At 44.6% G+C, this 71,093-nt stretch overlaps 4 protein-coding genes across 8 annotated transcripts; 3 read left to right on the forward strand and 1 right to left on the reverse strand.

Moving 5' to 3' along the window:
* Positions 1–7,629: 7,629 nt before the first annotated feature.
* Positions 7,630–34,125, forward strand: LOC117969100 (E3 ubiquitin-protein ligase TRIM35-like). Of its 2 annotated transcripts, none has more exons than XM_059018174.1 (6): positions 7,630–8,650; positions 31,030–31,125; positions 31,219–31,449; positions 31,822–31,844; positions 31,930–32,048; positions 32,678–34,125. In XM_059018174.1, exons 1-6 carry the CDS (start codon positions 8,246–8,248, stop codon positions 33,214–33,216), a joined length of 1,413 nt encoding a protein of 470 aa, XP_058874157.1. In that variant the 5' UTR covers positions 7,630–8,245; the 3' UTR covers positions 33,217–34,125. The 2 variants fall into 2 exon arrangements, with proteins under 2 accessions (XP_058874157.1, XP_058874158.1); XM_059018175.1 differs by lacking the exons at positions 31,030–31,125; positions 31,219–31,449; positions 31,822–31,844; positions 31,930–32,048; positions 32,678–34,125 and adding exons at positions 9,154–9,249; positions 9,343–9,573; positions 9,948–9,970; positions 10,056–10,174; positions 10,800–12,015 and having other exon boundaries at positions 7,916–8,650.
* LOC117967291 (zinc-binding protein A33-like) lies at positions 19,849–26,226 on the forward strand. The gene is made up of 6 exons (XM_059018173.1): positions 19,849–20,341; positions 23,387–23,482; positions 23,576–23,806; positions 24,200–24,222; positions 24,308–24,426; positions 25,034–26,226. The coding sequence occupies exons 1-6, from the start codon at positions 19,940–19,942 to the stop codon at positions 25,573–25,575; spliced, it is 1,413 nt and encodes a 470-aa protein (XP_058874156.1). The 5' UTR covers positions 19,849–19,939; the 3' UTR covers positions 25,576–26,226.
* Positions 34,126–38,744: 4,619 nt separating the features above from the next.
* LOC131696854 (E3 ubiquitin-protein ligase TRIM35-like) lies at positions 38,745–43,320 on the forward strand. 4 transcript variants are annotated; one of them, XM_059018297.1, is made up of 7 exons: positions 38,745–39,251; positions 39,846–40,389; positions 40,898–40,993; positions 41,088–41,318; positions 41,498–41,520; positions 41,606–41,724; positions 42,478–43,320. In XM_059018297.1, the coding sequence occupies exons 2-7, from the start codon at positions 39,988–39,990 to the stop codon at positions 43,014–43,016; spliced, it is 1,410 nt and encodes a 469-aa protein (XP_058874280.1). In that variant the 5' UTR covers positions 38,745–39,251; positions 39,846–39,987; the 3' UTR covers positions 43,017–43,320. The 4 variants fall into 4 exon arrangements, with proteins under 4 accessions (XP_058874280.1, XP_058874279.1, XP_058874281.1 ...); XM_059018296.1 differs by having other exon boundaries at positions 39,917–40,389; XM_059018298.1 differs by having other exon boundaries at positions 38,745–39,245; positions 39,917–40,389.
* Positions 43,321–57,487: 14,167 nt separating this feature from the next.
* LOC117407677 (zinc finger protein 239-like) lies at positions 57,488–65,924 on the reverse strand. Its single transcript, XM_059018110.1, has 2 exons — positions 65,719–65,924; positions 57,488–59,516 (listed from the first exon to the last, which is right to left on the reverse strand). Exon 2 carries the CDS (start codon positions 59,467–59,469, stop codon positions 58,375–58,377), a length of 1,095 nt encoding a protein of 364 aa, XP_058874093.1. The 5' UTR covers positions 59,470–59,516; positions 65,719–65,924; the 3' UTR covers positions 57,488–58,374.
* Positions 65,925–71,093: the final 5,169 nt, after the last annotated feature.

Here is a 71,093-nt window from a genome sequence, read left to right on the forward strand (position 1 = left end):
GCGGAGACGCTATGTGCTCTAGTACTGTGTCTGAGTCTCGAAAGACAAGGTGTTGTGCTGCTTATAAGGGCAACAGTTAATGCACTTGGTGGTCGTCTTCCTTAATACTGTATGGGAAAAAAACTTTTTTTTTTTTTTTTTTGTTTGGACGCTGTAGCAGACACTACGTATAGTGTAAGAACAGTGGGGCTATACTCAATAGCAGCCACGTGGCGGTAGAACGCGCCGCGGTGGGGGGGGAGACTGCAATGCAGGCTGCACGCACACACACACACACACGCGGTCTAGCCTAAGCAAGACCGAGGCTGCAAAAATGCGCGTGGCCTAAGGCCAACGCAACACGCGTCCCAAACAATATACAATAAAGAATATATATAACAATATATATACACACAAAAAACCCAAATAATAATATAATATAAATTATATATTATAATAATAACAAAGAAAAGGAAGACGGGAGACCACGAAGACGCGATGCCGAAGCAAAGCGAAAGGAAAAATATATATATTAACAAGAAATATATATAATCCTAAAACACAGTAACTGAAATAAACTCAGAGAAGGGGTAATTAACCAGCTTCTCAAGCGTAAAGCTTATCGAGTACAATCAGTTAACAAGCTCGCTCTGTTATCTATTACCTACCGTACCAAGGCTGAATACAAAAGAGGAAGTGCATCCCCACGCGCGCAGTTAAGTAAGCTCCCAGGGGGGCGGGCTTACACTGCAGCTGGCGTGGGGGCCTATCGGCAGCTTTGCTATAAAAGCTCAGCCTACCGGTGCTGCCTGACGGCAATATCTCATGTTGATGGTTATTTTCGACTTGAAAGGGAACTGCATCATATGCCGCTGTTGATTTTATTTCCGTCTATCGAGCCACAACCCCATGACGTATTTTGAAGCTGCGCGCGCACAGTCCACCACGCGCAAGGTCTCCCAGCTGCACTTATACCCATGTCGTCAAATCACGATACTAAGATGTCAGTCATGACGGTTGTCTACTATGATTGGTGGAGTCGCCGGGAAAAGGCGGGCACAGGCAATCTGCGAAGCAGTGTTTTTTTCAGCAGCTTATAATAATAATAATACAACAAATATTTCAGCAATGCTTTTTTATATATGTAATCAGATATTTACCATAATGTAAATATATTTTAAAAGAGATTGTGAAGAAAACTTTTGTGATATTTTGTAAACAGTCTTTATTTTTTATTTTCACTGAATAAATACCTATTATTATTTATTTATTTCTTAGCAGATGCCCTTATCCAGGTCGACTTACAATTGTTACAAGATATCACATTATTTTTACATACAATTATCCATTTACACAGTTGGGTTTTTACTGGAGCAATCTAAGTAAAGTACCTTGCTCAAGGGTACAGCAGCAGTGTCCCCCACCTGGGATTGAACCCACGACCCTCCGGTCAGGACTCCAGAGCTCTCTCCATTACTCCACACTGCTGCTCTAATGAGCAGAGTATCGGTGGTCTGTCTTCATCTGCGTCATGATATGTGTTTGTTTATTGTTTCAGATCAGATTTGCTTACACAGAGTGGGGCCCTCACTGGCGCAGGCATCAGCCCAGCTATGGTGATTGTAAGCTGGTACACCCGTGTCGGGGCAGTGCTGCTTTGACATGGGCTGCTTATGCCCACGGTGCCCGCTCTATGCCTGCATGGGCCCAATGCTGGGTCTCCTGCACTTCCTGCTCCTACCTGTATTTCAACCTGCAGGTTCCTCAAGTGGCGAGGTTGCACTGAGCTTGAGTCAAGCTTTTTAACTCCTGCAGCTTTGCTTATGAGTTGATGAAGCAGACGCATTAATGCCTCAAAGTAGATTTCTACAATTACAAACTCGATGTGATGATTATTATTGTGACAGACAGTACACTGCAATTACAAACTCGATGTGATGATTATTATTGTGACAGACAGTACACTGCAATTACAAACTCGATGTGATGATTATTATTGTGACAGACAGTACACTGCAATTACAAACTCGATGTGATGATTATTATTTTGATAGACAGTACACTGCAATTGTAATAAGTGTGTATTTTTAATATACAGGATTGGATGTCATTAGCCAATGAATGCTGGCTCAGAAATGATCTCGACTGCGCCGCCCCTTTGGTTTGCAGGAGGAGCCCCGAAGCAGCAGATTCAGAATGATATCGACACGGTTAAACACTGAAGCTCCTCATGCAAACACGTTCAATTCCTCAAGAATATAAAGGAAGGCTCCCCACACAGAGCCTGATCCATTCAATGAACACCCCGCAGCCAGGCATTACAATACAAAATCACACACGTGTTTATGAAGATCCGCAGCGTCAATACTGAGAACCCGAACACGAATAAAAGCAGACACGATCACAAATCAAAACAAGAAAACACGACGCTGCGTTAGATCAGGCAGCTGTAGTACCGCTGTGCTCCACTAGGTGGAGTATCTTGGCTCATTTTGTTGTCAATTAGCGTGTGTTTGCTCCAAGGGCGTAGGTTTGGTTTGAACATTGGTGGGGACACAATTTTTTAGGGGGGCAGAGTCACGGTCGCTAGGGGGGTTCGGGAAGAAATTTTTTAGGAGACAGCTGTTAAATGGTAACTTCTGGTGGCTTGAAATGAATGCTGGACATGAATCGAGGACAATCTGATTAACATGAAGTTGGCTGGTATACACTTAAAACACTATGATAAAGTGTCCCTCCTGGAAGCTGGTTTGACATCCCTGCTGTAGAATTACTAATAACCTGAATTATAACCCTATCCCAGCCTTACTGTAAGCTACCAATACCCCTGACGCTACAAGCATGAGCACATGCACGCTCACGTGCTCTGCCTGCCTCTCCTGTGTCTCTGCTGCTGCTCGTACCTGGGTGCATTGCTTCAATTCACCTGATAAAATAATAAACTGATGCATGCCATATAGAGAGAAAATATATGGCTATGCTAACTTTATTTGCTGAGTATTACTATACAGCATTAGCCTACTATTATATCACAATGTGCCTCAAACAATAATATATCTCAAAACTGAGTCTAACACTTTCACTGTTATAATCACTAAGCCATTACAGACCTCACCTGGGACCCTGTTGCTCCACCTGCCTCTGTACTGCTTTTACCAGGTTGCACTGCTTCACTCGCCTGATAAAATGATAAATTGATGCATGCTGTTTAGAGAGAAAGTATGACTCTGCTAACTTAATTAGTAAATTATTGTTACATTTGCTATGAGAATCATTATCAATTGTGTTTATTACTTTAATAACATCTTCCTACTTACACTTTGACTTTTTGTAAAAAAAAACTTCCTTATGTCCATCTTTATTTTTTTGGTTGCTATTATGCTTAAGTCACCTAAAGCCAAATTGAAGTGATTAGCTAACGTTAGTTGAATGACGATATCAAAACATGCTCTCTCTCTCTCTCTCTCTCTCTCTCTCTCTCTCTCTCTCTCTCTCTCTCTCTCTCTCTCTCTCTCTCTCTCTCTCTCTCTCTCTCTCTCTCTCTCTCTCTCTCTCTCTCTCTCTCTCTCTCTCTCTCTCTCTCTCTCTCTCTCTCTCTCTCTCTCTCTCTCTCACACACACACACACACAATGATTAGCTGTGAAACAAGCTAGCTAGCCACCAAGGACGTGGGGTTAGCAGCTAGCAATGGGTCGCTAACGTAATAGGTCGGTAGGTCGGTAGGTTTATTCACTCAAACTATGTTGCTGACGACCTGACAATACCTTCAGCCCCGGCACCTGGCTTTCATTCAGTCAGTGGGTCACACTCATATGAGACTGACTGAACCGGCAAGCGGCAACTTCAGATGAGCGTCTTTCCAGAGTCCAGCCTAAGCCAGCGGTTCTCAACCTTTTTTTACTCACGCCGCACTGAAATTTATTTGTATATCTGTCGTCGTCCCCCCCCCCCCCCGATTAATTTGACTTTTTATATATTTTTTATTACTGCCTATATAATATAGTGCATTTATTTAGCGCCTGGATAGTCACACTGTCCATTCAATCAAATACATATGTTCGTGTTCGCTTTTTACACACACGATACAAAAATATCAAGCAAGGAGTAAGTTAGTTACAAAGGGAGGAAGGAGGAGGATTGAAATAATGTGACAACGCATTAACCAACAAACACAAACATCGAACTAAACTGATTATATTTATTCTTATTTTTTTAAAATAAATGTGAAAATTGTGGCACAATATACACCGTTTAAGAATGACTAGAATTTTTTTTAAATTTTAAACCCGGAGATTTACCTTTCACTCCCGAGTCCTTGTGCACTTTCGCACTCCAATGAAAACAACACACTCTGCTGGTCCCTGACCTCAGCCAGGCACTGAGTCCGTGTTACAGTGATGCATTATGGAAGGGCCTAAGCCAATCAAATTAGCGGTTTTTTTTGTTTGCTTTTTTGGAGGAGGGAGGAGTAACGAGAGGGGGGATCTTGAGAGAGTTAACCCTTTGTGGAGCGGATAAAATGACTTGACAAAAGACGTTTCAGATTTATCAAAATTATTGGTAGGGACAATTCAACGGTCCCTTGACATTGGTAGGGACATGTCCCTACCGTCCCTAGCTAAATCTACGCCGGTGGTTTGCTCCCCCCGCCCCTCGCCCCTTATTAAACACACCTGCTGTCTTTGTTAATCACGTGGCCAGGTGTTGCTCCTCAGGACACGCCCCTCGCTTCAGATGAAAGGACTCTGCACGTGATATGGAGAAGGGGCACTAAAGTGAAAGCACGAGCGAGCACGGAGCCCTTTCAAACTACAGCAGCGGCAGAGGAGAGTTTGAGAGGGCGAGAAAGGGAAGTGGGGTCGCTCATTTTTTTCCTTTACTAAAGCAATGTGTTTTTCTTGAACTGTCTTTACTGGAGTCCAGAGCAACAGTGAATGCAGCGGACAGAGAGAAACTGAAAGACGGAGTTTTTGGGGGTGGATAAGAACATAATAAAGTTTACAAACGAGAGGAGGCCATTCAGCCCATCAACCAAACGAGCCATCTTCAGCACCGCCTGTACCACGAGCAGCTGAGAACGAGATTACAACATTACTTGTATTCCTTCAACAAGTTTACTGTTCGTTACAGTTTATACTATAAATGACTTTATAACATGTCGTTTTAAGTCAGATACTTCAATATAGCAATCACTTATAAACTGCAATTCTATTTTACACCATTGATATACACAGAAGGCAAGAGGTTAATTTTTAATTAGCAGAAAATGTAATCTTGAATATTTAAACTTAGGACTGTTCATACATCTACTTAATGTTATTATATTAGGTTTCTTATTTATTTAAATACTTTTGCTTTTTCTTACTATAGTCAAATCTAGTTTGATTGCTTCTTGTATAATAACTGTGCTCCATAGATTCTGCTATTCTGCTCTCGCTGGATCAGAATGTTTTGAGACTCTGAGTCTAATTTTGCCTGATAAGGGAGGTTTGGAACTTTAATCAGGTCAGCCTGACCTTCAATGCAATGACCCCCTCTTCACAGGCCTTACACAGATCTGCTAATAATATTTTCTACTGGTTTTATATTCTTTAAAACACTTTACAGTCATTACAATATTTGTTGCAGTTTCACAAATGTTCAATTAATTTCCCAAAGATCAGCCTACTTCCAGTAGCTGTGACAGTCTTGGGTCAGTTTCTGCTCTCAGGTGTGAGTGACAGTCTTTACAAGCCTGATACCTGCAGAAACTTCAATCTTGTGAGCTGGGCTCCCATCTCTGCGTTCTCATTCCCATCGTCAGTGAGCAAACACATTTTAACTGAATTTGGGTCCATCAAAGAACCGCACACCCTTGACTTATAGCACAAAAGGGACATGCCAGAACCGTCTGTGACAGAAATCTCACACCCTAACCTTAACCCTAACCCTTCACGATCTCGCACCCCTAACCCTAATCCTTCACGATCTCGCACCCTAACCCTTCACAAACTTACACCCTAACCTTAACCCTAATCCTTCACAATCTCGCACCCCTAACCCTTCACAATCTCACACCCCTAACCCTAACCCTTCACAATCTCGCACCCTAACCCTTCACAAATTTACACCCTAACCTTAACCCTAATCCTTCACAATCTCGCACCCCTAACCCTTCACAATCTCACACCCCTAACCCTTCACAATCTCGCACCCTAACCCTAACCCTTCACAATCTCGCACCCTAACCCTTCACAAACTTACACCCTAATCCTTCACGATCTCGCACCCGACTCGCTGTCTGTTCAGATTTCCTATTCATACCCGGATACATTTCAAACAGACTTTGAAAGATTTAAAGTTTATTTTTCTTTTTTTAGTCTGTGATAAGTTTCCCAAAGCCATGTTATAATAATGATTAACTTCACAACGTTTCCAGTAAACCTTATCTTGTTTATTTAGCATTTTATTACCTAGCCTAGCCTGTGATATCCCAGAACGTGAACAATGCACTGCGAAATCTGGAGCCGTTATCTTACACAGATAACATCATCCGAGCACCTGCACTGTGCCTTGAGAAGGGTGCTGGGCATGACTTCTGATTAATGGATTCCCTTGAAAATGACTTGGAGCTGATTTTGATTCCAACTTTGTCCTAAGAGCTACATTTCAGCTGATCCTGAAATGAAAGTTTAGCTGTTGGATTCTGTTGTGCTTTCAGCAGCGATCTCACACCTCTGGGTCGTCCCTCACAAGCACTATTTTTTTGTTTGCAAGGGCAGCAGTACAGTAGATTTCTGAATCAGGTTGATTCAGTTAAGACACTGAACCGTGCTGTGACTGTGTCAACATGAAGACCCTGTAAATGAGCAGCTGCTTCTCAGAACAGTGAAGTGACACCCAATCACAAAACTGATACAAACCAAGCGACAATAAGATTAGCTAAACAAGCTCTTCAATATACTAATCTCTGATCACTGTTAAATGCACAATTTGAAACTAGCATGTATGTCTTTATTTTGTTAACTATACTAAACAATCATTTGTGTTTTTCTTGTACGATGTGAAAATATTTGTCCTGGAAGCTTCCTTCACATAAATATGGAAGTTTTTCTCCCTGTTGTGAAAACCTGTTCACACCATTGCCTGATGTATGCTGTGTAACATTTCATGAGGTGAGTGTGAGAGTATGAGTCCAGGTCCGATGCGTGTCACAATGAAGGCATCTGAATAAAAGACTCCCTGTTCTCATGAGAGTCCCTAAAAAAATGAATTGCTGTGCTGAAGCTGAACTCGTCATGGGTTCAGTGTTCCAGTGCTGCTCCCTTGTGAAAAGCTCTTTGCTTGGTCTTGAACTCAGATCAAAGTATCATTAAGGAGAGGCTGCATAATAATTAACTCCACAGCGTTTCCAGGAACTCTTCTCCTGTTTGTCGCTTCTCATAAGGACACATGGATGGGATGCTCAACCAAAGAACACAGCCCATCCGTGTGCAACACAGAGCTGGTTATTAGGTAGACACTGGATAATATTATCACAGCATATGAGAGAGCGGCTAAACTGAGCTAATCAAATCCTAACGCTCCGCCTCCCCAAACAATTGGGCATTCGTTGAGAATGTTTAGATTTGTTGTTCATTGGTTCAGAATAACCCAAGACCCGCTCTGTAGTTTGGATTAGTTGATCAAATGCTTACAGTACTAATTAAAACACATGTTTTGTAAATTTATATTATAGATTGCTTTGGATGTTTCAGCCATTCAGAGCACGTAATTCACCTTCTGTATACGACAGTGAGCGAGTACCTCAGCCACTTAACAGTGTTCTCTTCATCAACCTTTCTCTCTTTTCAATGAAATTCACAACGGACTAAATAAAGACTGGTAATGATTAGAAAACAAATCTATAGGTATATTACAGGCATATTGTATACCATTTCCTTGCTTCTGTGGTGATGAGTCCAACCGTAACTTCTGCATTAATGCAGTTTTTTGCTTTTCGAGAAGTTTTTATTTTCATTATAAACTACAGCTCTTGTGTGGAGGTGTTCCATACATGACTGCTGCATTTCACCACATTGTATTAGACATGTTAATGCAAAGAGTGCAGACTCAGGAATCTCAGTCATCAGTTATCTGCAGGTTAAAGTCAGTGGTAAATTAGTGCTGCAAATGGAGCCTCATGACTGCTGACTCGTGATTCTAATCTGCAGGGACAAAGTTTGAGGTTCTGGACTTTGAAAGGAGTCCTTCCAGAGAGCAAGGCAGGAGTGGCTTTGTGCAGAAATGGCAGCAAACACTTCTCCTCTGGAAGCAGAGCTTTCCTGTGCTGTGTGCTGTGAGATTTTCAAGGATCCCGTAACTCTTCATTGTAACCACAGCTTCTGTAAAGCATGTCTGGATCTGTGCTGGAAAGAGAAGAGAGCTCGGGAGTGTCCCATATGCAGGAGGAGGAGTTCAGTGGAGGATCTTCCACTCAATTTTGCTCTCAGGAATATTGTGGAGTCCTTCTTAAAGGAACGCAGTCAGAATCCTCCAGCACCTACTGGAATACTCTGCAGTCTGCATGATGAGAAACTGAAGCTGTTCTGTGTGGATGATAAAGAGGCTGTCTGTCTTGTGTGTCAAACTTCAAAGAAACATGAGAATCACAAGCTCCGTCCTGTTCAGGAGGCTGCACAGGGTTATAAGGTATGGAAACAATATTCATGTGAAAATGTAAACACAGTATTCTCTTTTCACAGCATATTATACAGAGTTATTATAATGAGGCAGTTTAAACAACAAGATCCAACAAGTCTGAGCAAAAAACAAATCCTATTACAATATCATTAAAACTAACACAGACCCTATGAGAGAGAGAGAGAGAGAGAGAGAGAGAGAGAGAGAGAGAGAGAGAGAGAGAGAGAGAGAGAGAGAGAGAGAGAGAGATCCTGGGTGCAGAGTGGGGGTGGTGCTGTACAGGAATGGGGAGGGGAGCGTGTCTGTGTGCAATAATGAATTCACACCTGAACCCTTATAAACCCTCACACAGCCCCTATCAGAGAATCTCCAGAGCGGGGGGTTTGTTGCTATGAGAGCCCCCAGTGGCAACCCCAGTGCTGAGGGGATTTCTCACACACTGCATTCATATTGCTACTACCCAGGCATGTGTTAACAGTGATGTGCAAGCTCTGGGTTTCACTGCATTTCAGGAAGAACTCAAGACTGCGCTGAAGCCCTTGAGGGACAAGCTGGGATCCTTTAATAAAGTTAAAAATGAATGTGATAAAACAGCAGAGCACATCAAGGTAAGAGAACTAGATTAGTGATTGAAACAATACACAACATACATTTTCACTGGACACCCAAACTAACTCTAAAATGATCCTTTTCTTGTATAGAAACAAGCCCAGCAAACAGAGAGGCAGATAAAGGAGGAGTTTGAGAAACTTCACCAGTTTCTACGAGATGAAGAAAAGGCCAGGATAGCTGCACTGAGGAGGGAAAGGATACAAAAGGGAAGAATCATGAAAAAGAAGATTGAAAAACTTACAAGAGAAATCTCATCCCTTTCAGACAAAATCAGAGTGATAGAAGAGGAGCTGGAAGCTGAAGACATCTTCTTCCTGCAGGTAGTCATTGTTTAACTGTGTGTGACATGATCTTATTGCGAATGCACACTCACTACTACACTATGAATGGGACTTTACAAGCATTTATGTCAGTACACATTTGAACTTCATTTTTAACATTCATTTTTCAAGCATGGTGTGTATTGCTGTTTGTTCTTAAGTTTACCCCACAAATGGGTAAAACAGGCAGCAAATGCCCCTCCTCCAGCCCCACAAACCAGCAGAGGGGTCTCATTGGTTTGGTGCTCCAGAGAATATGTTAATGGATAAACACTGAGTTCAAAATGTAAAGCTGGACAGCGGTGTTGCTGTTTTCTATCAAAGTGGTATTTGTGTTTTAATAATGTCTCAATTCATGTCCTTGTTTGTTTCAGAAGAACAAAGACACACAGAGAAGGTATGTAAGATGTGGCCTGTCTTCCTCTCTTGTATTGTATTGAATGCAAACACAGAGCAGCACTAACTCCTGAATATGATTGCAGAGCCGAGTGCACACTGCAGGATCCACAGTGTGTTTCAGGAGCGCTGATAGATGTAGCCGAGCACCTGGGCTCTCTGAAGTACAAAGTGTGGGAGAAGATGCTGGGGATTGTTCAATACAGTGAGTCCTGTGGGGAGCATCACAAAGGAGGAGGGGGGGTGCATATAACCACAATCCACAATGTTTCTAAGCAGCAAGATACAGCTCTCTACAATCAATAATAATACACAATGAAATGCACACACCTGCAGCAAATACACTTGTATCCATCAGAGTGATCATCTCTCAGTTCAATATTAAACACTGTGAGCTGCTCATAGTATTGAGGTGAGCTGGAAGAGCATTCCAAGAGAGCAAAAGGCTTTCTGATCCCATGTTGGTCTGCATTGAAACTCCTTGTAAAGTAACCACTGCAGTAGAACACAGACTTCTCTGAGTTCAGCCCATTGTCTTGGAATGCTCCCAGAGCTCTAAGAATGTTAGTGCTGAGCAGTGTCCCAGTGTTCTGTTCTAGAGCTCTGTGATTTAGATTTAAATGCATCTCATTTAACACTATAACCGCCAGCAGTAGTCATTTTGACGGGTACATTTTAAACAGCTGCTTTTAAAAGTTATGTTTGATATTGAATAATAATATTTGAGATGTTTATTGTAAAGAAATCTACAATTCTTAGCATGTGATTTATTAAAGTGCTTGCAGGTAGATGTTCTCATTTCTAACCCTGTCTCTCGTTTCCTCTCTCAGCTCCAGTGACTCTGGATCCCAACACAGCACACCCTGATCTGATACTGTCTGAGGATCTAATAAGTGTGAGACGCGGCGATGAGAGACAGCAGCTTCCTGACAACCCAGAACGGTGTCTTAACTATACTGGTGTGCTGGGCTCTGAGGGGTTCACTTCAGGGAAACACTGCTGGGACGTGGAACTGGGAAGCAATAATCAATGGTATCTGGGTGTGACAAAAGAGTCCAGCCAGAGGAAAGGGATCATCCCTCTGAACCCAGAAGCGGGATACTGGGTTATATACCTGATGGGTGGGGATCAGTACTGGGGATGGACCTCACCACCGACACGACTCACTGTGGAGAAGAAACCCCAGAAGATCAGAGTTCAGCTGGACTGTGACGGGGGGGAGGTGGCATTCTTTGACTCCAGTGATATGAGAAAACCTCTCTACACTTTTAAACACAGATTTACTGAGAGAATGTTTCCATGTTTCTGGCCTGGCTCTGCCCCTCTCAGAGTGTGCTCTGTGAAGACAGTTATAAAAGTGGACTAGCCCAATGTCTTCAGCATAAACAATAGGGATGAATAATAATAATAATAATAATAATAATAATAATAATAATAATAATAATAATAATAATAATAATAATAACTATCTATTAATACTGAAAAGGAACGGAAACATTTTAAATAGAAAATGATGATCAAAGTGACAAATGTAACGATGTTTAGAAAACTATTAAATATATTCTAACAGAACATGTTCACCCTCCTCCACCCCTCTCCCTCGTCACGTGACGCGGGTGTTTGGTCTTTGCTCCTCGAATCAATGTAGAAATACAATTACAAAAACTAGAACATGAACTGGTTAAAGAACAACACTGAATAAAGAATATGCATTCTGGAATAATATTCAATTAAACACAATGCTCTATTGATGTGTTATACCATCTACAGCTTTGCAAGCTCTGGCAATAATAACTCCCTCAATGCTGAATGAATGAATGAATAATGATTGCTGGGCTGGTCCGCGGCGTTGTTGAATCGATCAGGATATTGTATCATTTAATTGGTAAATGTATCGCTGTAATAACTTGGAAGCTGCACATTGTGATCGTGTGGATGTGTGTATTTTGTGGCCGCTGTGAAACGGTCCCGCAAATCACTGCTCCCGGATCACAAAGGATCGGTTCGCTGCCCTCCCTTTGATTTCATGAATGATTTTTTTTAATAATAAAAAGTATATATTTTAATTTGGACCTCGTGTGGGGTGTCTGTTCATCTCCGTGTGGATCTCGCTCACAGAAGCTGTGTGAAGGAATCCGAAAGCATTCGCATAAGAAGTTAAAGGAGTACTGACAGGTCACTGCCACCAGGGGGCGCAGTGCGGTTAGGAAAGTTAGTGAGGCGGCGCTTGGCGGTGACGCGCGTCTCCAGGTGTAGAGAAGCCACTCCGTGGCTCATCAGTGAAAGTCTCACGGCTGTGTTGAAGGGTGAAGACAGCGACATGAAGAAGCACTTCAAGGTTCAAACTCATTCAGACCGGAGTGCCTCCTTGTTTTCTGAGAGCGAAGCAGTGCTGCTACAAGAGACAAAGATCCAGTGACTTGTAACAAATATTAATTTCATTTTATTTTTTTACTACATACTTGGTGGATTATACAGTTAATTATTTCACAATCTCTCTCAAAGAGCTAGCGCCATCTAGTGCTTGAGCCAGGTAACCCATCCCAGCCCCTCCTGTCTCTGTGTCTCTGTGTGAAGACGTGTCTCTTCCCTGGTTTCGCTGTGATAACTGTGTGTTTAACTGTGTGGGATGGGAAAACATTACAAATGAATCTCTGTAACTTCCAGAACCACATTTAAACCGTCCAGAAGAAAGGATATTTCACTGTTAACATGTGTCAATACATCTCTCAATAAACAAATCATAACCTCGCTGCGTTTCTATTTACTGGCAGTAAGAACCAGTCCCGCTCTGTATGCCGCTGATTTTAATTGAATTAAACCATAGAAATCGCGCTCTAAAGTGTGTTTGTAGTGGTGCTGTCTCTGTGTCGTGTTTTCTATTCACTCTGCCCTTTTATAACTGTGACTGCAGCAGCCCAGGCCAGTGAGGCACCATCATTTCCATTATACCCTCATGCTGGGACTGGATTTGGAATGGGAGATATTTTTTTTTAGTATGGATTCAAGTAGAATGTGACATTTTATGTTTTCGGTAAGAACTCAGAAGAGGCGTTCAATCGTTAATGAAGGCAGATTAACAAGGTGATCTTGCGTCTGTTTTAATGGGTGTATAACTGTGTTTCTTGCCACGGCATGACAAACTACCGGTTTCATTTTTAGCTTCCAGTAGAAAATAGCTTTTCCATTGATCGCTGTTGATTGTTACATTTTGAGTTGAATATTTTGTAATTGAAAAAAAGAAACTGAAGACGTTTATAAAGGAAGGCGAGGAGGGACGCAAGACGTTTATAAAGGAGGTTGGGATGAAACTACTAAGAGAGAAAACAACTCAAATAAAAACAACATCTAAACAAATCCATTTACAACGACACTGACTTCAATCTGTCTTTCACTCTGAAGAATTACTCCCAGATAAAAGCAACGCGACTCGCTCCATTGCTTACAGGTTCATTGCTCTGTATCCCCGCATTGCAATTTAAATAGCGCCCCTTTTAATGCAAACACGTGAGATAATTAACACTTCAAGTGGTTTCTTTGTTAATTCTACATGTTTGCTATTTGTTAAGTTCATCAAGCCGTGTGTCTCCAGACAGAATATCTGTATGTAACAGGTGGGACCGCGGGAACCAGGAAGTGTTAATTGTTGGCATTATAAATATCGGCACCATAAGGGTGCAAGAGAACCAGGTAGTCGATGTGCAGCTGTGTTTTGGTGTTCCTGTGTTCCCGTGGGTCCCCCTGTGACGAGGTAAGCCGGTTGCACTATTGTTTTGCTCCCTCTTAATTTTTATGTGCAGTACTCTTTTGGTGTCCTGGTTTTATGGTATTGTTATTGGTATATTGTAGGGCGAGTCGGCGGATATACTTTTGGACGTCAGTATTCCGGACTCTCCCGAGGTAATGTAAACTGTGTTTTCAATGTAACTGCTGTGTTAGATTTGTTGTGGTGGTGTGGCGTAACAAGATTTCTTTTGTTATTGTAGGAAGTGGAACGCCGCCAGCCACTGTTTCTGCTAGTTGTCTTTCCCTGTGTTTATCTTGCACATTGTTTTTGCTTATTATTGTCCCTTGTTTGTTTTAGTTTGTGTACGCACGTTTTGATTTGTCTTTACAGTTTTAATAGTATCGTGCAGCGTTTAGCTAGCTTTTAGTGGGTGTCTATAGGAGCTGCGAGGGAGAGCGTCGCTATTGTAGCTGCTCTGCTCTACAGAGCATTGAATGTTTAGTCAAGTAAGGTGCTGGGTTGTGTTTTCTTTTTGAATTGTGCACTTATGTTTGGTGTGGTGATTTTGTTTATAGTTACACTTAATATATTTACTTTAATAATTCACGTGTGGTTTCTTTTTGTTTATTTTCACAGGTGGTGGTTGACTGCCCTTCTGAGCTTTGATGGGTGGAGCAGCCAAATATTTATTAATTGGATGGACGTTTCTCTATCTCTCCTCTAGGTGTCGCTGGGGACAATAAATAAGCAATTCTATTGTGCAAGATATATGGTTAGGATTGTGTGTAAATGCACTGCAGCAATTGTGGGTTTTAGTGTTGTTGATAATAAAGATTTTGTTGGCACAACCAATTTCCATTCTTTGGTCTTTTCATTTATTTGAGAGGGGCTCTGTGTGGGGTACCCAAATATTGCTGCTAGATTAATAAGGTTATGTGAGGTTCTATTTCTCGAAGAGAAATTGGGCAAACAGTGTTTTGCTCTGTGCTGAATAAATACCACGGATTAGTTCCACAAATACCACTCGTTCGAGCCTCTCTTTTTTGATGTTGTAAAAAACAATGGCTGACTCCAACTGACTATTTTTTTTAGATGAAATTAGATTGATACTGATGGCTAAACAATGCTAATGGTTCAAACTGTTATGTTATCTCAAGGATTGTAAATATACATTTTTTTTTTGTCAAACTATATTTAATATTTATGAACCCAGTCAACCAAATATAGATTCTCCCTAGTATCGAATTTTATTTATTTAATTTTGGCACAAATCCTCCATATGTCTGTTGTTGAATTTATAACAAAATAAATCCAACAGTGTTGGAAAAATGTCAAAAAACAGGGTGCGATTTCATATTTAAATGACCACATTTCAGTTCCAAGACTATTTTGAGAGTTGCGTCACACAGTGAAGAACTTATCTGGAGCAGCATCTGGCTGTGGTTGAGACGGAAAGATTCTGGCTGGGGATCTCAAGCACAATAAAAAGAAAGAAACGCTGATGTACAGGTAAGTAAGCTGGGCTGAGTTGAGTGGGGGATGGAGGGGGGTGATGCTGGGACGCCAGAATCACCGTCGAGCCCTCTTGAGGTGTCGTGGGCTAGTCGACGAAACACTGAGGATGGAAGGTGCCCACTTGAAAACCCCAGAGATGTACCCTACTTAGCTCAATCCAGACGGTTGTCATGCTGATGCGCTGGGGAGGCCGCACTTTGGTTGATCCCCGGAGCCAGCATCGCAGCCGCTGTGTGTGCTGATGCGCCAGGAAGGCAAAATAAGCTGATCCCTGGAGCCAGCATTACACTTCAGCCATTAACACCAGACAGAAGGATATCTACATCATCATATGGATGGAAACGTAAATGGATGGAGACACATGTGGATCACATTAGTTTACTGTCAAGCTACGTCTTAGTTGGTGCTTATCTTGGCGAGAGCCGAGTTCAAATCAGCATGAAGTTTTAACATCTACTCTCGTGTAATGGAAATCATGACATTTAATAGTCTGATCATGTCAACACATGTGTTTCCTTGGTCTAGCGTATGTGCAATGATAGCCACAAAAGTCCAGACTGGTCGTTTCATACATTTTCATACATCATAATGCCTATCCAGTTGTGAAAAAGTCACTCTGAGGGTGGATATGTTCAGATGCTGTAAACTACCACCAAGCTGCCACTCTGCCATGGCTATCATATCCAAATATAATCCATAGACACAGACCTTTACAAAAATCACAATGACATTTTGCCACCTCAGTGTTATTGAGATTGTGGATTCCTGTTGGTGTCACATTTCTTCATCAATTCTTGTGACGCTCAGCACGTGATCAGTTCTGAAGGTCATTGCCATTCAATATAAAGCAAAGATAAGATTAGACTTTCCTGGCAACATGATCCCGTATATTGGTCAAGTTCAAAGGTGAGGACTGATACTGCATATATGAACAGTTGGAAGCAATTCTCGTAAAGGTCACTCACAGTTCAGGGAATTTGTTTTGGGGAAAAAAACTGGCACCATTTAGAATGAACTGCTTTTGTGTGAAGTACACTAAAATAAATCTGTATTTTTAACAGTAAAAATGGTGACGGTAAAATGCCTTATTTTATATTACGGTAACTTTCATTAATTAGGTACTGCGGGAAATGACCTTACATTCCTTCAAAAAACGCCTTTTTACATTAAAATAAAGGTAAACTCCAGAAGGCACATTAGCACTAGTAGCAGCTTAATATAGACAGTTTAACACACACTAGGTGTAGTAAAGCAACATAAATAGTCGTTAGCGTCAATACTAGAAACACTTTGTATAGCATTAACATTGGGTCGATGTGCGGGGAGCAGGGAAAACACAAGCGAATCTCTAGAAAGGGAAAGGTCCGCTGCCCAGCTCACCGCTCCTGGAATGTGCGTCGCTCGCAGGGACAGCAGGTTCCTCTGAGCCCATCTCAATAGCTTGAAAGCTATACGATGCAAACCCGGGGACCGTAGGCCTCCCTGGTGGTTGACATATGCTATCACCGTTGTGCTGTCTGTCCGGATCAGCACATGTGTGCTGCTCAGCACTGGGAGGAAGTGTTGGAGAGCAAGGAATACCGCTGGCAACTCCAGCATGTTCCTGTGCAGGGATGTCCAGCGGTCCGGCCAGGATCCGGGGACTCCTCTGCCTTCCTAGACCGCTCCACAGCCCAGGCTGGAAGCGTCTGTCGTCACCACTTGGAGGTTCAGTACTACTCCCATTTGCACACCTTTGCGCAGGTGAGAGGTCGTCCTCCACCAGCGTAATTATTGTATATGAATTTAATACTTATATTTTGCTATACAACTGTGTTACACAAGTCCATTCTTCATAGGAATTTATAACTAATTATTGGAATGTTAATTTAAGGGCTGCTTGGTGGTGTGTGCCGTCTCTTTAATGAATGTTGAACTCTGTACCGCACCGTGTATCATAAAACAATTCCTGTACAGCTTCGCAGATTTCCAGGTATTGACACAGAAACAAATGACACAAAGCAAAACTACATCAAATCAGAACAAGCGGGGGCGGTGTAGATAAGAGGTCCTAGTTATTTATACCGAGTACCACCGCAAAGTCTACACTCCGACAGAAAAGTGCCAAGGAGGAGAAAGAGACTCGTGGGGCCGCGACGTTTTCAAAGGTGAAGCAAAAAGATTATTTCCAAATACTAAAGAAACGAACATCACGTGCTGCTTAGAATTAGGGCTTCTGATTTTCGGTTTTCACCGATAAATCCAATAAAACACCTCCTATACAAAATAAATGAAATCTGTGGCTAGCCAATAAACACCGGAAAACATCGGAAAAACTGTGGAAATGTTTCATCAATTCACGTTGACTTTACCCTTTTCCCATTAAAAAATAAAACCTACTACAAAAATAATAATAAATGCATTTCTCAGTGCTGCTGGCCAATGTCCCGCCTTCCTGATTTACATCTATCAGTGATTCGTTCTGAATACTTTAAACCCGACCCAACTACTGAGTGACAGCAGATTCCTCCATTTCTATTGGAGACTCCGCTTGCGAGATTAAAAACGAGATTACAATCAGGATGGAGGCTTGTTAGCGGGATTTCAAACTGTATTACAGTTAAGATACAGAGAGTTTAAAACAGGATTGTGGCAAAATGGCTCCAGACAAAAACCCCAGAAGAATGTGCCGAGACCAGAGGGATTTCGCTGAGGAAAACAGCAAAGGAAAGAAATGAAAATTAATTTCATGCAGTTTATCAAAAAGGAAAGCCCCGAAAAAAAAACAATTTACATAAAACTCGAAAATCGCTCAAAATAAGCACCGAAAAATACAATTTATAAAACCCGAAAAACAGAAGCCCTACATATAATGCATCTTTCAGAAGGGCTTGGATCAGCACAGGCGTGCCAGTAGAAAGACCTTGGTGCTGTAATAGAATCATCGCTGTCTATAAGCAGAGAGTGTGAGGAGGCAATTCAATAGGAAACACAATGCCTGCTTATATAGTCAGCAGTGGAGAGTGAAAGTCAAGGAATAAAGTGTTCACATTGACTGAGTGATTCCCCTCCCCATTACTGCCCTGCCTGTCTCAGGACTCTCTCTCTCTGTGGTATGTGGGAGGGAGGCTAAAGGAAGTGGATCTTGGAGGGGATTAGGGTTCTAGTCCCTGTGTGGGAGAGATGGAGCTGCTCGGCTCTGTACAGACTCTATAAGAGAGAGAGAGGCAGGAGGAGACTCACATACACCTGGATCTGAAGAGAGAGACGCTGCCTGAGCCCCTGCAGAGACACTGACACACACAGCCAGGTAAGAACCAAGACCACGGCATAAAGAACTACAGATCCCAGCATGCCTCATCACTGCCACGGACACAGAGGAATGCTGGGTGCTGTAGTCCTAGCCAGGGCTGTACAGATTCACTGTGTGTCGATGAATCGAGATGCTTTCTTTACATGATGACACACAGAGACACAGTGAAGACATCCCCACCTCCCCTAGATTAGCACTCTGAACAGACCAGCCCTGCACAGAGACACAGTGAAGACATCCCCACCTCCCCTAGATTAGCACTCTGAACAGACCAGCCCTGCACAGAGACACAGTGAAGACATCCCCACCTCCCCTAGATTAGCACTCTGAACAGACCAGCCCTGCACAGAGACACAGTGAAGACATCCCCTCCTCCCCTAGATTAGCACTCTGAACAGACCAGCCCTGCACAGAGACACAGTGAAGACATCCCCACCTCCCCTAGATTAGCACTCTGAACAGACCAGCCCTGCACAGAGACACAGTGAAGACATCCCCACCTCCCCTAGATTAGCACTCTGAACAGACCAGCCCTGCACATAGACACAGTGAAGACATCCCCACCTCCCCTAGATTAGCACTCTGAACAGACCAGCCCTGCACAGAGACACAGTGAAGACATCCCCACCTCCCCTAGATTAGCACTCTGAACAGACCAGCCCTGCACAGAGACACAGTGAAGACATCCCCACCTCCCCTAGATTAGCACTTTGAACAGACCAGCCCTGCACAGAGACACAGTGAAGACATCCCCACCTGCCCTAGATTAGCACTCTGAACAGACCAGCCCTGCACAGAGACACAGTGAAGACATCCCCACCTCCCCTAGATTAGCACTCTGAACAGACCAGCCCTGCACAGAGACACAGTGAAGACATCCCCACCTCCCCTAGATTAGCACTCTGAACAGACCAGCCCTGCTCCCTCATCGGGGTGAGTCTTTCTCTCCACTGTGGTGGGAGTTTAGCTGTGGTTCAGCACATCATAGCCAGTGTGGAGCTCACAGGGTTGTAGTTTGGATTAGTTAATCAAAGCTTAGAGCACTAATTAAAACACCAACATCACATTTCCTTCCTTCTGTGGCAATGAGTTCAACCCTAACTTCTGCAGTAACATAGTGTTTTTTGCAATGTAGTTTTTTTGCTTTTCGAGGAGTTTTTATTTTCATTATAAACTACAGCTCTTGTGTGGAGGTGTTCCATACATGACTGCTGCATTTCACCACATTGTATTAGACATGTTAATGAAAAGAGTGCAGACTCAGCAATTCTACAAAATAAACTTCTCTGCAGTTTAAAGTCAGTGGTAAGGTAGTGCTGCTAATGTAGCCTCATGACTGCTGACTCGTGATTCTAATCTGCAGGGACAAAGTTCGAGGTTCTGGACTTTAAAAGGAGTCCTTACAGAGAGCAAGGCAGGAGCGGCTTTGTGCAGAAATGGCAGCAAACACTTCTGCTCTGGAGGCAGATCTTTCCTGTGCTGTGTGCTGTGAGATTTTCAAGGATCCCGTAACTCTTCATTGTAACCACAGCTTCTGTAAAGCATGTCTGGATCAGTGCTGGAAAGAGAAGAGAGCTCGGGAGTGTCCCGTGTGCAGGAGGAGAAGTTCAGTGGAGGAGCTTCCTGTGGATTTCAAGCTCAGGAATATTGTGGAGTCCTTCTTAAAGGAACGCAGTCAGAATCCTCCAGCACCTACTGGAATATGCAGTCTGCATGATGAAAAACTGAAGCTGTTCTGTGTGGATGATAAAGAGGCTGTCTGTGTTGTGTGTCAAACTTCAAAGAAACATGAGAATCACAAGCTCCGTCCTGTTCAGGAGGCTGCACAGGATTATAAGGTATGGAAACAATATTCATGTGAAAATGTAAACACAGTATTCTCTTTTCACAGCATATTATACAGAGTTATTATAATGAGGCAGTTTAAACAACAAGATCCAACAAGTCTTAGCGAAAAACAAAGTCTGTGGTCCAGTGGTTAAAGGAAAGGGCTTGTAACCAAAAGATCCCTGGTTCAAATCCCACCTCACCTCATTGTGTGGCCCTGAGCAAGTCACTTAACCTCCTTGTGCTCCGTCTTTCGGGTGAGACGTAGTTGTAAGTGACTCTGCAGCTGATGCATAGTTCACACACCCTAGTCTCTGTAAGTCGCCTTGGATAAAGGCGGCTGCTAAATAAACAAATAATAATATTACAATATCATTGAAAACTACAGTTGCGGGCAACTTTACGGCTTCCAAGCAGTTATCGTGAAATTTAAGCGCATTGGTTATTATAAATGAAGCGTTATCATCACAACTGTGTTAATTTTGGCACAAATATTGGAATCATTGGTTAGTAGCCAATTTAAATTTTATTTGGATGCAAACAAAATTCTAAATAGTATGCAGTCATATACTTTGCAAATAATGCATATAAGAGGCTAACATTGTTCTAAATTCGAAATGGCTCTGTTTGAGTTTGCGTATGCGTGTGGTGACCTATTCTTCATTTTGCAATATAAAATAAAGTCTACAGCATGTATTGGTTCTTGTATATTTTAATACCACTATGAATTAATGTGCATTTTTTAAGCAATAGAAAGTGATAGTGTAATGATTGGCTATCAGGGGTGCCTGGCAAATACACAATTCACCATATTTAATTGTGACCAAACCGCTACTAGGACATTATTATTATTATTATTATTATTATTATTATTATTATTATTATTATTATTATTATTATTATTAATTTATTTATTTATTTATTTATTTATTTATTCATTATTTATTTCTTAGCAGACGCCCTTATCCACGGTGACTTACAATCGTAAGCAAATACATTTCAAGTATTACAGTACAAGTAATAATACAATAAGAGCAAGATAAATACAATGACTTGTGCACGATTTATGAGTAACACCACTCAAATCCTAAGGAATTATAAACAGGACAGAGCAGAGAAGAAGCTGGAACGGAACCCAGAGAGACAGTACTGGGTCTTGTATATTTTAATGCCACTATCATTTAATGTGCATTCGTAAAGCAATAGAAAGTGATAATAGTGTAACAATTGTCTATCTGGGGTGCCTGGCTTCGTTGCCACATATTCAGAATTTGCGATTTGTTGTTTTATCAATTTAGTCTTAATAATTGTATCTGTCACTGTAGTTATGAAATAAAATAAAAAGTGAACAGTATTGTATTTTTTTGGCTTCTGTTCAGCTACGACAGCGTTGTAAAAAAATGCGATTGCAGAACATTTTTGTACAGCCTGAGAAGACCGTAATTTTTTTCAAATTCTTTGTGTGTATCAGTATTGCCTGCATGTCCACGAGGTTATAAGTAAACAAACAGCATTACGGCTGAGAAGCTGGTAAACTCGAATTATACTAAAATGTCTGCTTTTGGGGGGATTCTCCATGAATAACTAATAATTACAGTTACAACGTTATTTTAAAGAGCAAGCGATTGTGAAGCGTTCTGTCTATACATTTAATTACCATAAATAAATATTTCAATGAAATATACGGCCCCAAAGCCGCCCCCCCCCCCCCCCCATGCGTCTTTGGGTTACACGCGCGGCTTTGTTGCAACAGATTCAGAATTTGTGACTGTGTTTGACCACAGTTCAGTCCTAAAAATAATTATATAACGATTTTTAAGCAAACTGAATTCATGTGACTTGTAAAGCTCATTTATTATGTATTTTTGTGTTTGTTTCGATTGTCTTCTGGTTTAAAAAGCAGAGTGCAGGTTATTTATTTTTTGCGTGGATGCAGCTGCAACAGTAGTTCACAGTATGTGTCTTTATATACTGCATACTGTGTGTACGTGTGAATTAATATCATCCTTTCCACTGTAATTAAGTTACATGAGTTAGTAAAACTGTTCTTTAAACATCAGCAAAAAAAATTGCCGTTTTAAGAAAGATTTTTTCCCTAGCTTGTTGACTGTACCGTGTTAACAGCTGTCCCCAGTGGTGGGAATGTGTAATTTCAAGGTGAAATATATGCAAAACTGGCATGTCACCCATATTGATTGGCTCATAGCGGTCATGTTTGTTGATGTATGAACTTTTCCTGACTAACGTTTTTAGAGGACAGCACAAAGATAACGTATACCCAAGATTCGTGTAAATCAGCCAAAGGGCTCGTGAGGAGTTGTTATTTAAATGTTTTACGCAAAATCCAACATAGCTGCCACACCATGTGACTGATCCATTTTTCCTTAAGTAGAATCAATCGTGGACATGAGCGCACTATGTACAATTTTTTTCACAGCTGTACTATTTACCGTTCATGAGAAGAAGACTTGAATATTGTCCAAACTTTTCATTAAATCCAATATGGCTGCCACACTATGTTACAAAAGGCAGCATATTGACCACGACACAACATCCCATAGTCCTCTACATCCGTGTCAAATTTTAGTTTCAATCAGATAAGCGGTTTCAATTTTATGGTAATTTTATGTCATTAATCAATGTGGTTGCTAAAACCACACAACCAATCAGCTTCATATTAACAACAGCTAATCATGGACTATCCCTCAACATGTATAGCATAATAATAATAATCCTAACAAAAACAATAGGCTTCCAAAGCCTACGGCTTGGAAGCCGAGAGAGAGAGAGAGAGAGAGAGAGAGAGAGAGAGAGAGAGAGAGAGAGAGAGAGAGAGAGAGAGAGAGAGAGAGAGAGAGAGAGAGATCCTGGGTGCAGAGTGGGGGTGGTGCTGTACAGGAATGGGGAGGGGAGCGTGTCTGTGTGCAATAATGAATTCACACCTGAACCCTTATAAACCCTCACACAGGAGATTTCTCACACACTGCATTCATATTGCTACTAGCCAGGCATGTGTTAACAGTGATGTGCAAGCTCTGGATTTCATTGCATTTCAGGGAGAACTCAAGACTGCGCTGCAGCCCTTGCAGGACAAGCTGAAAACCTTTAATAAAGTTAAAAACGAGTGTGATAAAACATCAGAGCACATCAAGGTAAGAGAACTAGATTAGTGATTGAAACAATACACAACATACATTTTCACTGGACACCCACACTAACTCTAAAGTGATCCTTTTCTTGTATAGAAACAAGTCCAGCAAACAGAGAGGCAGATAAAGGAGGAGTTTGAGAAACTTCACCAGTTTCTACGAGATGAAGAAAAGGCCAGGATAGCTGCACTGAGGAGGGAAGAGGAACAAAAGGGAAGAATCATGAAAGAGAAGATTGAAAAACTTACAAGAGAAATCTCATCCCTTTCAGACACAATCAGAGTGATAAGAGAGGAGATGAAAGCTGAAGACATCTTCTTCCTGCAGGTAGTGATTGTTTAACTGTGTGTGACATGTTCTTATTGTGAATGCACACTCACTACTACACTATGAATGGGACTTCACAAGCATTTATGTCAGTACACATTTGAACTTCATTTTTAACATTCATTTTTCAAGCATGGTTTGTATTGCTGTTTGTTCTTAAGTTTACCCCACAAATGGGTAAAACATGCAGCAAATGCCCCTCCTCCAGCCCCACAAACCAGCAGAGGGGTCTCATTGGTTTGGTGCTCCAGAGAATATGTTCATGGATAAACACTAAGTTCATGGATAAACACTAAGTTCAAAATGTAAAGCTGGACAGCGGTGCTGCTGTTTTCTATCAAAGTGGTATTTGTGTTTTAATAATGTCTTCATTCATGTCCTTGTTTGTTTCAGAAGTACAAAGACACACAGAGAAGGTATGTAAGATGTGGCCTGTCTTCCCCTCTTGTATTGTATTGAATGCAAACACAGAGCAGCACTAACTCCTGAATATGATTGCAGAGCCGAGTGCACACTGCAGGATCCACAGTGTGTTTCAGGAGCGCTGATAGATGTAGCCGAGCACCTGGGCTCTCTGAAGTACAAAGTGTGGGAGAAGATGCTGGGGATTGTTCAATACAGTGAGTCCTGTGGGGAGCATCACAAAGGAGGGGGGGTGCATATAACCACAATCCACAATGTGTGTAAGCAGCAAGATACAGCTCTCTACAATCAATAATAATACACAATGAAATGTACACACCTGTAGCAAATACACTTGTATCCATCAGAGAGATCATCTCTCAGTTCAATATTAAACATTGTGAGCTGCTCATAGTATTGAGGTGAGCTGGAAGAGCATTCCAAGAGAGCAAAAGGCTTTCTGATCCCATGCTGGTCTGCATTGAAACTCCTTGTAAAGAAACCACTGCAGTAGAACACAGACTTCTCTGAGTTCAGCCCATTGTCTTGGAATGCTCCCAGAGCTCTAAGAATGTTAGTGCTGAGCAGTGTCACAGTGTTCTGTTCTAGAGCTCTGTGATTTAGATTTAAATGGATCTCATTTAACACTAGAACCGCCAGCAGTAGTCATTTTGACGGGTACATTTTCAACAGCTGTTCTTAAAAGTTATGTTTGATATTGAATAATAATATTTGAGAAAAATCTACAATGCTTATCATGTGATTTATTAAAATGCTTGCAGGTAGATGTTCTCATTTCTAACTGTCTCTAGTTTCCTCTCTCAGCTCCAGTGACTCTGGATCCCAACACAGCACAACCTAGACTGATACTGACTGAGGATCTAACAAGTGTGAGAAAAAGCGTCGAGAGACAGCAGCTTCCTGACAACCCAGAGCGGTTTGATCGCTATACTGGTGTGCTGGGCTCTGAGGGGTTCACTTCAGGGAAACACTGCTGGGACGTGGAACTGGGGAGCAATACTTTCTGGGAACTGGGTGTGACTAAAGAGTCCAGCCAGAGGAAAGGGAGATTCACCTGGAACCCAGAAGCAGGATACTGGATTATAGCCCTGAGGGATGGGGATCAGTACTGGGCAAGGACCTCACCACAGACACGACTCACTGTGGAGAAGAAACCCCAGAAGATCAGAGTTCAGCTGGACTGTGACGGGGGGGGGGGGGGGGTGGCATTCTTTGACTCCAGTGATATGAGAAAACCTCTCTACACTTTTAAACACAGATTTACTGAGAGAATGTTTCCATGTTTCTGGCCTGGCTCTGCCCCTCTCAGAGTGTGCCCTGTGAAGACAGTTATAAAAGTGGAGTAGCCCAATGTGTTCAGCATAAACAATAGGGATTAATAATAATAATAATAATAATAATAATAATAATAATAATAATAATAATAATAATAATAATAATAATAATAATCTATTAATTTTGAAAAGGAACAGAAACATTTTAAATAGAAAAAGATGATCAAAGTGACAAATGTAACGATGTTTAGAAAACTATTAAATATATTCTAACAGAACATGTTCACCCTCCTCCACCCCTTGAATCCATGTAGAAATACAATTACAAAAACTAGAACATGAACTGGTTAAAGAACACTGAATAAAGAATATGCGTTCTGGAATAATATTCAATTAAACACAATGCTCTATTGATGTGTTATACCATCTACAGCTTTGCAAGCTCTGTAAATAATAACTCCCTCAATGCTGAATGAATGAATGAATAATGATTGCTGGGCTGGTCCGCGGCGTTGTTGATTCGATCAGGATATTGTATCATTTAATTGGTAAATGTATCGCTGTAATAACTTGGAAGCTGCACATTGTGATCGTGTGGATGTGTGTCTTTTGTGGTCGCTGTGAAACGGTCCCGCAAATCACTGCTCCCGGATCACAAAGGATCGGTTCACTGCCCTCCCTTTGATGTAATTAATGATTTTTTTTTTAATAATAAAAAGTATATATTTTAATTTGGACCTCGTGTGCGGTGTCTGTTCATCTCCGTGTGGATCTCGCTCACAGAAGCTGTGTGAAGGAATCCGAAAGCATTCGCATAAGAAGTTAAAGGAGTACTGACAGGTCACTGCCACCAGGGGGCGCAGTGCCGTTAGGAAAGTTAGTGAGGCGGCGCTTGGCGGTGACGCGCGTCTCCAGGTGTAGAGAAGCCACTCCGTGGCTCATCAGTGAAAGTCTCACGGCTGTGTTGAATGGTGAAGACAGCGACATTAAGAAGCACTTTAAGGTTCAAACTCGTTCAGACCGGAGCGCCTCCTTGTTTTCTGAGAGTGAAGCAGTGCTGCTACAAGAGACAAAGATCCAGTGACTTGTAAGAAATATTAATTTCATTTTATTTTTTTACTACATACTTGGTGGATTATAGAGTGAATTATTTGATAATCTCTCTCTCAAAGAGCTAGCGCCATCTAGTGCTTGAGCCAGGTAACCCATCCCAGCCCCTCCTGTCTCTGTGTCTCTGGGTGAAGACGTGTCTCTTCCCTGGTTTCGCTATGATAACTGTGTGTTTAACTGTGTGGGATGGCAAAACATTACAAATGAATCTCTGTAACTTCCAGAACCACATTTAAACCGTCCAGAAGAAAAGATATTTCACTGTTAACATGTGTCAATACATCTCTCAATAAACAAATCATAACCTCGCTGCGTTTCTATTTACTGGCAGCAAGAACCAGTCCCGCTCTGTATGCCGCTGATTTTAATTGAATTAAACCATAGAAATCGCGCTCTAAAGTGTGTTTGTAGTGGTGCTGTCTCTGTGTCGTGTTGTTTTCTATTCACTCTGCCCTTTTATAACTGTGACTGCAGCAGCCCAGGCCAGTGAGGCACTATCATTTCCATTATACCCTCATGCTGGGACTGGATTTGGAATGGAAGATGTTTATTTTTAGTGTGGATTCAAGTAGAAAGTGACATTTTATGTTTTCGGTAAGAACTCAGAAGAGGAGTTCATCGTTAATGAAGGCAGATTAACAAGGTGATGTTACGTCTGTTTTAATGGGTGTATATCTGTGTTTCTTGCCACGGCATGACAAACTGCCGGTTTCATTTTTAGCTTCCAGTAGAAAATAGCTTTTCCATTGATCGCTGTTGATTGTTACATTTTGAGTTGAATATTTTGTAATTGAAAAAAGAAACGCAAGACGTTTATAAAGGAAGGCGAGGAGGGACGCAAGACGTTTATAAAGGAAGGCGAGGAGGGACGCAAGACGTTTATAAAAGGAAGGCGAGGAGGGACGCAAGACGTTTATAAAGCAAGGCGAGGAGGGACGCAAGACGTTTATAAAGAAGGGAGGGATGAAACTACTAAGAGAGAAAAGAACTCAAATAAAAACAACATCTAAACAAATCCATTTACAACGACACTGACTTCAATCTGTCTTTCACTCTGAAGAATTACTCCCAGATCAAAGCAACGCGACTCGCTCCATTGCTTACAGGTTCATTGCTCTGTATCCCCGCATTGCAATTTAAATAGCGCCCCTTTTAATGCAAACACGTGAGATAATTAACACTTCAAGTGGTTTCTTTGTTAATTCTACATGTTTGCTATTTGTTAAGTTTATCAAGCCGTGTGTCTCCAGACAGGATATCTGTATGTTTTGAATTCAGCGGCGTGTCGTGTAGTGACTGCATCCTCCTCACAGTGAGAGGAAAGCCATCAGTTTTCATTAAGGAACGTAGAGCTACAAAATATCCGAGCTCGATTGAATCCAGCCCCTGGTTAAACGATGCTAATTACAGCTTTACAGACAGGTAGAGAGATCAGAAATAAATGTAACAATCTACCAACCCTGTATTAATAAGAAACAGCTGCTACCCAATGCCAAGCTGTAGCGCGCTGCCTTTAAAACAGTAACTTTGTCTCCCAACGCGTCTCCACACGAATGAACGAAAGACGGAACTCTCCCGGTTAGCACGGGTGTGTGTGACGTGTTTTCAAGTGTGATCTGTGTTACTGTAGAGACCAGCACAATTTATACAGTGTGAATAGACCTATTAAACGCGTCGAACACAATGAAAGGATTTTAGTGCCGAAGATCGATGTATTGTATTTGTGTTTATTTTAAAAAGACCTCTAAGGACAGTGCATCTGATCTGCAGCGTAGTTCACACGTGGTCTTGTTGCTTGAATCTTACATGAATATTTTTAGACTTTGTGTGCCTCTGTGTTATTCCTCATTATGAAACTCACTTGGTCTGTGCATATTTTGATGGTGAAATGCACGCATAATGACGAGTTTGTATGTATTTAAATATTGCCCGAAGGTCTGCCTTTCTCCAGCGTTGTTCGACATTGTGTGAGAATACGCTGTGCTCCAGCAAGTTTGAAATTAGCATCAACAGGTAGTTTATTTGTTTTACCTTCGGACGAGGAGGGCTTATCGCACGCGCATCACAGGTGGTCAACTATGTGAGGCCCCTCTCCCCCCCCCCGTGTTTCCCAGCAGTGTTTCCTTGAAGTGAATGTAATTGAATACCCCTGTGTTATGAGGTGAGTGTGAGAGTATGAGTCCAGGTCCGATGCGTGTCACAATGAAGGCATCTGAATAAAAGACTCCCTGTTCTCATGAGAGCCCCTAATAAAATGAATTGCTGTGCTGAAGCTCAACTCGTCATGGGTTCAGTGTTCCAGTGCTGCTCCCTTGTGAAAAGCTCTTTGCTTGGTCTTGTAACTCAGATCAAGGTGTCATTAAGGAGAGGCTGCATAATGATTAACTTCACAGCGTTTCCAGGAACTCTTCTCCTGTTTATGTCACTTCCCATAACACATGGATGGAATGCTCAACCAAAGAACACAGCCCATCCGTGTGCAACACAGAGCTGGTTATTAGGTAGACACTGGATAATATTATCACAGCATATGAGAGAGCGGCTAAACTGAGCTAATCAAATCCTAACGCTCCGCCTCCCCAAACGATTGGGCGTTCGTTAAGAATGTTTAGATTTGTTGTTCATTGGTTCAGAATAACCCAAGACCCGCCCTGTAGTTTGGATTAGTTGATCAAATGCTTACAGTACTAATTAAAACACATGTATTGTAAATTTAAAACAGCAACGTCACATTTCCTTCCTTCTGTGGTGATGAGTTCAACCCTAACTGCTGCATTAACATAGTTTTTTTGCAATGAATTTCCTTGCTTTTCGAGGAGTTTTCATTTTCATTATAAACTACAGCTCTTGTGTGGAGGTGTTCCATACATGACTGCTGCATTTCACCACATTGTATTAGACATGTTAATGCAAAGAGTGCAGACTCAGGAATCTCAGTAATCAGTTATCTGCAGGTTAAAGTCGGTGGTAAATTAGTGCTGTTGATGGAGCCTCATGACTCGTGATTCTAATCTGCAGGGACAAAGTTCGAGGTTCTGGACTTTGCTGTGAGATTTTCAAGGATCCTGTAACTCTTCATTGTAACCACAGCTTCTGTAAAGCATTTCTGGATCAGTGCTGGAAAGAGAAGGAAACTCGGATCGTCCACCCAATTTCACGCTCAGGAATATTATGGATTCTAAAGCACATACTGGAATATTCTGCAGTCTGCATGAAGAGAAACTGAAGCTGTTCTGTGTGGATGATAAAGAGGCTGTCTGTGTTGTGTGTCAAACTTCAAAGAAACATGAGAATCACAAGCTCCGTCCTGTTCAGGAGGCTGCACAGGATTATAAGGTATAGAAACAATATTCATGTGAAAATGTAAACACAGTATTCTCTTTTCACAGCATATTATACAGAGTTATCATAATGAGGCAGTTTAAACAACAAGATCCAACAAGTCTGAGCGAAGAACAAATCCTATTACAATATCATTGAAACTAACACAGAGAGAGAGAGAGATATCCTGGGTGCAGAGTGGGGGTGGTGCTGTACAGGAATGGGGAGGGGAGCGTGTCTGTGTGCAATAATGAATTCACACCTGAACCCTTATAAACCCTCACACAGCCCCTATTAGAGACAGGCAGGGCAGGAATGGGGAGGGGAATCACTCAGTCAATGTGAACACTTTATTCCTTGACTTTCACTCTCCACTGCTGACTATATAAGCAAACATTGTGTTTCCTATTGAATTGGCTCCTCACACTGTCTGGTTATAGACAGTGATGATTCTATTACAGCACCAAGGTCTTTCTACTGGCACGCCTGTTCAGATCCAAGCCCTTCTGAAAGATATATTACATCACACACTCTTTCAGAGTCCATCCTTGCACTGACTTCTTCAGAGAAGTCTAAGGGCGTTGTCAGTTAAGCATTCTCTACTGTGACCTAACTGGGGTCATGTGACTATTGATTTCCGCATGATAAATAACTGACTATTCAAGATATTGGATTCATACACGGTACACTGTCTCTCCTCTCTTACCCCCTGTCTCTCCTCTCTTACCCCTGTCTCTCCTCTCTTACCCCGTCTCTCCTCTCTTACCCCCTCTCTCCTCTCTTACCCCCCTCTCTCCTCTCTTATCCACTGTGTATCCTCTCTTACACCCTCTCTCCTCTCTTACACCCTCTCTCTCCTCTGAGGCTGATAAGGCTGTGGCTGTCTGCTTCTGCCTCATTTCCATTCTTAAATATCAGTCAGTCAGAATCTTTATTGATGCGTCACAAATCTCCAGAGTTGGGGGTTTGTTGCTATGAGAGCCCCCAGTGGCAACCCCAGTGCTGAGGGGATTTCTCACACACTGCATTCATATTGCAACTAGCCAGCCATGTGTTAACAGTGATGTGGAAGCTCTGGGTTTCATTGCATTTCAGGGAGAACTCAAGACTGCGCTGAAGCCCTTGCAGGACAAGCTGGAATCATTTAATAAAGTTAAAAACGAATGTGATAAAACAGCAGAGCACATCAAGGTAAGAGAACTAGATTAGTGATTGAAACAATACACAACATACATTTTCACTGGACACCCAAACTAACTCTAAAGTGATCCTTTTCTTGTATAGAAACAAGCCCAGCAAACAGAGAGGCAGATAAAGGAGGAGTTTGAGAAACTTCACCAGTTTCTACGAGATGAAGAAAAGGCCAGGATAGCTGCACTGAGGAGGGAAGAGGAACAAAAGGGAAGAATCATGAAAGAGAAGATTGAAAAACTTACAAGAGAAATCTCATCCCTTTCAGACACAATCAGAGTGATAGAAGAGGAGATGGAAGCTGAAGACATCTTCTTCCTGCAGGTAGTGATTGTTTAACTGTGTGTGACATGTTCTTATTGTGAATGCACACTCAGTACTACACTATGAATGGGACTTCACAAGCATTTATATCAGTACACATTTGAACTTCATTTAACATTCATTTTTCAAGCATGGTTTGTATTGCTGTTAGTTCTTAAGTTTACCCCACAAATGGGTAAAACAGGCAGCAAATGCCCCTCCTCCAGCTCCACAAACCAGCAGAGGGGTCTCATTGGTTTGGTGCTCCAGAGAATATGTTAATGGATAAACACTGAGTTCAAAATGTAAAGCTGGACAGCGGTGTTGCTGTTTTCTATCAAAGTGGTATTTGTGTTTTAATAATGTCTCAATTCATGTCCTTGTTTGTTTCAGAAGAACAAAGACACACAGAGAAGGTATGTAAGATGTGGCCTGTCTTCCTCTCTTGTATTGTATTGAATGCAAACACAGAGCAGCACTAACTCCTGAATATGATTGCAGAGCCGAGTGCACACTGCAGGATCCACAGTGTGTTTCAGGAGCGCTGATAGATGTAGCCGAGCACCTGGGCTCTCTGAAGTACAAAGTGTTGGAGAAGATGCTGGGGATTGTTCAATACAGTGAGTCCTGTGGGGAGCATCACAAAGGAGGGGTGGGTTGTGCATATAACCACAATCCACAATGTGTGTAAGCAGCAAGATACAGCTCTCTACAATCAATAATAATACACAATGAAATGTACACACCTGTTGCAAATACACTTGTATCCATCAGAGAGATCATCTCTCAGTTCAATATTAAACACTGTGAGCTACTCATTGTATTGAGGTGAGCTGGAAGAGCATTCCAAGAGAGCAAAAGGCTTTCTGATCTCATGTTGGTCTGCATTGAAACTCCTTGTAAAGAAACCACTGCAGTAGAACACAGACTTCACTGAGTTCAGCCCATTGTCTTGGAATGCTCCCAGAGCTCTAAGAATGTTAGTGCTGAGCAGTGTCACAGTGTTCTGTTCTAGAGCTCTGTGATTTAGATTTAAATGGATGTGATTTAACACTAGAACCGCCAGCAGTAGTCATTTTGACGGGTACATTTTAAACAGCTGCTTTTAAAAGTTATGTTTGATATTGAATAATAATTTTTGGGTTGGTGTATTATAAAGAAAAATATACAATTCTTAGCATGTGATTTATTAAAATGCTTGCAGGTAGATGTTCTCATTTCTAACCCTGTCTCTCATTTCCTCTCTCAGCTCCGTTGACTCTGGATCCCAACACAGCACACCCTGAACTGATACTGTCTGAGGATCTAACAAGTGTGAGACTCGGCGACGAGTGGCAGCAGCTTCCTGACAACCCGGAGCGGTTTGATAACTATACTGGTGTGCTGGGCTCTGAGGGGTTCACTTCAGGGAAACACTGCTGGGACGTGGAACTGGGGAGTAATACTTACTGGTATCTGGGTGTGACTGAAGAGTCCAGCCAGAGGAAAGGGGAATTCACTTGGAACCCAGAAGCAGGATACTGGATTATATCTCTGGAGGATGGGGATCAGTACTGGGCATTGACCTCACCACTGACACGACTCACTGTGGAGAAGAAACCCCAGAAGATCAGAGTTCAGCTGGACTGTGACAAGGGGGAGCTGGCATTCTTTGACTCCAGTGATATGAGAAAACCTCTCTACACTTTTAAACACAGATTTACTGAGAGAATGTTTCCATGGTTCTGGACTGGCTGTTCTGCTCCTCTCAGAGTGTGCCCTGTGAAGACAGTTATAAAAGTGGACTAGCCCAATGTGTTCAGCATAAACAATAGGGATGAATAATAATAATAATAATAATAATAATAATAATAATAATAATAATAATAATAATAATAATAATGACTGTCTGTCTATTAATATTGAAAAGGAACTGAAACATTTTAAATAGAAAATGATGATCAATGTGACAAATGTAAGGATGTTTAGAAAACTATTAAATATATTCTAACAGAACATGTTCACCCTCCTCCACCCCTCTCCCTCGTCACGTGACGCCGGTGTTTGATCTTAGCGCCTCGAATCCATGTAGAAATACAATTACAAAAACTAGAACATGAACTGGTTAAAGAACAACACTGAATAAAGAATATGCGTTCTGGAATAATATTCAATTAAACACAATGCTCTATTGATGTGTTATACCATCTACAGCTTTGCAAGCTCTGTAAATAATAACTCCCTCAATGCTGAATGAATGAATGAATAATGATTGCTGGGCTGGTCCGCGGCGTTGTTGAATCGATCAGGATATTGTATCATTTAATTGGTAAATGTATCGCTGTAATAACTTGGAAGCTGCACATTGTGATCGTGTGGATGTGTGTCTTTTGTGGTCGCTGTGAAACGGTCCCGCAAATCACTGCTCCCGGATCACAAAGGATCGGTTCACTGCCCTCCCTTTGATTTAATGAATGATTTTTTTTTAAAATAATAAAAAGTATATATTTTAATTTGGACCTCGTGTGGGGTGTCTGTCCATCTCCGTGTGGATCTCGCTCACAGCAGCTGTGTGAAGGAATCCGAAAGCATTCGCATACGAAGTTAAGGGAGTACTGACAGGTCACTGCCACCAGGGGGCGCAGTGCGGTTAGGAAAGTTAGTGAGGCGGCGCTTGGCGGTGACGCGCGTCTCCAGGTGTAGAGAAGCCACTCCGTGGCTCACGGAATAAAGAAAATAAAGAAAAGGAGACTCTCACTCTCTAAACTAGGAGGTCTATCCTTGCCTGTTCTTGAGAAAAATATTATTTGGCTGCAAGGCTGTCGGTGCAATACTGGATTTAAAAAAATATTAATGCAGAATGTACCCACCACATGAGACCATTTGGGAAAATGAAGACATCTTCACATCTCCTGGTCCCACAAAAAAGTGTTTAAACATTTAAAATAAATTGTATTCTGCAGACACTTAATATCTGGTATAATGTTTGCATTTTTTTTAGGATTAGACAATAATTTAAAACAGGAGAACAAAGATATTTCGTCCACAAAATAGAAAGGATGGCATCAACACACTGCAGGACATCTCCGGATGAAACACAGTTATCCTTTGACACGCCCAGTCAAGCACAATACAAGAGCAAAGGATCTCCGTTCAATACAAGAGCAAAGGAACTCCGTTCATTACAAAAGCAAAGGAACTCCGTTCAATACAAGAGCAAAGGAACTCCGATCAATACAAGAGCAAAGGAACTCCGTTCAATACAAGAGCAAAGGAACTCCGATCAATACAAGAGCAAAGGAACTCCGTTCAATACAAGAGCAAAGGAACTCCGATCAATACAAGAGCAAAGGAACTCTGTTCAATACAAGAGCAAAGGAACTCCGATCAATACAAGAGCAAAGGAACTCCGTTCAATACAAGAGCAAAGGAACTCCGTTCAACACAAGAGCAAAGGAACTCCGATCAATACAAGAGCAAAGGAACTCCGTTCAATACAAGAGCAAAGGAACTCCGATCAATACAAGAGCAAAGGAACTCCGTTCAATACAAGAGCAAAGGAACTCCGATCAATACAAGAGCAAAGGAACTCCGTTCAATACAAGAGCAAAGGAACTCCGATCAATACAAGAGCAAAGGAACTCCGTTCAATACAAGAGCAAAGGAACTCTGATCAATACAAGAGCAAAGGAACTCCGTTCAATACAAGAGCAAAGGAACTCCGTTCAATACAAGAGCAAAGGAACTCCGTTCAATACAAGAACAAAGGAACTCCGTTCAATACAAAAGCAAAGGAACTCCGTTCAATACAAGAGCAAAGGAACTCCGTTCAATACAAGAGCAAAGGAACTCCGTTCAATACAAGAGCAAAGGAACTCCGTTCAATACAAGAGCAAAGGAACTCCCTTCAATACAAGAGCAAAGGAACTCTGTTCAATACAAGAGCAAAGGATCTCCGTTCAATACAAGAGCAAAGGATCTCCGTTCAATACAAGAGCAAAGGATCTCCATTCAATACAAGAGCAAAGGAACTCCGATCAATACAAGAGCAAAGGATCTCCGTTCAATACAAGAGCAAAGGAACTCCGATCAATACAAGAGCAAAGGAACTCCGTTCAATACAAGAGCAAAGGAACTCCGTTCAATACAAGAGCAAAGGAACTCCGATCAATACAAGAGCAAAGGAACTCCGATCAATACAAGAGCAAAGGAACTCCGTTCAATACAAGAGCAAAGGAACTCCGATCAATACAAGAGCAAAGGAACTCCGTTCAATACAAGAGCAAAGGAACTCCGTTCAATACAAGAGCAAAGGAACTCCGATCAATACAAGAGCAAAGGAACTCCGATCAATACAAGAGCAAAGGAACTCCGTTCAATACAAGAGCAAAGGAACTCCGATCAATACAAGAGCAAAGGAACTCCGATCAATACAAGAGCAAAGGAACTCCGTTCAATACAAGAGCAAAGGAACTCCGATCAATACAAGAGCAAAGGAACTCTGATCAATAGAAGAGCAAAGGAACTCCGTTCAATACAAGAGCAAAGGAACTCCGTTCAATACAAGAGCAAAGGAACTCCGATCAATACAAGAGCAAAGGAACTCCGATCAATACAAGAGCAAAGGAACTCCGTTCAATACAAGAGCAAAGGAACTCCGATCAATACAAGAGCAAAGAAACTCCGATCAATACAAGAGCAAAGGAACTCCGTTCAATACAAGAGCAAAGGAACTCCGTTCAATACAAGAGCAAAGGAACTACGTTCAATACAAGAGCAAAGGAACTCCGTTCAATACAAGAGCAAAGGAACTCCGTTCAATACAAGAGCAAAGGAACTCCGATCAATACAAGAGCAAAGGAACTCCGTTCAATACAAGAGCAAAGGAACTCCGTTCAATACAAGAGCAAAGGAACTCCGATCAATACAAGAGCAAAGGAACTCCGTTCAATACAAGAGCAAAGGATCTCCGATCAATACAAGAGCAAAGGAACTCCGTTCAATACAAGAGCAAAGGAACTCCGTTCAATACAAGAGCAAAGGAACTCCGTTCAATACAAGAGCAAAGGAACTCTGTTCAATACAAGAGCAAAGGAACTCCGTTCAATACAAGAGCAAAGGAACTCCGTTCAATACAAGAGCAAAGGAACTCCGATCAATACAAGAGCAAAGGAGCTCCGTTCAATACAAGAGCAAAGGAACTCCGATCAATACAAGAGCAAAGGAACTGCGTTCAATACAAGAGCAAAGGAACTCTGATCAATACAAGAGCAAAGGAACTCCGATCAATACAAGAGCAAAGGAACTCCGTTCAATACAAGAGCAAAGGATCTCCGTTCAATACAAGAGCAAAGGAACTCCATTCAATACAAGAGCAAAGGAACTCCGATCAATACAAGAGCAAAGGAACTCCGATCAATACAAGAGCAAAGGAACTCCGTTCAATACAAGAGCAAAGGAACTCCGATCAATACAAGAGCAAAGAAACTCTGATCAATACAAGAGCAAAGGAACTCCGTTCAATACAAGAGCAAAGGAACTCCGTTCAATACAAGAGCAAAGGAACTACGTTCAATACAAGAGCAAAGGAACTCCGTTCAATACAAGAGCAAAGGAACTCCGTTCAATACAAGAGCAAAGGAACTCCGATCAATACAAGAGCAAAGGAACTCCGTTCAATACAAGAGCAAAGGAACTCCGTTCAATACAAGAGCAAAGGAACTCCGATCAATACAAGAGCAAAGGAACTCCGTTCAATACAAGAGCAAAGGATCTCCGATCAATACAAGAGCAAAGGAACTCCGTTCAATACAAGAGCAAAGGAACTCCGTTCAATACAAGAGCAAAGGAACTCCGTTCAATACAAGAGCAAAGGAACTCTGTTCAATACAAGAGCAAAGGAACTCCGTTCAATACAAGAGCAAAGGAACTCCGTTCAATACAAGAGCAAAGGAACTCCGATCAATACAAGAGCAAAGGAGCTCCGTTCAATACAAGAGCAAAGGAACTCCGATCAATACAAGAGCAAAGGAACTGCGTTCAATACAAGAGCAAAGGAACTCTGATCAATACAAGAGCAAAGGAACTCCGATCAATACAAGAGCAAAGGAACTCCGTTCAATACAAGAGCAAAGGATCTCCGTTCAATACAAGAGCAAAGGAACTCCATTCAATACAAGAGCATAGGAACTCCGATCAATACAAGAGCAAAGGAACTCCGTTCATTCAAGTCCTCAAAATGATCACAATATGGCCTCCACACTAATAGCACACATCCATTTGAAGAAGTGTTATTGCTGCATGCCGAGCCAGATACAATCTTCTCCACATTTTGCAATATTCTAATATCTAAAAACAAAATATTTAAAACTCAAATTAAACCTGATTGACATGTTTAAAGAGGATCTGAGCAGGGCTGCTGGAAACATGTTAACACCGTCAGAGTGTCTTCATGTAAACTAATTGGTTTTTAACTGAAAAAAAAAATATCGCGGGGGTTTCTGCCTTGAAATTCGATGTTTTAATCACTCCATTTAAATAACACGGGCTTAAAACGCAAAAAACCCTTAATGTGTACAAAGGATAAAAACAAACACAATCACATCTGTTGAAGGTTTATGCGTTGCTCAAGTGAGACTCGAAATGCTTTTATTTTATAGAAACCCAAAGTTACTGCAGCCTGCAGTAATTTCCAAAAATGAACGCTTTTAGCAAATTATAATAAAAATAAAAAAATATCCTAGAAGTACAAAAAAAATAAAAAACAACAAAAAAACAAAACGGGAGCCTACCAGAATATATTGCAGATTCCACCTCTACAACACTCAATAAAGCGCAGAGCCATCGTGTTAAGATGTGTGCATAACATTTAAAAAAAGAGAGAAATTAAAAATCAGACAAAATAGCGAGTCACAAATAAAAAACAACACGGCAATTTGTATGCAATAAAATTAAGAACGGAAGGCTTTATATTATAGCCTATAGTAAAATAGCAAAATGCTGTGTCTTTGTAAACACGGAGATGCTATTAAACACGTTTCGCTTTGTATTCTGCGCTTTCACAGTTATTTTCAGCACATCGAGAGATCTTGCTCGGAACGCAGTGTCTGTTTGGAGCAAATGCTATTTTACATCGAATCTGTTTGGACCGTGTTTGTGTGTTTCCGTGTTTGTCTGTTTGTGTGTGTGTGTGTGTGCTTGTGTGTGTGTGCTTGTGTGTTTGTGTGCTTGTGTGTTTGTTTGTTTGTAAGGGAAAAAACAAGATCGGCTGTTATACTAATTTTCACTCGGTTCATTTTAGAAATGTTGATCTGAATCAACACGTGTTATTATTCTGTGATAACATTCTTTAAAAAAAATTAAATGAAATCGCCCTCAACCAGTTGTGACGTCAATTTCAGTTCCTGATGACGTTTGTCAATTTCAGTCCAACTCGAGCTGCTGTTTCGCTGGAGTGCGCACGCAGACGCAGTAAAAGCAAAAGCTGCGTCAGGAACATTAAACGATGACGTATCATGAAGAAATAAAATAGGCTTCTATTCAAACTCGGCAAATTCACATGATAGCGCCCCACGTGGAAACGACGGGTGTGGCAGCTGGGAGGTTCATAATGTACCTGTACTGCATTTCCATTTTTCCCAAGTGATTTCTTAGAAAACGAAGCTCCTAATTTCGTGTAGCCTGAGTAGATTTCCACGCCCACATTCCAGGGTCTTGTTCCTCTGCCGCCCCCTCGCTTGTGTACCAGTGTAAAGCTGACAGTTTCGTTTCACATTTTTCTCGGCTCTGCACACCCGGACTGCACGGGCATCCTCCGAGTTCCAGACCCTGCTTTCAAAGTACAGGTTAGAAATCTGTTGGGTTTAACCGACCTTCACTTTGTCATGTTAATTTAAAACTCTATAATAATGAATTATAACGTGTAAAGCAATACGGACGGGCTGTTCCTTTTAATGTGGAGAGCTGATAATTAGTATAGAGTAAAGTGGAGTTAGTTTATTTGTTAAACACACACAAATGGAATGCATAACAAGTTTCAGTGAATAGAAGCTCCAGGTTTGGTTAATAAGCTCAGAACAGACCGCATTGTGTTCAGCTCCATTGTGAGGCTCATGTAATTACAGACTGGTCCTGCTTTATTGTTTACATTGTGTGTTGCCTTTCAAATGGATTTCATATAAATATAAACGCTATTAAAGAGGGCTCTAGAGCAGTTTCATGGACATTAATCTATACCTTATCAGTCTATACCAGATCAGTCTGGTATAGGCTAGATAAGTAAAATTTATGTTTTTCGAGGAGTTTTTACTTTCATTATAAACTACAGCTCTTGTGTGGAGGTGTTCCATACATGACTGCTGCATTTCACCACATTGTATTAGACATGTTAATGCAAAGAGTGCAGACTTACCAATTCTACAAAATAAACTTCTCTGCAGGTTAAAGTCAGTGGTAAGGTAGTGCTGCTAATGGAGCCTCATGACTGCTGACTCGTGATTCTAATCTGCAGGGACAAGGTTCGAGGTTGTTGACTGAAGGGAGTCCTTACAGAGAGCAAGACAGGAGCAGCTTAGTGCAGAAATGTCAGCAAACACTTCTGCTCTGGAGGCAGATCTTTCCTGTGCTGTGTGCCGTGAGATTTTCAAGAATCCAGTAACTCTTCATTGTAACCACAGCTTCTGTAAAGCATGTCTTTATCAGTGCTGGAAAGAGAAGAGAGTTCGGGAATGTCCCGTGTGCAGGAGGAGGGCTTCAATGGAGGAGCTTCCTGTGGATTTCAAGCTCAGGAATATTGTGGAGTCCTTCTTAAAGGAACGCAGTCAGAATCCTCCAGCACCTACTGGAATATGCAGTCTGCATGATGAAAAACTGAAGCTGTTCTGTGTGGATGATAAAGAGGCTGTCTGTCTTGTGTGTCAAACTTCAGAGAAACATGAGAAGCACAAGTTCCGTCCTGTTCAGGAGGCTGCACGGGATTATAAGGTATTGAAACAATATTCATGTGAAAATGTAAACACAGTATTCTCTTTTCACAGCATATTATACAGAGTTATTATATTGAGGCAGTTTAAACAACAAGATCCAACAAGTCTGAGCGAAAAACTAATCCTATTACAATATCATTGAGAGAGAGAGAGAGAGAGAGAGAGAGAGAGAGAGAGAGAGAGAGAGAGAGAGAGAGAGAGAGAGAGAGAGAGAGAGAGAGAGAGAGAGAGAGAGAGAGAGAGAGAGAGAGAGATCCTGGGTGCAGAGTGGGGGTGGTGCTGTACAGGGATGGGGAGGGGAGCGTGTCTGTGTGCAATAATGAATACACACCTGAAAACCCTTACAAACCCTCACACAGCCCCTATCAGAATCTCCAGAGCAGGGGGTTTATTGCTATGAGAGCCCCCAGTGGCTGAGGGGATTTCTCACACACTGCATTCATATTGCTACTAGCCAGGCATGTGGTAACAGTGATGTGCAAGCTCTGGGTTTCACTGCATTTCAGGGAGAACTCAAGACTGCGCTGAAGCCCTTGCAGGACAAGCTGAAAACCTTTAATGAAGTTAAAAACGAATGTGATGAAACAGCAAAGCACATGAAGGTAAGAGAACTAGATTAGTGATTGAAACAATACACAACATACATTTTCACTGGACACCCAAACTAACTCTAAAGTGATCCCTTTTCTTGTATAGAAACAAGCCCAGCAAACAGAGAGGCAGGTAAAGGAGGAGTTTGAGAAACTTCACCAGTTTCTACGAGATGAAGAAAAGGCCAGGATAGCTGCACTGAGGAGGGAAGAGGAACAAAAGGGAAGAATCATGAAAGAGAAGATTGAAAAACTTACAAGAGAAATCTCATCCCTTTCAGACACAATCAGAGTGATAGAAGAGGAGATGGAAGCTGAAGACATCTTCTTCCTGCAGGTAGTCATTGTTTAACTGTGTGTGACATGTTCTTATTGTGAATGCACACTCACTACTACACTATGAATGGGACTTTACAAGCATTTATGTTAGTACACATTTGAACAGTGCTGTTGTTTTCTATCAAAGTGGTATTTGTGTTTTAATAATGTCTCAATTCATGTCCTTGTTTGTTTCAGAAGTACAAAGACACACAGAGAAGGTATGTAAGATGTGGCCTGTCTTCCTCTCTTGTATTGTATTGAATGCAAACACAGAGCAGCACTAACTCCTGAATATGATTGCAGAGCCGAGTGCACACTGCAGGATCCACAGTGTGTTTCAGGAGTGCTGATAGATGTAGCCGAGCACCTGGGCTCTCTGAAGTACAAAGTGTGGGAGAAGATGCTGGGGATTGTTCAATACAGTGAGTCCTGTGGGGAGCATCACAAAGGAGGGGGGGGGGGTGCATATAACCACAATCCACAATGTGTGTAAGCAGCAAGATACAGCTCTCTACAATCAATAATAATACACAATGAAATGCACACACCTGCAGCAAATACACTTGTATCCATCAGAGTGATCATCTCTCAGTTCAATATTAAACACTGTGAGCTGCTCATAGTATTGAGGTGAGCTGGAAGAGCATTCCAAGAGAGCAAAAGGCTTTCTGATCTCATGTTGGTCTGCATTGAAACTCCTTGTAAAGAAACCACTGCAGTAGAACACAGACTTCTCTGAGTTCAGCCCATTGTCTTGGAATGCTCCCAGAGCTCTAAGAATGTTTAGTGCTGAGCAGTGTCACAGTGTTCTATTCTAGAGCTCTGTAATAGAACTCTGTGAGCAGCTAAATTTCTCACTGACCAGAGTTCCGGAGCCAGAGTTCTACTCAAATCATCCAGCCAGGCATCAGTTCTGCATTTTTATACTGTACACCCTCTCAGCCAATCAGGGCTGGGTTTACAAATGCTGTGACTGGATCTGATTTAAACAGGTTCAGATGCTGTTCCTTTGATAATTTTAAGGGGTTTTCTGTTTTTAAAAGTTACGTTTGATATTGAATAATAATATTTGAGATGGTGTATTATGAAGAAATATGCAATTCTTAAGATGTGATTTATTAAAATGCTTGCAGTAGATGTTCTCATTTCTAAACCTGTCTTTCATTTCCTGTCAGCTCCAGTGAGTCTGGATCCCAACACAGCACACCCTGCTCTGATACTGTCTGAGGATCTAACAAGTGTGAGTCTCAACAAGGAGAGACAGCAGATTTCTCACAACCTAGAGCGGTTTGATCACTCTGCTTGTGTGCTGGGCTCTCAGGGATTCACTTCAGGGAGACACTGCTGGGACGTGGAACTGGGGAGCAATAGTTATTGGTTTCTGGGTGTGACTAAAGAGTCCAGCCAGAGGAAAGGGAAATTCACTCTGAGCCCAGGAACAGGATACTGGGTTATAGCCCTGTTGGATGGGGATCAGTACTGGGCATGGACCTCACCACGGACACGACTCACTGTGGAGAAGAAACCCCAGAAGATCAGAGTTCAGCTGGACTGTGACGGGGGGGAGGTGGCATTCTTTGACTCCAGTGATATGAGAAAACCTCTCTACACTTTTAAACACAGATTTACTGAGAGAATGTTTCCATATTTCTCTCTTGGCTCTTCTGCCCCCTTCAGAGTGTGCCCTGTGAAGACAGTTATAAAAGTGGACTAGCCCAATTTGTGACCCTCATTTAGCATTTGCCTTTTTGAGCCTTTCTACACATGTGCAAAACTTAGACCTTCAAGGCAAGGCTCTCTGTGGAGATTCATTTAAAACTACAGGACGCCAATTGTATTTTTTTTTTTTTTTAGAAAACTGCAAACAGTAATTTTAGTTTAAATATGTTGTCATCTTAATTATCGAAGTGTATTGCAGACAGTATTTCTTTGTTTAAAAAGGTGACATCGTAATGTATATTCATGTTTATTTTTTATGATAAATACATTTTAATTTCAGGAGTTTTTTCGCTGTATTTTAGTTTATTTTAATGTAAATATTTTAGAAACATTTTGTTGGTATATTTCTTGTCTATGCATAAACGCTGAGACTGTGTTTCTGTATTTTTTGATAGACAAATGAAGTAATAAATATTGATTATCGAGTGAACCTGTATCGGGACTGATATCTACATTTACATCCAGTTGTCCTGAATTACTTTGTTGCTGTGTCGCGCCGGTGCTCAGTGCTGTTATCAGCAGAAGCGAAGGGGCTTTCAGCAGGAGTATAAGGGTGCGTGGTGAGGAGGGCGGGGGGTGTGGTGAGGGGGTTGGGGGAGGGCAGGGGGCGTGGTGAGTGGGAGAGGGGTCAGGGGGCGTGATGAGTGGGGGGCAGGTCGAAGGGGCTTTCAGCAGGAGTATAGGGGTGCGTGGTGAGGGGTCACAAATGGAGATTAGATAAAGGGGCATTCAGAACAGAAAATAGGAGGCACTTTTTTACACAGAGAATTGTGAGGGTCTGGAACCAACTCCCCAGTAATGTTGTTGAAGCTGACACCCTGGGATCCTTCAAGAAGCTGCTTGATGAGATTCTGGGATCAATAAGCTACTAACAACCAAACGAGCAAGATGAGCTGAATGGGGCCTCCTCTCGTTTGTAAACTTTCTTATGTTCTTATGATTACACCTTACTGAATATGACTAGAGACGATAATCCATGAATGATGTATATATTTAAACTAATTATTATTATTATTATTATTATTTAAAGCAGAAAAAAGCAACAACAATAGGCAGACTGACATGTCTTTATGGAGCGTATAGGATCATACATCATGCTTGAGCTATAATTATACTTTAATGGCTGTGTATCAAATAATTTATAACACAATTTTAAAAAAGCACAGAGAGGTCTGGTAAAGCATAGGGAAGCATTGTAAAGCACAGAGAGGTCTGGTAAAGCATAGGGAAGCATTGTAAAGCACAGAGAGGTGTGGTAAAGCATAGGGAAGCATTGTAAAGCACAGAGAGGTCTGGTAAAGCACAGGGAAGCATTGTAAAGCACAGAGAGGTGTGGTAAAGCATAGGGAAGCATTGTAAAGCATAGAGAGGTGTGGTAAAGCATAGGGAAGCATTGTAAAGCACAGAGAGGTCTGGTAAAGCATAGGGAAGCATTGTAAAGCACAGAGAGGTCTGGTAAAGCATAGGGAATGCATTGTAAAGCATAGAGAGGTCTGGTAAAGCACAGGGAAGCATTGTAAAGCACAGAGAGGTGTGGTAAAGCACAGGGAAGCATTGTAAAGCACAGAGAGGTGTGGTAAAGCATAGGGAAGCATTGTAAAGCACAGAGAGGTCTGGTAAAGCATAGGGAAGCATTGTAAAGCACAGAGAGGTCTGGTAAAGCATAGGGAAGCATTGTAAAGCACAGAGAGGTGTCTGTGATCTGGGAGCAGGAGTCTGTCTGTTTTCACTTGTTCCTCCCCTGGTTCCTTCTTTCTTTATCCTTTCTTTCACACAGTTAGATACAAGCTGCTCTTTATCTGAAGACACGATTCGGACTGGATCTTCACACTGGCTTGGTTTCTCATCCACATTTCAAAACAATGATCAAAGCGGCTTCTCTCCCATTGGCTGCCTGTCTCCTCGTGACCTTTCACCCTGCGGTTGTGACCTTACCATACAGCCAACTACAGGCAGGCAACCTCACAGACACGCCCACCGGCTTGTATCCTGCGCCTTCATTGGTCGATACCACAAGCCCCACCCCCCCAGGACTGGATTCCGTCAAGATCCTGACCTCAGGCCCCACCCATCTACTTCCTGTGAGTCTGACAGACACAGGAAGTGAGGTAGAAGAATATAAAACAGAGAACACTGAAATGAAAGAACAGGAGAAATCTGAAGGCAAGTTAACCTTATAAAAAAAATTAAACAGGGTGAACAAACTCACAGTGTAATAAAGCATAAAGCATGGCAAAGCATAGGGAAGCATTGTAAAGCACAGAGAGGTCTGGTAAAGCATAGGGAAGCATTGTAAAGCACAGAGAGGTCTGGTAAAGCATAGGGAAGCATTGTAAAGCACAGAGAGGTCTGGTAAAGCATAGGGAAGCATTGTAAAGCACAGAGAGGTCTGGTAAAGCATAGGGAAGCATTGTAAAGCACAGAGAGGTCTGGTAAAGCATAGGGAAGCATTGTAAAGCACAAAGAGGTCTGGTAAAGCATAGGGAAGCATTGTAAAGCACAAAGAGGTCTGGTAAAGCATAGGGAAGCATTGTAAAGCACAGAGTACTCTGGTAAAGCATAGGAAAGCATTGTAAAGCACAGAGAGGTCTGGTAAAGCATAGGGAAGCGTTGTAAAGCACAGAGAGGTCTGGTAAAGCATAGGGAAGCATTGTAAAGCACAGAGAGGTCAGGTAAAGCATAGGGAAGCATTGTAAAGCACAGAGAGGTGTGGTAACGCATATTAAAGACAGGGTAAACTAACCCTTATAAAGGGTCTCATAGTAAAGCACAGCACAGTGCAGTGTGGTAATTGGTCTCTTGTCTCTCCTGGATCAGACGGGAGTCTTCGCTCTTCCAATGGGAGTCCAGTGCTGGTGTTCCTAGCAGCGGCAGTGGGAATTGGGACTGTACTGGGAATCATCTACTGTGTTTACAGCAGGGTTACTGGGAGAGACCCATACTCACACCGCCAACTCACTGAAGAGACAGGTGAGACACACACACACACTAACCTGCCCTCTCTCCTCTCCACTCTAGAGACAGGTGACACACCTACGCACACACACACATATACACACACAAACATTAACCTGCCCTCTCTCCTCCCCTCTCTCTATCTTCAGACTCCTCCCTCTACTTCTCTGGCAGTCGGTTGGTTTTGACGCCTCTCCATCAGTACTATGGCTCCTCCTCCCAGCCCTCCACAATTCCAGTACTTGAATCCGAGCCCCCAGTGCTCCCAGTCTCCGCACAGAGACTCAGGGCATCCACAGACCAGATAGAGATCATCTCCGCTTCGGATCTGCAGCGGAACTTCATCTAAAAACAAACCTTTCGACTGGAAATGGATCAGAATACCTGAGAGATACAGAAACATCGAATCCTTTATAAACCTGTCTGTGTGAGACTCTCAGAGATACAGAAACATCGAATCCTTTATAAACCTGTGTGTGTGAGACTCTCAGAGATACAGAAACATCGAATCCTTTATAAACCTGTGTGTGTGAGACTCTCAGAGATAGAGAAACATTGAATCCTTTATAAACCTGTGTGTGTGAGACTCTCAGAGATACAGAAACATCGAATCCTTTATAAACCTGTGTGTGAGACTCTCAGAGATACAGAAACATTGAATCCTTTATAAACCTGTGTGTGCGAGACTCTCAGAGATACAGAAACATTGAATCCTTTATAAACCTGTGTGTGTGAGACTCTCAGAGATACAGAAACATCGAATCCTTTATAAACCTGTCTGTGTGAGACTCTCAGAGATACAGAAACATTGAATCCTTTATAAACCTGTGTGTGTGAGACTCTCAGAGATACAGAAACATTGAATCCTTTATAAACCTGTCTGTGTGAGACTCTCAGAGATACAGAAACATCGAATCCTTTATAAACCTGTGTGTGAGACTCTCAGAGATACAGAAACATTGTATCCTTTATAAACCTGTGTGTGTGAGACTCTCAGAGATACAGAAACATTGAATCCTGTATAAACCTGTCTGTGTGAGACTCTCAGAGATACAGAAACATCGAATCCTTTATAAACCTGTGTGTGTGAGACTCTCAGAGATACAGAAACATCGAATCCTTTATAAACCTGTCTGTGTGAGACTCTCAGAGATACAGAAACATTGAATCCTTTATAAACCTGTGTGTGCGAGACTCTCAGAGATACAGAAACATTGCCATCCTTTATAAACCTGTGTGTGAGACTCTCAGAGATACAGAAACATCAAATCCTTTATAAACCTGTCTGTCTGTGTGAGACTCTCAGAGATACAGAAACATTGAATCCTTTATAAACCTGTCTGTCTGTGTGAGACTCTCAGAGATACAGAAACATCGAATCCTTTATAAGCCTGTGTGTGTTAGACTCTCAGAGATACAGAAACATTGAATCCTTTATAAACCTGTCTGTCTGTGTGAGACTCTCAGAGATACAGAAACATTGAATCCTTTATAAACCTGTCTGTCTGTGTGAGACTCTCAGAGATACAGAAACATCGAATCCTTTATAAGCCTGTGTGTGTGAGACTCTCAGAGATACAGAAACATCGAATCCTTTATAAACCTGTCTGTCTGTGTGAGACTCTCAGAGATACAGAAACGTTGAATCCTTTATAAACCTGTCTGTCTGTGTGAGACTCTCAGAGATACAGAAACATCAAATCCTTTATAAACCTGTCTGTGTGAGACTCTCAGAGATACAGAAACATTGAATCCTTTATAAACCTGTCTGTGTGAGACTCTCAGAGATACAGAAACATCGAATCCTTTATAAACCTGTCTGTCTGTGTGAGACTCTCAGAGATACAGAAACATCGAATCCTTTATAAACCTGTCTGTGTGAGACTCTCAGAGATACAGAAACATCGAATCCTTTATAAACCTGTGTGTGTGAGACTCTCAGAGATACAGAAACATTGAATCCTTTATAAACCTGTCTGTGTGAGACTCTCAGAGATACAGAAACATTGAATCCTTTATAAACCTGTCTGTGTGAGACTCTCAGAGATACAGAAACATCGAATCCTTTATAAACCTGTCTGTCTGTGTGAGACTCTCAGAGATACAGAAACATTGAATCCTTTATAAACCTGTCTGTCTGTGTGAGACTCTCAGAGATACAGAAACATTGAATCCTTTATAAGCCTGTGTGTGTGAGACTCTCAGAGATACAGAAACATTGAATCCTTTATAAACCTGTCTGTCTGTGTGAGACTCTCAGAGATACAGAAACATTGAATCCTTTATAAACCTGTCTGTCTGTGTGAGACTCTCAGAGATACAGAAACATCGAATCCTTTATAAGCCTGTGTGTGTGAGACTCTCAGGGATACAGAAACATTGTATCCTTTATAAACCTGTCTGTCTGTGTGAGACTCTCAGAGATACAGAAACATCGAATCCTTTATAAACCTGTCTGTGTGAGACTCTCAGAGATACAGAAACATCAAATCCTTTATAAACCTGTCTGTGTGCGAGACTCTCAGAGATACAGAAACATTGCCATCCTTTATAAACCTGTCTGTCTGTGTGAGACTCTCAGGGATACAGAAACATTGTATCCTTTATAAACCTGTCTGTCTGTGTGAGACTCTCAGAGATACAGAAACATCGAATCCTTTATTAACCTGTCTGTCTGTGTGAGACTCTCAGAGATACAGAAACATCGAATCCTTTATAAACCTGTCTGTGTGAGACTCTCAGAGATACAGAAACATTGAATCCTTTATAAACCTATCTGTGTGAGACTCTCAGAGATACAGAAACATCGAATCCTTTATAAACCTGTCTCTGTGAGACTCTCAGAGATACAGAAACATCGAATCCTTTATAAACCTGTGTGTGTGAGAATCTCAGAGATACAGAAACATTGTACCCTTTATAAACCTGTGTGTGAGACTCTCAGAGATACAGAAACATTGTATCCTTTATAAACCTGTGTGTGTGAGACTCCCAGAGATACAGAAACATTGTATCCTTTATAAACCTGTGTGTGTGAGACTCTCAGAGATACAGAAACATCGAATCCTTTATAAACCTGTGTGTGAGACTCTCAGAGATACAGAAACATCGAATCCTTTATAAACCTGTCTGTCTGTGTGAGACTCTCAGAGATACAGAAACATTGAATCCTTTATAAACCTGTCTGTCTGTGTGAGACTCTCAGAGATACAGAAACATCGAATCCTTTATAAGCCTGTGTGTGTGAGACTCTCAGAGATACAGAAACATTGAATCCTTTATAAACCTGTCTGTCTGTGTGAGACTCTCAGAGATACAGAAACATTGAATCCTTTATAAACCTGTCTGTCTGTGTGAGACTCTCAGAGATACAGAAACATCGAATCCTTTATAAGCCTGTGTGTGTGAGACTCTCAGAGATACAGAAACATCGAATCCTTTATAAACCTGTCTGTCTGTGTGAGACTCTCAGAGATACAGAAACATTGAATGCTTTATAAGCCTGTCTGTCTGTGTGAGACTCTCAGAGATACAGAAACATCAAATCCTTTATAAACCTGTCTGTGTGAGACTCTCAGAGATACAGAAACATTGAATCCTTTATAAACCTGTCTGTGTGAGACTCTCAGAGATACAGAAACATCGAATCCTTTATAAACCTGTCTGTCTGTGTGAGACTCTCAGAGATACAGAAACATCGAATCCTTTATAAACCTGTCTGTGTGAGACTCTCAGAGATACAGAAACATCGAATCCTTTATAAACCTGTCTGTGTGAGACTCTCAGAGATACAGAAACATCGAATCCTTTATAAACCTGTGTGTGAGACTCTCAGAGATACAGAAACATTGTATCCTTTATAAACCTGTGTGTGTGAGACTCTCAGAGATACAGAAACATTGAATCCTTTATAAACCTGTCTGTCTGTGTGAGACTCTCAGAGATACAGAAACATCGAATCTTTTATAAGCCTGTGTGTGTGAGACTCTCAGAGATACAGAAACATTGTATCCTTTATAAACCTGTGTGTGTGTGAAACTCTCAGAGATACAGAAACATCGAATCCTTTATAAACCTGTCTGTCTGTGTGAGACTCTCAGAGATACAGAAACATTGTATCCTTTATAAACCTGTCTGTCTGTGTGAGACTCTCAGAGATACAGAAACATCGAATCCTTTATAAACCTGTGTGGGAGACTCTCAGAGATACAGAAACATTGTATCCTTTATAAACCTGTGTGTGTGAGAGACTCTCAGAGATACAGAAACATTGAATCCTTTATAAACCTGTCTGTCTGTGTGAGACTCTCAGCGATACAGAAACATTGAATCCTTTATAACCCTGTGTGTGTGAGACTCTCAGAGATACAGAAACATCGAATCCTTTATAAACCTGTCTGTGTGCGACTCTCAGAGATACAGAAACATTGAATCCTTTATAAACCTGTGTGTGCGAGACTCTCAGAGATACTGAAACATTGTATCCTTTATAAACCTGTCTGTCTGTGTGAGACTCTCAGAGATACAGAAACATTGAATCCTTTATAAACCTGTGTGTGAGACTCTCAGAGATACAGAAACATTGTATCCTTTATAAACCTGTGTGTGTGAGACTCTCAGAGATACAGAAACATTGAATCCTTTATAAACCTGTCTGTCTGTGTGAGACTCTCAGAGATACAGAAACATTGAATCCTTTATAAACCTGTGTGCGTGAGACTCTCAGAGATACAGAAACATCGAATCCTTTTTAAACCTGTCTGTGTGAGACTCTCAGAGATACAGAAACATTGAATCCTTTATAAACCTGTGTGTGCGAGACTCTCAGAGATACAGAAACATTGCCATCCTTTATAAACCTGTCTGTCTGTGTGAGACTCTCAGAGATACAGAAACATTGAATCCTTTATAAACCTGTCTGTCTGTGTGAGACTCTCAGAGATACAGAAACATCGAATCCTTTATAAGCCTGTGTGTGTGAGACTCTCAGAGATACAGAAACATTGAATCCTTTATAAACCTGTCTGTCTGTGTGAGACTCTCAGAGATACAGAAACATTGAATCCTTTATAAACCTGTCTGTCTGTGTGAGACTCTCAGAGATACAGAAACATCGAATCCTTTATAAGCCTGTGTGTGTGAGACTCTCAGAGATACAGAAACATTGAATCCTTTATAAACCTGTCTGTCTGTGTGAGACTCTCAGAGATACAGAAACATCGAATCCTTTATAAGCCTGTGTGTGTGAGACTCTCAGAGATACAGAAACATTGAATCCTTTATAAACCTGTCTGTCTGTGTGAGACTCTCAGAGATACAGTGTCACAAAGACGGCCGGAGTGGGTGGCGTCAGACCAGAAACAGGAACACAAACGACAGAGAGATGGGGTTTTGGTAAAGCTGAGCGCGTGATTGCGCTCAGCATTTAATAAACAGAAAATAAAAGGTTTGAACACAATAAAAACACGGGACACGGCACTCGAGCCAAAACAAAAAGACAAACAAAACGTACTACACTTAAACAGACAGACGAACAAACACGGTGAGTGAAAACACTTCTAATTTACGTTCTTACTTTGTTTTATTTTCTCCTTCTCTCTCTCCCGTTCTCCACTCACCGAACACCAACCACGAGTGACTAAACGTGCATCTATTTATACTGTTTGTGCTGGGATTCAATTACTAATTAATTATTCACTTGAATCCCAGCACGTGAATTCATTACGTGAAACCCCGTGTTCACATATTATATTTTAAATGCACGTGCGTGATGTGCAATCCCGTGCCTAAATACAAATATACACTTTTTAAATACACGTGAAACACAGACCCGTTTATATCCCGTGTACCAATGACTATACACCAACATTAACACACGCACGCAACATACAAATGCACACAGGGACGGGGCACATTGCCACATATACCCCCCCTTGTGCGCAGCACACATGGCCTCAACGGCCACCTCCCCCCTTAAAAATCCAGCAGTCCAGGACAAAGTCTCGGGCTGGGAAGGGAGGCTTCAGTGGGCCCTTGGCTGGCAATGCTGTCAGCACCCCTGCCAGTAGTGGCACGGCTGACAGCCTGCTGGTCCATGCTTGCAGCGAACTTGCTGCAGGGGATGCTGGTCTCCTGACCTCACCCCCTTCCTTCGTAGCCGGTAGCTCCCCTTGGTGGGGCTCCGACCACAGTACTGCCGGCAGCGAAGAAGCTGCAGTGGGAGCAGGTCTCCAGACCTCCTCCCCCTTCTTTGTGGCCGACAGCTCCCCTTTCTGGGGCTCCGGCCACCGTACTCCCCATGGTGGAAGTACGGGAAGCAGAGACAGCTCCTGCTGTTCTGCTTCTGGCGGTGGTGGAGGCAGAGGCAGCTCCTGCTCCTCTGCTCCTGGAAGTGGCAGAGGCAGCTCCTGCTCCTCTGCTCCTTGCGGTGGTGGTGGCGGAGGCAGAGGCAGCTCCTTCTCCTCTGCTCCTGGAGGTGGTGGAGGCAGAGGCAGCTCCAGCTCCTCTGCTCCTGGCGGCGGTGGAGGCAGAGGCAGCTCCAGCTCCTCTGCTCCTTGCGGTGGTGGTGGCGGAGGCAGAGGCAGCTCCTGCTCCTCTGCTCCTGGAGGTGGTGGAGGCAGAGGCAGCTCCAGCTCCTCTGCTCCTGGCGGTGGTGGAGGCAGAGGCAGCTCCAGCTCCTCTGCTCCTGGTGGAGGTGGAACCAGCAGGTATTCACCCTCTGCTGGTGGAGGTGGGAGGGGCAAGCAGTCCTCCCACTGCGGTGGAGGTGGAACCAGCAGGCATTCACCCTCTGCTGGCAGCTTGGGTCCTAGGGCTGTGGAAGCCCCGACTTCCCTCTCTTCGGGCTGTGGACGCACCGACTCCTCCCTTTTGGGCTGTGGACACCCCGACTCCTCCCTGTTGGGCTGTGGACGCACCGACTCCTCCCTGTTGGGCTGTGGACGCACCGACTCCTCCCTGTTGGGCTGTGGACGTTCGGGCTCCTCCCACTCAGGCGTAGGACGTTCGGGCTCCTCCCACTCAGGCATAGGACGTTCGGGCTCCTCCCACTCAGGCGTAGGACGTTCGGGCTCCTCCCACTCAGGCGTAGGACGTTCGGGCTCCTCCCGCTTGGGCTGTGGACGCTCAGGCTCCTCCCGCTTGGGCTGTGGAGGCAAAACCAGCAGGCATTCTTCCTCTGCTGGTGGAGACGGGGACAGCAGGCATTCTTCCTCTGCTGGTGGGACTGCTACCTGGGCTGCTGTTCCACTTATAATTGCCTCCAGGTAGCTGAGGACCAAACCCACACCTTCCTCCCAGGTGCTTACGGTCTGTTCCCTTGCATAAGCCTCCCATCGTTCCCTATCCATAAACTGCAGGAACCGGACGACTACTGGTATAGACTGGGCCTCCAGCCCAGCATTTTCCAGCATCCAGTCCCGCACTTTGATGGCGTCTTCTGCCATTTTTTTTTTTTTTAAATCCAAACTGCGGTTCCTGCTCTGGCCTGAGTCCTGGAGGCGCTGTCGATCCCACGCAGGACACGATGTGTCACAAAGACGGCCGGAGTGGGTGGCGTCAGACCAGAAACAGGAACACAAACGACAGAGAGATGGGGTTTTGGTAAAGCTGAGCGCGTGATTGCGCTCAGCATTTAATAAACAGAAAATAAAAGGTTTGAACACAATAAAAACACGGGACACGGCACTCGAGCCAAAACAAAAAGACAAACAAAACGTACTACACTTAAACAGACAGACGAACAAACACGGTGAGTGAAAACACTTCTAATTTACGTTCTTACTTTGTTTTATTTTCTCCTTCTCTCTCTCCCGTTCTCCACTCACCGAACACCAACCACGAGTGACTAAACGTGCATCTATTTATACTGTTTGTGCTGGGATTCAATTACTAATTAATTATTCACTTGAATCCCAGCACGTGAATTCATTACGTGAAACCCCGTGTTCACATATTATATTTTAAATGCACGTGCGTGATGTGCAATCCCGTGCCTAAATACAAATATACACTTTTTAAATACACGTGAAACACAGACCCGTTTATATCCCGTGTACCAATGACTATACACCAACATTAACACACGCACGCAACATACAAATGCACACAGGGACGGGGCACATTGCCACATATACCCCCCCTTGTGCGCAGCACACATGGCCTCAACGGCCACCTCCCCCCTTAAAAATCCAGCAGTCCAGGACAAAGTCTCGGGCTGGGAAGGGAGGCTTCAGTGGGCCCTTGGCTGGCAATGCTGTCAGCACCCCTGCCGGTAGTGGCACGGCTGACAGCCTGCTGGTCCATGCTTGCAGCGAACTTGCTGCAGGGGATGCTGGTCTCCTGACCTCACCCCCTTCCTTCGTAGCCGGTAGCTCCCCTTGGTGGGGCTCCGACCACAGTACTGCCGGCAGCGAAGAAGCTGCAGTGGGAGCAGGTCTCCAGACCTCCTCCCCCTTCTTTGTGGCCGACAGCTCCCCTTTCTGGGGCTCCGGCCACCGTACTCCCCATGGTGGAAGTACGGGAAGCAGAGACAGCTCCTGCTGTTCTGCTTCTGGCGGTGGTGGAGGCAGAGGCAGCTCCTGCTCCTCTGCTCCTGGAAGTGGCAGAGGCAGCTCCTGCTCCTCTGCTCCTTCCGGTGGTGGTGGCAGAGGCAAAGGCAGCTCCTGCTCCTCTGCTCCTTGCGGTGGTGGTGGCGGAGGCAGAGGCAGCTCCTGCTCCTCTGCTCCTTGCGGTGGTGGTGGCGGAGGCAGAGGCAGCTCCTGCTCCTCTGCTCCTGGAGGTGGTGGAGGCAGAGGCAGCTCCAGCTCCTCTGCTCCTGGCGGCGGTGGAGGCAGAGGCAGCTCCAGCTCCTCTGCTCCTTGCGGTGGTGGTGGCGGAGGCAGAGGCAGCTCCTGCTCCTCTGCTCCTGGAGGTGGTGGAGGCAGAGGCAGCTCCAGCTCCTCTGCTCCTGGCGGTGGTGGAGGCAGAGGCAGCTCCAGCTCCTCTGCTCCTGGTGGAGGTGGAACCAGCAGGTATTCACCCTCTGCTGGTGGAGGTGGGAGGGGCAAGCAGTCCTCCCACTGCGGTGGAGGTGGAACCAGCAGGCATTCACCCTCTGCTGGCAGCTTGGGTCCTAGGGCTGTGGAAGCCCCGACTTCCCTCTCTTCGGGCTGTGGACGCACCGACTCCTCCCTTTTGGGCTGTGGACACCCCGACTCCTCCCTGTTGGGCTGTGGACGCACCGACTCCTCCCTGTTGGGCTGTGGACGCACCGACTCCTCCCTGTTGGGCTGTGGACGTTCGGGCTCCTCCCACTCAGGCGTAGGACGTTCGGGCTCCTCCCACTCAGGCATAGGACGTTCGGGCTCCTCCCACTCAGGCGTAGGACGTTCGGGCTCCTCCCACTCAGGCGTAGGACGTTCGGGCTCCTCCCACTCAGGCGTAGGACGTTCGGGCTCCTCCCGCTTGGGCTGTGGACGCTCAGGCTCCTCCCGCTTGGGCTGTGGAGGCAAAACCAGCAGGCATTCTTCCTCTGCTGGTGGAGACGGGGACAGCAGGCATTCTTCCTCTGCTGGTGGGACTGCTACCTGGGCTGCTGTTCCACTTATAATTGCCTCCAGGTAGCTGAGGACCAAACCCACACCTTCCTCCCAGGTGCTTACGGTCTGTTCCCTTGCATAAGCCTCCCATCGTTCCCTATCCATAAACTGCAGGAACCGGACGACTACTGGTATAGACTGGGCCTCCAGCCCAGCATTTTCCAGCATCCAGTCCCGCACTTTGATGGCGTCTTCTGCCATTTTTTTTTTTTTTAAATCCAAACTGCGGTTCCTGCTCTGGCCTGAGTCCTGGAGGCGCTGTCGATCCCACGCAGGACACGATGTGTCACAAAGACGGCCGGAGTGGGTGGCGTCAGACCAGAAACAGGAACACAAACGACAGAGAGATGGGGTTTTGGTAAAGCTGAGCGCGTGATTGCGCTCAGCATTTAATAAACAGAAAATAAAAGGTTTGAACACAATAAAAACACGGGACACGGCACTCGAGCCAAAACAAAAAGACAAACAAAACGTACTACACTTAAACAGACAGACGAACAAACACGGTGAGTGAAAACACTTCTAATTTACGTTCTTACTTTGTTTTATTTTCTCCTTCTCTCTCTCCCGTTCTCCACTCACCGAACACCAACCACGAGTGACTAAACGTGCATCTATTTATACTGTTTGTGCTGGGATTCAATTACTAATTAATTATTCACTTGAATCCCAGCACGTGAATTCATTACGTGAAACCCCGTGTTCACATATTATATTTTAAATGCACGTGCGTGATGTGCAATCCCGTGCCTAAATACAAATATACACTTTTTAAATACACGTGAAACACAGACCCGTTTATATCCCGTGTACCAATGACTATACACCAACATTAACACACGCACGCAACATACAAATGCACACAGGGACGGGGCACATTGCCACATACAGAAACATTGAATCCTTTATAAACCTGTCTGTCTGTGTGAGACTCTCAGAGATACAGAAACATCGAATCCTTTATAAGCCTGTGTGTGTGAGACTCTCAGAGATACAGAAACATCGAATCCTTTATAAGCCTGTGTGTGTGAGACTCTCAGAGATACAGAAACATCGAATCCTTTATAAACCTGTCTGTCTGTGTGAGACTCTCAGAGATACAGAAACATTGAATCCTTTATAAACCTGTCTGTCTGTGTGAGACTCTCAGAGATACAGAAACATCAAATCCTTTATAAACCTGTCTGTGTGAGACTCTCAGAGATACAGAAACATTGAATCCTTTATAAACCTGTCTGTGTGAGACTCTCAGAGATACAGAAACATCGAATCCTTTATAAACCTGTCTGTCTGTGTGAGACTCTCAGAGATACAGAAACATTGTATCCTTTATAAACCTGTCTGTCTGTGTGAGACTCTGAGATACAGAAACATCGAATCCTTTATAAACCTGTCTGTCTGTGTGAGACTCTCAGAGATACAGAAACATTGAATCCTTTATAAACCTGTCTGTGTGAGACTCTCAGAGATACAGAAACATTGAATCCTTTATAAACCTGTGTGTGTGTGACTCTCAGAGATACAGAAACATCGAATCCTTTATAAACCTGTCTGTCTGTGTGAGACTCTCAGAGATACAGAAACATTGTATCCTTTATAAACCTGTCTGTCTGTGTGAGACTCTCAGAGATACAGAAACATCGAATCCTTTATAAACCTGTCTGTCTGTGTGAGACTCTCAGAGATACAGAAACATCGAATCCTTTATAAACCTGTCTGTCTGTGAGACTCTCAGAGATACAGAAACATCGAATCCTTTATAAACCTGTGTGTGTGAGACTCTCAGAGATACAGAAACATCGAATCCTTTATAAACCTGTGTGTGAGACTCTCAGAGATGCAGAAACATTGTATCCTTTATAAACCTGTGTGTGTGAGACTCTCAGAGATACAGAAACATTGTATCCTTTATAAACCTGTGTGTGTGAGACTCTCAGAGATACAGAAACATTGCTATCCTTTATAAACCTGTCTGTGTGAGACTGTAAGAACAGGAGATGCATTATTGTGTATGAATGTTTAAATGCCGTGTGTGTAAATCTTACATAGTGGAATCAATAAAGGGACGATGTTAAATTCTGAATTGCTGTTTGGACATGAACCATTATAATCTCTATGAATCACAAACTCACAGCACATAGTTTCTGACTCGGACTAAGAACAGCCTTTTATGTGTTTTTTTTTTATTAGGAGCAAGAATAATAAAAGACGATTCAATGAATTAAAAACAAACAGAAAATGATAAGCCCCTTTATCGCACCTCCAAGACAGCTCGGAAACTGGGGATGCACGAAAAAATACTGCAAGAGATTTTAGATATCATCTTCCTAACTGAAACGAATGTAATAATGGGGTTCTGTGAGCCCTTCGGTGCGATTTACCGTTTTCAGAGTTTGGGTGCTTCTTGTGTTTTCATGCAGCTGCTCGCCTTGACGGAATCAATTCATTTCTCCAATACTGAGAGGAATCATTTATTATCAATCTCTCTCGTATTCTGATTCCGCGTCTGGTCCACAGATGAGAATGCCGTGCTCTGGATATCTAGAGCAGACCGTTCTTCTAGATAAATCAGCTGGTCTCGTTGTGAAGGTGTCGTCAGTGAACCTGAATCGCACGCCCCGGGAGTGAATCGCAAGGGAGGATGTCCTGAATCCCGTCGCAGTGACCCGTGAAGCGCCGCTGCCTCACTTCAGAACGGGCTGCTGCCACGTCATTTCTGACATCCAAAATCTCTCCTGATATTTAAATGTTCTCTTTCACTACATCGTCATGGTTACTTCCTCTCATTCTGTTAAGATATTGTACATTTCATACAGGGTATCAGTTCTCTCCTGTGTGAACTCTCTGGTGTCTTTTAAGATACTGTAACTGCCTGAAGCTCCTCCCACAGTCAGCGCAGACATACGGTTTCTCTCCTGTGTGAATTCTCTGGTGTCTTTTAAGATACTGTAACTGACTGAAGCTCCTCCCACACTCAGTGCAGTGGTACGGTTTCTCTCCTGTGTGAATTTGTTGGTGCGTTTGAAGATTTTGTAAGTGATGGAAGCTCTTCCCGCATTGATCACAGCGGTGCGGTTTGTCGCCCGTGTGAATTCGACCGTGTCTTTTAAAATTTCCTACATCGGCGAAGCTCTTCCCGCATTGATCACAGCGGTGCGGTTTCTCGCCCGTGTGAATTCGCTGGTGTCTTTTAAGATGTTCTGACTGAGTGAAGTTGCTCCCACAGTCAGCGCAGCGATACGGTTTCTCTCCTGTGTGAACTAGACCGTGTCTTTTAAGAACTCCAAATTGAGTGAAGCTCTTCCCGCACTCAGCACAGCGATGTGGTTTCTCTGCTTTGTGAATTCGCTGGTGTAATTTAACACTTTGTAATTGAGTGAAACTCTTCCCACAGTCAGCGCAGCGATACGGTTTCTCTCCCGTGTGAGTCTGCTGGTGTCTTTTAAGAACTCTAAATTGAGTGAAACTCTTCCCACAGTCAGCACAGCGATACGGTTTCTCTCCCGTGTGAATTCGCTTGTGTCTTTTCCCTAATGCTGCTTCATATAATAAAGCCTCATTCTCAGATACTGCTGGTTTAACAGGTAGCAGTTCAGGGGCCTCCCCTTTAATTGGGACAGGCTCCAGTTCAGGGGCCTCCCCTTTAATGCAGACAGGTTGTAGTTCAGGGGCCTGCCCTTTAATGGACACAGGTTCTAGTTCAGGGGCCTCCCCTTTAATGGACACAGGTTCTAGTTCAGGGACCTCCCCTTTAATGCAGACAGGTTCTAGTTCAAGGGCCTCCCCTTTAATGGACACAGGTTCTAGTTCAGAGGCCTCCCCTTTAATGGACACAGGTTCTAGTTCAGGGGCCTCCCCTTTAATGGACACAGGTTCCAGTTCAGTCGCCTCCCCTTTAATGTGAGAAGATGCCATTTCTGAGACTTGCCTTCTGTCCCGATATTCCAGTTTCGGATCAATGCCTGGAAAACCGAAAGTAAGTTTTTATCATTTAACACATGAAATGAAAAAACATCCCATAATAAACATTTATTATAACCCTTTAGTGACCATGATGGTGTAAAAACAGTCACACTGCAGAGTCACTGTGGACCGGGATGCTGTAAACACAGTCACACTGCAGAGTCACTGTGGACCGGGATGCTGTAAACAGTCACACTGCAGAGTCACTGTGGACCGTGATGCTGTAAACACAGTCACACTGCAGAGTCACTGTGGACCGGGATGCTGTAAACACAGTCACGCTGCAGAGTCACTGTGGACCGGGATGCTGTAAACACAGTCACGCTGCAGAGTCACTGTGGACCGTGATGGTGTAAACACAGTCACGCTGCAGAGTCACTGTGGACCGTGATGGTGTAAACACAGTCACGCTGCAGAGTCACTGTGGACCGTGATGGTGTAAACACAGTCACGCTGCAGAGTCACTGTGGACCGTGATGGTGTAAACACAGTCACGCTGCAGAGTCACTGTGGACCGTGATGGTGTAAACACAGTCACGCTGCAGAGTCACTGTGGACCGGGATGCTGTAAACACAGTCACACTGCAGAGTCACTGTGGACCGTGATGCTGTAAACAGTCACACTGCAGAGTCACTGTGGACCGTGATGCTGTAAACACAGTCACGCTGCAGAGTCACTGTGGACCGGGATGCTGTAAACACAGTCACGCTGCAGAGTCACTGTGGACCGTGATGGTGTAAACACAGTCACGCTGCAGAGTCACTGTGGACCGTGATGGTGTAAACACAGTCACGCTGCAGAGTCACTGTGGACCGTGATGGTGTAAACACAGTCACGCTGCAGAGTCACTGTGGACCGTGATGGTGTAAACACAGTCACGCTGCAGAGTCACTGTGGACCGTGATGGTGTAAACACAGTCACGCTGCAGAGTCACTGTGGACCGTGATGGTGTAAACACAGTCACGCTGCAGAGTCACTGTGGATCGTGATGGTGTAAACACAGTCACGCTGCAGAGTCACTGTGGACCGTGATGGTGTAAACACAGTCACGCTGCAGAGTCACTGTGGACCGTGATGGTGTAAACACAGTCACGCTGCAGAGTCACTGTGGACCGTGATGGTGTAAACACAGTCACGCTGCAGAGTCACTGTGGACCGTGATGGTGTAAACACAGTCACGCTGCAGAGTCACTGTGGACCGTGATGGTGTAAACACAGTCACGCTGCAGAGTCACTGTGGACCGTGATGGTGTAAACACAGTCACGCTGCAGAGTCACTGTGGACCGTGATGGTGTAAACACAGTCACGCTGCAGAGTCACTGTGGACCGTGATGCTGTAAACACAGTCACGCTGCAGAGTCACTGTGGACCGTGATGGTGTAAACACAGTCACGCTGCAGAGTCACTGTGGACCGTGATGCTGCAAACACAGTCACGCTGCAGAGTCACTGTGGACCGGGATGGTGTAAACACAGACACACTGCAGAGTCACTGTGGACAGTGATGGTGTAAACACAGTCACACTGCAGAGTCACTGTGGACCGTGATGGTGTAAACACAGTCACACTGCAGAGTCACTGTGGACCGTGATGGTGTAAACACAGACACACTGCAGAGTCACTGTGGACCGTGATGGTGTAAACACAGTCACACTGCAGAGTCACTGTGGACCGTGATGGTGTAAACACAGTCACACTGCAGAGTCACTGTGGACCGTGATGGTGTAAACACAGTCACACTGCAGAGTCACTGTGGACCGTGATGGTGTAAACACAGTCACACTGCAGAGTCACTGTGGACCGTGATGGTGTAAACACAGTCACGCTGCAGAGTCACTGTGGACCGTGATGGTGTAAACACAGTCACGCTGCAGAGTCACTGTGGACCGTGATGGTGTAAACACAGTCACGCTGCAGAGTCACTGTGGACCGTGATGGTGTAAACACAGTCACGCTGCAGAGTCACTGTGGACCGTGATGGTGTAAACACAGTCACGCTGCAGAGTCACTGTGGACCGTGATGGTGTAAACACAGTCACGCTGCAGAGTCACTGTGGACCGTGATGGTGTAAACACAGTCACGCTGCAGAGTCACTGTGGACCGTGATGGTGTAAACACAGTCACGCTGCAGAGTCACTGTGGACCGTGATGGTGTAAACACAGTCACGCTGCAGAGTCACTGTGGACCGTGATGGTGTAAACACAGTCACGCTGCAGAGTCACTGTGGACCGTGATGGTGTAAACACAGTCACGCTGCAGAGTCACTGTGGACCGGGATGGTGTAAACACAGTCACGCTGCAGAGTCACTGTGGACCGTGATGGTGTAAACACAGTCACGCTGCAGAGTCACTGTGGACCGTGATGGTGTAAACACAGTCACGCTGCAGAGTCACTGTGGACCGTGATGGTGTAAACACAGTCACGCTGCAGAGTCACTGTGGACCGTGATGGTGTAAACACAGTCACACTGCAGAGTCACTGTGGACCGGGATGGTGTAAACACAGACACACTGCAGAGTCACTGTGGACCGGGATGGTGTAAACACAGACACACTGCAGAGTCACTGTGGACAGTGATGGTGTAAACACTGTCACACTGCAGAGTCACTGTGGACCGTGATGGTGTAAACACAGTCACACTGCAGAGTCACTGTGGACCGTGATGGTGTAAACACAGTCACACTGCAGAGTCACTGTGGACAGTGATGGTGTAAACACAGTCACACTGCAGAGTCACTGTGGACCGTGATGCTGTAAACACAGACACACTGCAGAGTCACTGTGGACAGTGATGGTGTAAACACAGTCACACTGCAGTCACTGTGGACCGTGATGGTGTAAACACAGACACACTGCAGAGTCACTGTGGACAGTGATGGTGTAAACACAGTCACACTGCAGAGTCACTGTGGACCGTGATGGTGTAAACACAGTCACACTGCAGAGTCACTGTGGACTGTGATGGTGTAAACACAGTCACACTGCAGAGTCACTGTGGACTGTGATGGTGTAAACACAGTCACACTGCAGAGTCACTGTGGACTGTGATGGTGTAAACACAGTCACACTGCAGAGTCACTGTGGACTGTGATGGTGTAAACACAGTCACACTGCAGAGTCACTGTGGACTGTGATGCTGTAAACACAGTCACACTGCAGAGTCACTGTGGACCGTGATGGTGTAAACACAGTCACACTGCAGAGTCACTGTGGACCGTGATGGTGTAAACACAGTCACACTGCAGAGTCACTGTGGACCGTGATGCTGTAAACACAGTCACACTGCAGAGTCACTGTGGACCGTGATGGTGTAAACACAGTCACACTGCAGAGTCACTGTGGACAGTGATGGTGTAAACACAGTCACACTGCAGAGTCACTGTGGACAGTGATGCTGTAAACACAGTCACACTGCAGAGTCACTGTGGACCGTGATGGTGTAAACACAGTCACACTGCAGAGTCACTGTGGACCGGGATGGTGTAAACACAGTCACACTGCAGAGTCACTGTGGACTGTGATGGTGTAAACAGTCACACTGCAGAGTCACTGTGGACTGTGATGGTGTAAACACAGTCACACTGCAGAGTCACTGTGGACTGTGATGGTGTAAACACAGTCACACTGCAGAGTCACTGTGGACAGTGATGGTGTAAACACAGTCACACTGCAGAGTCACTGTGGACTGTGATGCTGTAAACACAGTCACAATGCAGAGTCACTGTGGACAGTGATGGTGTAAACACAGTCACACTGCAGAGTCACTGTGGACTGTGATGGTGTAAACACAGTCACACTGCAGAGTCACTGTGGACTGTGATGGTGTAAACACAGACACACTGCAGAGTCACTGTGGACAGTGATGGTGTAAACACAGTCACACTGCAGAGTCACTGTGGACTGTGATGGTGTAAACACAGTCACACTGCAGAGTCACTGTGGACTGTGATGCTGTAAACACAGACACACTGCAGAGTCACTGTGGACAGTGATGGTGTAAACACAGTCACACTGCAGAGTCACTGTGGACTGTGATGGTGTAAACACAGTCACACTGCAGAGTCACTGTGGACTGTGATGGTGTAAACACAGACACACTGCAGAGTCACTGTGGACAGTGATGGTGTAAACACAGTCACACTGCAGAGTCACTGTGGACCGTGATGCTGTAAACACAGACACACTGCAGAGTCACTGTGGACCGTGATGGTGTAAACACAGTCACACTGCAGAGTCACTGTGGACCGTGATGGTGTAAACACAGACACACTGCAGAGTCACTGTGGACAGTGATGGTGTAAACACAGTCACACTGCAGAGTCACTGTGGACTGTGATGGTGTAAACACAGACACACTGCAGAATCACTGTGGACAGTGATGGTGTAAACACAGTCACACTGCAGAGTCACTGTGGACTGTGATGCTGTAAACACAGACACACTGCAGAGTCACTGTGGACCGTGATGGTGTAAACACAGTCACACTGCAGAGTCACTGTGGACCGTGATGGTGTAAACACAGACACACTGCAGAGTCACTGTGGACAGTGATGGTGTAAACACAGACACACTGCAGAGTCACTGTGGACCGTGATGGTGTAAACACAGACACACTGCAGAGTCACTGTGGACCGTGATGGTGTAAACACAGTCACGCTGCAGAGTCACTGTGGACCGTGATGGTGTAAACACAGACACACTGCAGAGTCACTGTGGACCGTGATGGTGTAAACACAGACACACTGCAGAGTCACTGTGGACCGTGATGGTGTAAACACAGTCACGCTGCAGAGTCACTGTGGACCGTGATGGTGTAAACACAGACACACTGCAGAGTCACTGTGGACAGTGATGGTGTAAACACAGACACACTGCAGAGTCACTGTGGACAGTGATGGTGTAAACACAGACACACTGCAGAGTCACTGTGGACCGTGATGGTGTAAACACAGTCACACTGCAGAGTCACTGTGGACCGTGATGATGTAAACACAGTCACACTGCAGAGTCACTGTGGACAGTGATGGTGTAAACACAGACACACTGCAGAGTCACTGTGGACCGGGATGCTGTAAACACAGTCACACTGCAGAGTCACTGTGGACAGTGATGGTGTAAACACAGACACACTGCAGAGTCATTCGAATCGGACGACCCAGCGATTCGGAAGCTGTGGGCTGCATGGAGCTCCGTCCATCTCAAGGACTTCCTGTGAGTGATGCTGATCCCTTCTGAAAGAGGGATGGGAATCAGACTCCTATTCCGCAGCAGTGTCACCCAGTCCAGGTTTTACTAGCAGCTTGATCAGCCCCCAGTGTGTCTAGCTAACAAGCTCAGGTGTGTCTGATTATTAAACTCCCAGTGAAACCAGGACTGGATCACACTGCTGTGCAGCGGGAGTCTGATTCCCATCCCTGTAGGTAGATTTGTCATTTCAGACTGCATGCAAAGCGCTTTCATTTGAATTTCTGCGGAAGTCACACACTTAGAGAACGGTATGAATCCAATGTTATTTAAATGTGCATGTCAAGGCTTATCTGCTGTAATATGAACTCCCCTGCAGGTTCATTCAACAGACTGACGCCACTCCCACAATGCCTGCACGTGGGGCTCTTCCACCCCTAAAACCCGCTGCTTCCTCTATTAGGAAACGCTTTATAACAGCAGCGCGACCTCAGTGGAAAGCAGCGCGCTCCTCACGTGAGCGTCGCGCTTCATACAAACGCTCTTCAATGGAAGCAAGTTACGTCACATGAAGCAGGCAGCGCCGCGTTCCGCCGCTCGAAGGTTTCCGGGAATTCCAAGGCAGTTTAACCCTTTGAAGGCTCGTCGGGCTCATTCACGCACTGTACGTTTTGCTTTCTCCGTTAACAGAACCCCGTTTGACTGCGTGAATACCATCAATCACACACTCGGTGTCGTTCGCATGCAAAACTGCATCTTTTGATTTGTATAATGCATGGTACGTAAACACACAAGTTCTATTAAAATCCAACCAAATCGTTCAAAAAAAAAAAAATCTATCAGCTAGTCCCATTTCAACACGCGAGATACCAGCTTGCAGAATCTGAATTATTAACCACGTCATACAAACGGTGTATTTGATTTGTGAATGGGGCGAGCACAGCTTAATCATTCGTGACCCTGCGGTTACTTGCTGAGCACGCCGATAGATGCAGTTTCAATGCTGCCTTACCCCCGTCTCTCGCTCTCCTCCCGCCGTATCTCCCCTCAATCGGCGTGAAGTGTGCGCTTATTTATTTCTTCAGTCGATCTCAAGCGATCTTTATTTCATATCTAAACCGCTTCTTCAACTAAAATAACTGAATTTAAAACTAAAACAAAGCCAAGAGGAGGAGCCAAGATGGCAGACTATAGTCCCCAGTTTCACAACCTGGTCCCTCCTCCTCCTCCTCCTCCTCTCGTCGCGATCCCGCCCTCGCTTCGACAGAGGGAGACAAGCCAGCCAATCAATCTCGCAAGCTGGGTTTCGGAGCGTTTCTGTAGCCAATAAACGCCGGCCTGTTCTTTTAACCCCCACCCCCTCGGTGACGCCACGGCTCGGCCCCGCCCCTGGGTGCTTTCTCAACGCGCCGGTAGTTTGTCCGCCGTGGCTTGCTGTAGTTCTGCGGTCGCTGACCCGCGTTTCGTTCGCAGAAGTCGCCGCTTTGTTTTCTCTTATAGCGGTCTGTTATGTTTTCATATATTAAACCCGCCCGCCTGCGGATTGTAAAGTAAAGGAGAGTTCAACACCGCGCTGTCCTCCACGGTCAGTGCTGAAACGCGGTTCAAAGGAGGGGGGGGGGGGGGGGGTTTGAGCGCCTTCTTTATCTGGGCGTTTTGTATCGGTTTTTATTTAAGTATCGCTTTGATTTATGCGGCAGACGCCGGCTTTATAAAATGCGACTCGCACCGGCGCTACAGGGCAGTCCAGGGTTACTGTGCAAGATTCATATTGAAATAGAGTTACAGTCAGGGCACTAATAATAATAATAATAATAATAATAATAATAATAGAATACAACACTCACTCACTCACCTCTTCAAACAGCACCTGTAGAACTCCTCTGTTGTATCCTGGGACACTATCACCCTTCATTTAAATATGCTTTATTTTGCTCTTATCTGCCCCCTATTTTACTGCATTTAATCCTGTACCTCAGAATATTGTAATCTGCCAAGTGTTTAATCTGTAGTATTTTGTACTTAATCATATCCTGATGTAACTATCACTATTTAATCATATCCTGATGTAACTTTCACTATTATCTGCTGTATTATTGAATTGTGGTTTGTCACACTTGAGAATTATTGTATTTCTTGCTCTTATTGTATGACTTATATTGTAACACTTGAATGTATTTGTATTTGCTTGCGATTGTAAGTCGCCCTGGATAAGGGCGTCTGCTAAGAAATAAATAATAATAATAATAATAATAATAATAACATGAACTGGGAGGCAACAAGCTAGGATCACAACAAGTACAAGTTCTATCAAAGACAATGTCTGTATTGTAAATACTGTCGTATGTTAAAGGACACATCTCTCTCTCTCTCTCTCTCTCTCTCTCACCCCTGGTATGTTCTCTGCTTTCCTCTCTCTCTCTCTCTCTCACCCCTGGTATGATCTCTGCTTTCCCCTCCTCTCTCCACTCCTCTCTCTCTCCTCTCTGTCTCTCCTCCCTCTCTCTATAAAACACAATGCAGTAAACCTGTTGTAATTCAAATCAATTGATCAGTGAGTGTTGTGGAACAGATGTTGCTCGGAAACTTCGGAACCTCTGGGAATGAACGTTCTATTCTCATAATCATGACGTCATCCTCAGAAATGTTGTATAATTACAATTCTTTTTGAACAGCTGAAGAAGGGCTTTTGCCCGAAACGTCCTGAAAATAAAGTCCAATCCCGGATCCTAAATTATTTTTGTAATCTTTATAAATGTGTATTATTATTATTATTATTATTATCATGAAGTCCTTCAGTGTTGCTGACTCTCGTCCTCTCTCCTGATAGAGATGTCCGCTGTTGTGGGAGAGAGGGGCCGCACTCCAATCAAAGAGGAGCCGCTGGAGCCTCAACTGGGACACGTGGAGGGGGAGCCCCAAATCAAACAGGACCTCATCGCGCGGGACAGGACTAAACTGGGCTGGATTCACATCAAAGAGGAGGATGTGAAGAGAGAGGGAGGAGAGGATGGAGGAGAGGGAGAGAGAGAGGGAGGAGAGGAGGCTGTGTTTGAACACGCAGACCACAGGACTGAACTGGGCTGGACTCACATCAAAGAGGAGGATGTGAAGAGAGAGGGAGGAGAGGGAGAGGGAGATGAGGAGGGAGGAGAGGGAGAGGAGGATGTAGAGGGAGGAGAGGAGGGAGGACAGGGAGAGGAGGATGTAGAGAGAGGAGAGGACGGAGGAGAGGGAGAGGAGGATGTAGTGGGACTGGGACCGGGAGAGGAAGATGTAGAGGGACAGGGACCGGGAGAGCAGGTCACCGCAGTCCCCCCCAGGCCCCTCCACCGCTGCCCGGACTGTGGCAAGTCGTTCAACCGGCGGTACATGGTGACGGTGCACCGGCGCAGCCACAGCGGGGAGCGCCCGTACCAGTGCAGCGACTGCGGGAAGAGCTTCACCCAGCGGCGCATCCTGAACACACACCGGCTCACCCACACCGGAGACAAGCCCTACCCCTGCCCCCAGTGCGGCAAGCGCTTCCGCGGCTCGGGGGCCCTGCGCTACCACCGGCATGCCCACGCCCGGGAGCCGCACCGCTGCGGGCCCTGCGGGGCCACCTTCTACCAGCTGGGGCAGCTGCGGGAGCACGAGAGGGCGAGCCACGCCAGCCAGCAGAGCTGCTACCTGTGCAGCGAGTGCGGAGACAGCTTCTACAGGCTGGGGCACCTGAGCCAGCACCAGAGAATCCACAGTGCTGAGAGAGTGCCGGTGGGGGCGGGGCGGGGGGCGGAGCTGGGGCCGGGGGCGGGGCTCAAGCCCTATCGCTGTGCAGACTGTGGGAAGGGCTTCAAGCTGCAGGATGATCTGCGGATGCACAGGCAGATCCATGAGTCTCGGGCGTAGCCTTCCGTCACGCAGAACAGACCGGGGCTGGGGGGGAGCGGATGGGGGGGGGGCAGCACATGGGACACCCAGGCAAACAGGGCAGATTCTTTTCCCACCTTAAAAATCCAGCAGTCCAGGACAAAGTCTCGGGCTGGGAAGGGAGGCTTCAGTGGGCTCCTGGCTGGCCATGCTGTCAGCACCCCTGCCGGTAGTGGCACGGCTGACAGCCTGCTAGTCCCCGCTTGCAGCGAACTTGCTGCGGGGGATGCTGGTCTCCTGACCTCTCCCCCTTCCTTCGTAGCCGGTAGCTCCCCTTGGTGGGGCTCCGACCACAGTACTGCCGGCAGCGAAGAAGCTGCAGTGGGAGCAGGTCTCCGGACCTTCCCCACGATCTCCGGCAGCAAAACTGCTGCAGTGGGAGCCGGTCTCCGGACCTCCCCCACGATCTCCGGCAGCGAAACTGCTGCAGTGGGAGCAGGTCTCCGGACCTCCCCCACGATCTCCGGCAGCGAAACTGCTGCAGTGGGAGCAGGTCTCCTGACCTCCCCCACCTTCTTCGTGGCCGGCAGCTCCCCTTGGTGGGGTTCCGGCCACAGTACTTCCTGCTGCGATGCGGAGCAACTGGCAGCCCCAGGCGATGCGGCGCGGCAGGCAACCCCAGGCGATGCCAGACAGGCATCCTTGGGTGAAGCGTGGCAGGGAGTCAGGACCAGCCGGGGTGCGGGTGTTGGCCCTCTTCTCGGCCTCTGCGGCCAGGCGGTTCTTCCCCATGCTTCCCTCAGCAGCCTATGCAAGGGCTGCTGAGGGCCGCCAGCTTCACGTCCTGGTCTTTCTGGTGAAGGGAGAGGCAGCTCCTGCTTCTCTCCCCCTGATGGTGATGGAGGCAGAGGCAGCTCCCGCTCCTCTCCTCGGGATGGTGGGGAAAGTGATACCAGCAGGCATTCATCCTCTGCTGGTGGGGGAAGTGATACCAGCAGGTATTCATCCTCTGCTGGTGGGGGAAGTGATACCAGCAGGCATTCACCCTCTGCTGGTGGACAGGGACCCAGCAGGCATTCACCCTCTGCTGGTGGACATGGCGGAGACAGAGGCAGCTCCTGCTGCTCTGCTCCTGCCGGTGGAGGTGGCGGAGGCAGAGGCAGCTCCTGCTCCTCTGCTCCTGGCGGTGGTGGAGGCAGAGGCAGCTCCTGCTGCTCTGCTCCTAATGGAGGAAGTGGTGGAGGTGGCGGAGGCAGAGGCAGCTCCGGCTGCTCTGCTCCTGCCGGTGAAGGTGGGAGCAGCGTGTAGTCTCCTGACGACGGAGGTGGGAGCAGCGTGTAGTCTCCCCCTTTTTCAGGGGACTGGTGCTGCTCTGCCTCTCTTGCAGGGGACTGGTGCGGCTCTGCCTCGGAAGGGGAAACCAGCAGGCATTTTCCCTCTGCTGGTGGAGGTGGGACCAGCAGGCATTCTCCCACTGCTGGCAGCTTGGTTCCTAGGGTTATGGAAGCCCCGACGTTCCTCTCTTTGGGCTGTTGACGCACCGACTCCTCCCTTTTGGGCTGTGGACGCACCGACTCCCCCCTCTTGGGCTGTGGACGTTCGGGCTCCCCCCATTCAGGCGTAGGACGTTCGGGCTCCCCCCACTCAGGCGTAGGACGTTCGGACTCCCCCCACTCAGGCGTAGGACGTTCGGGCTCCTCCCACTCAGGCGTAGGACGTTCGGGCTCCTCCCACTCAGGCGTAGGACGTTCGGGCTCCTCCCACTCAGGCGTAGGACGTTCGGGCTCCTCCCGCTCAGGCGTAGGACGTTCGGGCTCCTCCCGCTCAGGCGTAGGACGCTCAGGCTCCTCCCGCTTGGGCTGTGGATGCTCAGGCTCCTCCCACTTGGGCTGTGGACGCTCAGGCTCCTCCCGCTCAGGTACTGGAGAGGGCAGCGACTGCTCCTCTCCCTCTTGCTCACTGGAAGGCATCCCTCCCATGTCTGCAGCTAGGTAACCCAGCACCACCATGGTGAGGTCACGAACGGATGCCGGGTTGTGCTGTTGCTCCCAGTCCTCCCATCGTTTCCCATCTCGCATCTGCAGGGCGTGAATAACCCAGGGGAGGTCACTGGCGAAGTTCCCCTCGGGGTGCACCAGCCAGTCCCATATTTCCCGGGACGGTGGGGAACCCGGTGGCAGTGGGGGTAGAGGGGTGGCTACTGCCCCGTTGTGGCTGTCCTCCTCCCAGCCCGGCATGCAGGATGAGGGCTGCAGCTGTTGTTGCTGCTGCTGCTTCTGCTGCTTCCTGCAGCTCTTTCTTCCCATCCTCGCTTTACTATTTTTTTTTTTTTTTTTTTCACAAAACCCCCTCTCCTGGTCTGACGCTTGGAGGCGCTATTACCCCACGATGACACCACGTGTCACAAAGACGGCCAGAGTGGGTTGCGTCAGACCAGAAAGGAATTCAAACACAGACAGAGACGGTGGTGATGATGAGCTGAGTGCAATGGCTCCACTCAGCGTTTATTAACAAATAAAAGGTTTGAAAACAGCA

Source organism: Acipenser ruthenus, chromosome 58, assembly GCF_902713425.1.
Source record: "Acipenser ruthenus chromosome 58, fAciRut3.2 maternal haplotype, whole genome shotgun sequence".
In the NCBI taxonomy this organism is placed as follows: Eukaryota; Metazoa; Chordata; class Actinopteri; order Acipenseriformes; family Acipenseridae; genus Acipenser; species Acipenser ruthenus.

What these genes read in the sequence shown, in the direction of transcription:
- LOC131696854 (XM_059018295.1), top strand. Translation starts at nt 39,988, where the DNA reads ATGTCAGCAAACACTTCTGCTCTGGAGGCAGATCTTTCCTGTGCTGTG. An exon ending in AAACAGCAAAGCACATGAAG is followed by an intron (nt 40,994 to 41,087) that starts GTAAGAGAACTA and finishes TTTCTTGTATAG; the next exon opens with AAACAAGCCCAGCAAACAGA. An exon ending in GCTGGGGATTGTTCAATACA is followed by an intron (nt 41,725 to 42,477) that starts GTGAGTCCTGTG and finishes ATTTCCTGTCAG; the next exon opens with CTCCAGTGAGTCTGGATCCC.
- LOC117967291 (XM_059018173.1), top strand. Translation starts at nt 19,940, where the DNA reads ATGGCAGCAAACACTTCTGCTCTGGAGGCAGATCTTTCCTGTGCTGTG. An exon ending in AAACATCAGAGCACATCAAG is followed by an intron (nt 23,483 to 23,575) that starts GTAAGAGAACTA and finishes TTTCTTGTATAG; the next exon opens with AAACAAGTCCAGCAAACAGA. An exon ending in TACAAAGACACACAGAGAAG is followed by an intron (nt 24,223 to 24,307) that starts GTATGTAAGATG and finishes ATATGATTGCAG; the next exon opens with AGCCGAGTGCACACTGCAGG.
- LOC117407677 (XM_059018110.1), bottom strand. Translation starts at nt 59,469, where the DNA reads ATGGCATCTTCTCACATTAAAGGGGAGGCGACTGAACTGGAACCTGTG.
- LOC117969100 (XM_059018174.1), top strand. Translation starts at nt 8,246, where the DNA reads ATGGCAGCAAACACTTCTCCTCTGGAAGCAGAGCTTTCCTGTGCTGTG. An exon ending in AAACAGCAGAGCACATCAAG is followed by an intron (nt 31,126 to 31,218) that starts GTAAGAGAACTA and finishes TTTCTTGTATAG; the next exon opens with AAACAAGCCCAGCAAACAGA. An exon ending in AACAAAGACACACAGAGAAG is followed by an intron (nt 31,845 to 31,929) that starts GTATGTAAGATG and finishes ATATGATTGCAG; the next exon opens with AGCCGAGTGCACACTGCAGG.